General features: G+C 43.6%; 1 protein-coding gene across 1 annotated transcript; it reads right to left on the reverse strand.

Annotated features, from left to right (window-relative positions):
• Window positions 1–6,712: 6,712 nt before the first annotated feature.
• On the reverse strand, window positions 6,713–54,418 carry LOC123993246 (ras-GEF domain-containing family member 1C-like). The gene is made up of 14 exons (XM_046295171.1): window positions 53,771–54,418; window positions 24,388–24,626; window positions 24,135–24,257; window positions 23,810–23,947; window positions 22,713–22,937; window positions 19,169–19,243; window positions 17,296–17,394; window positions 16,084–16,186; window positions 15,914–15,993; window positions 14,762–14,857; window positions 14,503–14,598; window positions 14,276–14,399; window positions 12,119–12,191; window positions 6,713–8,239 (listed from the first exon to the last, which is right to left on the reverse strand). The coding sequence occupies exons 2-14, from the start codon at window positions 24,613–24,615 to the stop codon at window positions 8,179–8,181; spliced, it is 1,521 nt and encodes a 506-aa protein (XP_046151127.1). The 5' UTR covers window positions 24,616–24,626; window positions 53,771–54,418; the 3' UTR covers window positions 6,713–8,178.
• Window positions 54,419–72,089: the final 17,671 nt, after the last annotated feature.

The following is a 72,089-nucleotide window of genomic DNA, read 5'->3' on the forward strand; positions in this document are numbered from 1 at the left end:
GCAAGTTGAGAACAAGTTCTCATTTACAATTGCGACCTGGCCAAGATAAAGCAAAGCAGTTCGACACATACAGTGACACAGAGTTACACATGGAGTAAAACAAACATACAGTCAATAATACAGTATAAACAAGTCTATATACGATGTGAGCAAATGAGGTGAGATAAGGGAGGTAAAGGCAAAAAAAGGCCATGGTGGCAAAGTAAATACAATATAGCAAATGATTAGCATTATTATTATTAATGATTATTTCACTGGCAAAGTGGGCAAACTTAGGCAGGAAATGCCAAATAACGAACAGTGAGCAATTGGTATTCATGCACAAAAAAAATAATGAAAAGAAACCATTGCAAGTTTGAATTTTGTAAAGTTACTGTGGGAGAGGTGGAAAATGTATTGTTCAATGTGACAAACCTCCTGGCATTGACAACTTAGATGGAAAGCTACTGAGGATGGTAGCTAACTCTATAGCCACTCCTATCTGTCATATTTTTAATCTGAGCCTAGAGGAAAGTCTTTGTCCTCAGGCCTGGAGGGACGCCAAAGTAATTCCGTTACCCAAGAGGGATAAAGAGGCCTTTAATGGTCCTAACAGCAGACCTATAAGCTTTCTGCCAGCTCTTAGCAAACCCAAATGACTGATGAATTGTTGAAAGAAATCAATAATAAGAAGATTGTGGGTGCTGTACTGTTAGATTTTAGTGCAGCCTTTGATATTATTGGCCATAACCTGTGCTATGGCTTTTCAACCTCTGCCATAATGTGGATTCAGAACTATCTATCTAATATAACTTTAATGGAAGCTTCTCTAATGTCAAACATGGAACGTGTGTTGTACCGCAGGGCAGCTCTCTAGGCCCTCTACTCTTTTCTATTTTTACCAATGACCTGCCATTGGCATTAAACAAAGTATGTGTGTCCATGTATGCTGATGATTCAACCATATACGCATCAGCAACCACAGCTGATGAAGTCACTGAAACCCTTAACAAAGAGTTGCAGTCTGTTTTGGAATGGGTGGCCAGTAATAAACTGGTCCTGAACATCTCTAAAACTAAGAGCATTGTATTTGGTACAAATCATTCCTTAAGTGCTAGACCTCAGCTGAATCTGGTAATGAATGGTATGGCTGTTGAACAAGTTGAGGAGACTAAATTACTTAGCGTTACCTTAGATTGTAAACTGTCATGGTCAAAACATATAGATTCAATGGTTGTAAAAATGGGGAGAGGTCTAGCCGTAATAAAGAGATGCTCTGTTTTTTTGACTCCACACTCCAAAAAGCCAGTTCTGCAGGCTCTAGTTTTGTCTAATCTTGATTACTGTCCAGTCGTGTGGTCCAGTGCTGCAAGGAAAGACCTAGTTAAGCTGCAGCTGGCCCAGAACAGAGCGGCACGTTTTGCTCTTAATTGTAATCAGAGGGCTGATATAAATACTATGTATGCCAGTCTCTCTTGGCTAAGAGTTGAGGAGAGACTAACTGCAGCACTTCTTCTTTTTATAAGAAACATTAATGTGTTGAAAATCCCAAATGGTTTGCATAGTCAACTTACACACAGCTCTGACACAAACACTTATCCCATCAAACATGCCACCAGAGGTCTTTTCACAGTCCCCAAATCCATAACAAATTCAAGAAAGCGTACAGTATTATAGAAAGCCCTTATTGCATGGAACTTCCTTCCATCTCATATTGCTCAACTAATCAGCAAACCTGGTTTAAAAAAACAGATAAAGCAACACCTCACGGCACAACGCCTCTCCCCTATTTGACCTAGATAGTTTGTGTGTATGCATTGATATGTAAACTGTGTGTGCCTTTAAAAATAATGTATGCAGTTTTGTCCTTGAGCTGTTCTTGTCTATTGATGTTTTGTATTATGTTTCATGTTTTGTGTGGACCCCAGGAAGAGAAGCTGCTGCTTTTGCAAAAGCTACTGGGGATCCTAATAAAATACCAAATACCAAATGACATGTCCATGTTTCTAGTGATATTTTGAATTACATTGAGAGGGTTTTGTTATTGCTAGATGGAGTTAGTGGTGTGGGGGCTGTGCTTTGGCAAAGTGGGTGGGGTTATATCCTTCCTGTTTGGCCCTGTCCGGGGGTGTCCTCGGATGGGACCACTGTGTCTCCTGACCCCTCCTGTCTCAGCCTCCAGTATTTATGCTGCAGTAGTTTATGTGTCGGGGGGCTAGGGTCAGTTTGTTATATCTGGAGTACTTCTCCTGTCCTATTCGGTGTCCTGTGTGAATCTAAGTGTGCGTTCTCTAATTCTCTACTTCTCTCTTTCTTTCTTTCTCTCGGAGGACCTGAGCCCTAGGACCATGCCCCAGGACTACCTGACATGATGACTCCTTGCTGTCCCCAGTCCACCTGGCCATGCTGCTGCTCCAGTTTCAACTGTTCTGCCTTACTATTATTCGACCATGCTGGTCATTTATGAACATTTGAACATCTTGGCCATGTTCTGTTATAATCTCCACCCGGCACAGCCAGAAGAGGACTGGCCACCCCACATATGCTCTCTCTAATTCTCTCTTTCTTTCTCTTTCTCGGAGGACCTGAGCCCTAGGACCGTGCCCCAGGACTACCTGACATGATGACTCCTTGCTGTCCCCAGTCCACCTGACTGTGCTGCTGCTCCAGTTTAAAACTGTTCTGCCTTATTATTATTCGACCATGCTGGTCATTTATGAACATTTGAACATCTTGGCCATGTTCTGTTATAATCTCCACCCGGCGCAGCCAGAAGAAGACTGGGCACCCCACATAGCCTGGTTCCTCTCTAGGTTTCTTCCTAGGTTTTGGCCTTTCTAGGGAGTTTTTCCTAGCCACCGTGCTTCTACACCTGCATTGCTTGCTGTTTGGGGTTTTAGGCTGGGTTTCTGTGCAGCACTTTGAGATATCAGCTGATGTACGAAGGGCTATATAAATACATTTGATTTGATTTGAGTTATGGTCTCATTGTGCCGACCTTTGTAACTACAGATGTGAAGCTGCAAGAACATTATATTTAAATGTATATTAAACCATTTTAAAATGTTCACCCTGAAGTTACACATTGGCCCCTTTATTTATAGAAAGAGCCACATGCAGTACAGTAGAAGGTGTAAAGAGCTGAAAACTGTTACCACTCCATAACAACAGTGCAAACAACCAATGGTGGTGGAGAGGAAGACGTGAGAAGAGCAAAGGTAAACACTGCGAGATGCTATTTGTCATTCAGCCAAAAGGTGATAATATACATCCCTTTTTCACACAGTCAAGAGTACATGCACATAAATAGTCCCTAAAATGAAGCTTTACTACTTCCTCTTTTCTATGGTTTACCGAATTCTTACCCTCATCATCTCTGGCACGGTCAACTCAAGTTCCTTATTTTGAACATATGTGTGAAGTGAATTCCATGCTGTCACAGTTACCAGCCCTTTCAAGCTTAACATCCTTATCATTTATCGCCCTCCAGGTTCCCTCGGAGAGTTCATCAATGAGCTTGATGCCTTGATAAGCTCCTTTCCTGAGGACGGCTCACCTCTCACAGTTCTGGGCGACTTTAACCTCCCCACGTCTACCTTTGACTCATTCCTCTCTGCCTCCTTCTTTCCACTCCTCTCCTCTTTTGACCTCACCCTCTCACCTTCCCCCCCTACTCACAAGGCAGGCAATACGCTCGACCTCATCTTTACTAGATGCTGTTCTTCCACTAACCTCATTGCAACTCCCCTCCAAGTCTCCGACCACTACCTTGTATCCTTTTCCCTCTCGCTCTCATCCAACACCTCCCACACTGCCCCTACTCGGATGGTATCGCGCCGTCCCAACCTTCGCTCTCTCTCCCCCGCTACTCTCTCCTCTTCCATCCTATCATCTCTTCCCTCTGCTCAAACCTTCTCCAACCTATCTCCTGATTCTGCCTCCTCAACCCTCCTCTCCTCCCTCTCTGCATCCTTTGACTCTCTATGTCCCCTATCCTCCAGGCCGGCTCGGTCCTCCCCTCCCGCTCCGTGGCTCGATGACTCATTGCGAGCTCACGGAACAGGGCTCCGGGCAGCCGAGCGGAAATGTAGGAAAACTCGCATCCCCGCGGACCTGGCATCCTTTCACTCCCTCCTCTCTACATTTTCCGCTCGGGAATCTGTCTCCTCACCACGCGCTCTCACCACTGGTGTCCCCCAGGGCTCTGTTCTAGGCCCTCTCCTATTCTTGCTATACACCAAGTCACTTGGCTCTGTCATAACCTCACATGGTCTCTCCTATCATTGCTATGCAGACGACACACAATTAATCTTCTCCTTTCCCCCTTCTGATGACCAGGTGGCGAATCGCATCTCTGCATGTCTGGCAGACATATCAGTGTGGATGACGGATCACCACCTCAAGCTGAACCTCGGCAAGACGGAGCTGCTCTTCCTCCCGGGGAAGGACTGCCCGTTCCATGATCTCGCCATCACGGTTGACAACTCCATTGTGTCCTCCTCCCAGAGCGCTAAGAACCTTGGCGTGATCCTGGACAACACCCTGTCGTTCTCAACCAACATCAAGGCGGTGGCCCGTTCCTGTAGGTTCATGCTCTACAACATCCGCAGAGTACGACCCTGCCTCACACAGGAAGCGGCGCAGGTCCTAATCCAGGCACTTGTCATCTCCCGTCTGGATTACTGCAACTCGCTGTTGGCTGGGCTCCTTGCCTGTGCCATTAAACCCCTTCAACTCATCCAGAACGCCGCAGCCCGTCTGGTGTTCAACCTTCCCAAGTTCTCTCACGTCACCCCGCTCCTCCGTTCTCTCCACTGGCTTCCAGTTGAAGCTCGCATCCGCTACAAGACCATGGTGCTTGCGTACGGAGCTGTGAGGGGAATGGCACCTCAGTACCTCCAGGCTCTGATCAGGCCCTACACCCAAACAAGGGCACTGCGTTCATCCACCTCTGGCCTGCTCGCCTCCCTACCACTGAGGAAGTACAGCTCCCGCTCAGCCTAGTCAAAACTGTTCGCTGCTCTGGCCCCCCAATGGTGGAACAAACTCCCTCACGACGCCAGGACAGCGGAGTCAATCACCACCTTCCGGAGACACCTGAAACCCCACCTCTTTAAGGAATACCTAGGATAGGATAAGTAATCCCTCTCACCCCCCCCTTTAAGATTTAGATGCACTATTGTAAAGTGACTGTTCCACTGGATGTCATAAGGTGAATGCACCAATTTGTAAGTCGCTCTGGATAAGAGCGTCTGCTAAATGACTTAAATGTAATGTAATGTAAAATGAAGTGATGAACATTATTTCACTCCGTGGGCAATAGTAGCTACTAAAATGGTGTCATCACAACGTGCCCTCCTGTAGATCTGGGTGCATAACATGTTGAACATTTCGATTTTTATAAGACTTCAATGTAGGCGAGGCCTATGGACCGACAGTACTATGAAATCAACACATTGAGCAGGGTTACATTTTTATTAAAAGCCATTTATTTAAGTCAGAATCTTGTAATCTGACCAGTAAATCAAATGGTATCAGTGATCTGCCTGCTTCAGGGTGTCACACGCACACACACTTCACTGAAAACACTGCACTGAAAACAACTACCTTGGATAACTCCTGATCCTACAGGACAGCACACAGTGTGGCATGACATGGGTGTAGGCAACTGGGTAGGGGAAGAGTTAAATGACTATTTCAAAACAATTTCAAAACTGTTTTGAGAGAGAGAGAGAGAGAGAGAGAGAGAGAGAGAGAGAGAGAGGAGTGAGCGAGAGATTGATGTTTAAAGAAGGAAAGGGCTATAAATGCATCACTTGAACATCAATCATATGAAAATGAATCCGAACTGTCTCTTAACAACATGGAATCACACAGCTCATATTCCAAAGTGGTCAATAATCCCTCCAGTATTTCATTGGTGGAACCTTACATATAATGCCCCTTTAAAACACTGTCTTTAGCATGCCATTTAGAAGACTTTGTTTTCAATAGAGGAATACAATAAAATAATAACAAAACAAAACCAAATACATCTGTCATTACAGAAATCTCCATAAATATCAGACAACTGAACATCAGTCAGAGAGAGACTACTTCCTGGAGAGCAGAAAGATGTCAAGGGCGACATGGGAAAAGTAGTCATATATACACAATCTATACACAGGCCTGGCTCTGGACATGATTGATTGTTTTGCTGTCGTTTTCATGGCACAATTCATTTTCACATAGGAGTAAACAACACTGATATCCCAAAACGCCCCCAATCCTAAAATGTACAGGTACAGTAGATTAATACATGGCGATGAGAATACCCTGCCCACTGTGCAAAAACGGGTTGAATCAACGTTGTTTCCACAGCATTTCAATCAACAACAAAAAAATCTATGTGATGATGTTGAATCAATGTGGAAAACTCATTGGATTTCTCCTGACCTTTAACCTAAATCCAATGACATGGATGACATTTTTTGTTGATTTCACAATAGTTGACAACTCATCCAAATGTAATGAGATGAGGGAATTATACACACGCACACACGTGCACACACACACACACACACACACACACACACACACACACACACACACACACACACACACACACACACACACACACACACACACACACACACACACACACACACACACACACACACACACACACACACACACACACACACACACACACACACACACACACACACACACACACACACAACTGAATATAGCCTTTTGGGGGCCCTAAGAGAGAGGCAAAACATTTTAGTGACTCCCCTCTTGATGGCAGAGAGAAAATGTCTGCTTTGAATTTCATTTCCTGCAATTATACACATTTTACCATGGGGCGGAGAGAAAATTGTGCAATTTTACAACACATATAATGCAATTATACTCATTTTGAGTATGGCGCAGTGAAAACATTTACAGTTTTACACCCAATTTCATGCAATTCTACCCATTTTCCAATGGGGTGGAGAGAAAGGTTAGCAGTTTTAAAGCACATTTCCTGCAATTCTACATATTTTGCCGTGACTTATGACATGTTAATATGATATCTGAGTGATAATGACTAACAAAATCAGTGGAGGTCCCCTGGAGATCAGGGCCTCTGGGCACATGCCCTGTCATTATTCAGCCATGATTATTACAAGTTTAGATAGCTGGCTAGACTTACTACCAATCAAAACATTGGGATGGCTAATTGTCAGGTAATTGAGTGACTGACATAACAAGAGAAACACTGTTGATGCACAACCACATTTCTAAATTGCACCTGGTGTATTATACTAGTTTAACTATCAATAGAAAGTTAAGACCCCGATGGGGGTCCAAATTTTCAGAATGTTTTGGCCAGGGGCCCCCTAGCGACCGCGTGCCCTAAGCGTCCGCTTATGCCTGGAGCCAGCCCTGCAGACACACACTATATAGTCTATGTATTTATGTACTGTATGTGGAATGATATAATGCTGTAGGCTTCTCCAGTCAATGCAAGTACTCAATAGTAGTCATCATTAGTAGTCTTTCGAGGACCAAACACAAGTGGGCAAGCCAGTAAGTGGGCAAGCCAGTAAGTGGGCAAGCCAGTAAGTGGGCAAGCCAGTAAGTGGGCAAGCCAGTAAGTGGGCAAGCCAGTGCCCTTCACATCATAGTAACTCTTACTTTTACCAGATTCGTACAGTACAATAGAAAACTTTCACAACAAAAATAAGGTGTAGGTGTGAGAGAGAGAAGGGGAGTGAGGAAGTGGGGGAGTGAAAGAAAGGATAGAGAAATACGATAATATAACAACAATTTCAGTAGGAATTTCATTTTAAAAAAGCAGTAGATTTCCCTGTCACTGTAACTGAACACTCTGGTAGCAAACATGAGCCCAAAGAGTAAATATGCAACAAGATGGAGGGATAGATCTATCCCTCACTAACATACAGTACCCAATGTAGCCAATGTACAATAGTCAAACCATGGCCTTAGACTCCAGTCAGTGTCCATGATAGCTTCACTTTTCACCACTTGTTGACGTTTGTTCTTCTTTTCTTGTTTTTACTGGTCATGTTGGTGATGAATCCTGTTCATCATGATTGTTTCCTCATTTCTATTCTTCATGTGTAGAAAAACACCTAAGTACCAGCTAGGCTCCTTCACAGTTTGTTGTAGTGCAGTACACCGACTCCCTCCCTCGCTGGGCTGGCCTGAGGGTTAGCTGCCATGGTGCTCTCTTAGCTCTTTTAACTCTTTTGTCTTCCCCAGAATATTAGATCTGGAGAAAGACAGGAGGAAAGACACAGGTGGTTTAAATAAGGTACGACAAAATACGATTTGACAACTGCGGCTTTTCATTTCACATTTGATTGAGCTGACTATGTCACTCATTAGGCTATATAATAATAATAATAATATTAATAATAATCAAACATGTATTTTATATACAGTGCCTGGCAAAAGTATTCATCCCCCTTGGCGTTTTTCCTATTTTGTTGCATTACAACCTGTAATTGAAATAGATTTGTATTTGTATTTCATGTAATGGACAAAATAGTCCAAATTGGTGAAGTGAAATTTAAAAAATGACTTGCTTTAAAAACTAAATTATAATAAAAACATAAAAGTGGTGCGTGCATATGTATTCACCCCATTTGCTATGAAGACCCTAAATAAGATCTGGTGCATCCAATTACCTTCAGAAGTCACATAATTAGTTAAATAAAGTCCACCTGTGTGTAATCTATGTGCCACATGATCTTTCACATGATCTCAGTATATATACACTTGTTCTGAAAGGCCCCAGAATCTGCAACACCACTAAGCAAGGGGCACCACCAAGCAAGCGGCACCATGTAGACCAAGGAACTCTCCAAACAGGTCAGAGACAAAGTTGTGGAGAAGTACAGATCAGGGCTGGGTTATAAAAAAAGATCAGGTACTTTGGACATCCCACGGAGCACCATTAAATCCATTATAAAAAAATTGAAAGAATATGGCACCACAACAAACCTGCCAAGACCAAAACTCATGGACCAGGCAAGGAGGGAATTAACCAGAGAGGCAACAAAGAGACCAAAGACCAGAGATCGGAGTATCTGTCCATAGGACCGTTTTAAGCCGTACACTCCACAGAGCTGGGCTTTACTGAACAGTGGTCTGAAAAAAGCCATTGCTTAAAGAAAAAAATAAGCAAACTCGTTTGGTGTTCACCAAAAGGCATGTGGGAGACTCCCTAAACATATGCAAGAAGGTACTCTGGTCAGATGAGACTAAAATTGAGCTTTTTGGCCATCAAGGAAAATGTTGCCTGGTGCAAACCCAACACCTCCCATCACCCCGAGAACACCATCCAGCATTGTGGTGGAAGAATCACGCTGTGGGGATGTTTTCTATCGGCAGGGACTGGGAAACTGGTCAGAATTGAAGGAATGTCGCTAAATACAGGGAAATTGTTGAGGGAAACCTGTTTCAGTCTTCCAGAGATTTGAGACTGGGATGGAGGTTCACCTTCCAGCAGGACAATGACCCTAAGAATACTGCTAAAGCAACACTTGAGTGGTTTAGGGGAAACATTTAAATGTCTTGAAATGGCCTAGTCAAAGGTCAGACCTCAATCCAATTGATAATCGGTGGTATGACTTAAAGATTGCTGTACACCAGCGGAACCCATCCAACTTGAAGGAGCTGGAGCAGTTTTGCCAAGAAGAATGGGCAAAAATCCCAGTGGCTAGATGTGCCAAGCTTATAGAGGCATACCCCAAGAGACGTGCAGCTATAATTGCTGCAAAAGGTGTCTCTACAAAGTATTGTCTTTGGGGGGGGGGGGGGGCACTTTTGCCCTCAGAACAGCCTCGATTCATTGGGGCATGGACTACACGGTGTTGAAAGCATTCCACAGGAACGCTGGCCCGTGTAGTGCTGTGGCGGTCATGAAATTTCGTCAGTCGATGATTGTCAAGCAAATAACGGTCGGTCTCATGGTAATTGACCGGTAATTAACTTCAGGAGATAGCTTGAAGTCTAATAAACCCATGTAATATAGCCTACACATTCACAATAAATCCATGATGTGGCTGTAATGCACCCTTAAAAAAAAATCCATTCCTTTTGTTTCCCGGAGTGCGCTGCGCAATCGGAAACCCTCTCACTCGCATGGCTCTCAGTCACGTGATCCTCCGGTCTTTCTCACAGGCTTCAAATGAAGCCAGACACATCGAGGACACAACTACGTGCGTCCTTATCCAATTCCGAGGTGCAAATTGGAAGAACAGTCCACATTTATATTTCGTCAGCCGACAAGATGAGTAGGCCTAACGAACAGCAAAAGCACTAGCCTATGTCAATCTCCTATCCCCCATTATACAAAAGTCGACCTATTCTATACTGTGCGAGAAATAAATATTCCAAACATAGTCTGCGAGAGTTGTGGGATGCGATAGATCCCAAATTAATACAACCACTCGCATCAACACACTTTTTTATGGGCTAGGCTACATGAGGTGTGTAACTGTGATTAGAAAAAGTTGGATAAAAAAGGCAATGTTCCTTATGCATCATTCACAAGTGATAATATATCATTCACAAGTGATAGGCTAATATTGTCACACATCAGACTTTTCTTGATTAATATTGTCTTTACATTATACTAAATAATATATGTTTGACATTTGTTTTGATTTAGAATGGACGATTTTTATGCACTTGTATCGAAATGCGCTTAAATAGCGAATGGAGGACGCTTTCCCCATGGTTAATTTTAATGCCAGGTAGGTTAAACTCCGGTTGAATATTATTATTTTTATTTCACCTTTATTTAGCCAGGTAGGCTAGTTGAGAACAAGTTCTTATTTGCAACTGCAACCTGGCCAAGATAAAGCAAAGCAGTTCGACACAAACAACAACACAGAGTTACACATGGAATAAACAAACACAGTAAATAATAGAGTAGAAAAAGTCTATATACAGTATGTGCAAATGAGGTAGGATAAGGTAAATATAAGCAATGTGCTTAACCGTGACTAAACGGTCATGTGGAATTTGACTGCCGGTAATTGCGGTAATAGTCACCGCAACAGACCTAGGCCCATATTAACTCCAATGCTTCCTACAGTTGTGTCAAGTTGGCTGGATGTCCTTTGGGTGGTGGACCATTCTTGATACACATGGAAAATTGCAATTCTTGACACACTCAAACCGGTGCGCCTGGGACCTACATCCATACCCCGTTTTGTCTTGTTTGTTCACCCTCTGAATGGCACACATACACGGACCATGTCTCAATTGTCTCAAGGCTTAAAAATATGTCTTTAACCTGTCTCCTCCCCTTTATCTACAATGACTGAAGTGGATGTAACAGGTGACATCAATAAGGGTTCATACCTTTCACCTCGATTCACCTGGTCAGTCTATGCCATGGAAAGAGCAGGTATTCCTAATGTTTTATACACTCAGTGTATATATGTATGTATGTATGTATGTTTATGACCATATGACTACCTGTATGTCCACCTATGTATGTCAAACATGAGGCATTTGTGGCCCGTTCTGTATGTATGTGAGCCCTGGGATGTATGTATGTATGTATGTATGTATGTATGTATGTATGTATGTATGTATGTATGTATGTATGTATGTATGTATGTATGTATGTATGTATGTATGTATGTATGTATGTAGAAATACTTATTTTCCACCATAATTTGCAAATAAATTCATTAAAAATCCTACAATGTGATTTTCTGGATTTTCTTCTCTCTCATTTTGTCTGTTATAGTTGAAGTGAACCTATGATGAAAATTACAGGCCTCTATCATCTTTTGAAGTGGGAGAACTTGCACAATTGCTGGCTGACTAAATACTTTTGCATTAGTGGTGTGGGGGCTGTTTTGTTTATCTGGATTTTCTTCTCCTGTCCTATTCGGTGTTTTGCCCCACTGTATGTATATATATATATACAGTCTGTGTGTGTGTGTATATATATATATATATATATATATATATATATATATACACACACATACATACATATACATTTATATATACATACATACACACATATATATGTATGTGTATATATATACACATATATAATATACACATACAGTATATAAATATACATATACATGCAGTATATAAATAGAGATATCTGTCTTACCTGAGTGCTTTCCATCTGTCCTTCTCCACCTGGTTCTCTGGACTCTCACTCTCATAGGATGCCAGATAGAGTCCTAGGGATGACAGAAAAAGAAAGCATCAATTACATATTCAAATCTGATACTCTGTATCAGTTTCAGCCATGTATTCACTGTGATGTGTGACTATAATTTTGAACTGTAAAAATGATGATACTAGAATTTCTGGGGGGGAAATATTGCAGAGCAGTTTTGTAGATATTGGAGCATTGATGAGCTATGTGTAACATAGACATGAAAAATATATTTCATATAAAGCGTACAGTGCCTTCGGAAGGTATTCAGACGCCTTGACTTTTCCCACATTTTGTTACATTACAGCCTTATTCTAAAATGGATTAAATAAATAAAAATTCTCAGCAATCTGCACACAATACCCCATAATGACAAAATGAAAACATTTTTGCAAATACCTTATTTACATAACTATTCAGACCCTTTGCTATGAGACTCAAAAATTGAGCTCAGGTGCCTCCTGTTTCCATTGATCATCCTTAAGATGTTTCTACAACTTGATTGATTGGACTCCACCTGTGGTAAATTCAATTGATTGGACATGATTTGAAAAGGCACACACCTGTCTATATAAGGTCCCACAGTTGACAGTTAATGTCAGAGCAAAAACCAAGCCATGAGGTCGAAGGAATTGTCCGTAGAGCTCCGAGACAGGATTGTGTTGAGGCACAGATCTCGGGAAGGGTACCAAAGCCACTGTAGATCAATTCCAATCTTTATCTCCCCATTTATTTGCTTATCTCCTATAGTTTGTTATTGCCTGTTGACTGCCACAGCTGTACTAAAAATAATCAGCTAACAATCAAGCAACAAAGAGATGTCGTCTCTGCCCTGTTCATCCACTCAACCTGCTGCCAGTCAAGTAAATGGCAATGCAGACATAAAGATAAAGACTAGATTTAGCAGTCTTAACTTCATAATCATAAGCTAGAAAGATGTGAATGGTATTAAGCTAGTGTAACAGTTGTTAAAGTACTATGTGAATTTCACCAGGTTCATATATTAATAGGTCGTGTTGATTTGTTGTTATGCATGCCTGCATCCTGGGAGAAGGGGAGTGTGTACTTACGTTTTGCCCTGCGTGCTCGTGCTTAAATCATTTTGATGCACTGAGAGAGGAAGGCACGCTTTTTCTGTCTTCAGAAAAGTTTGATTCTTTTAAGTACAAAGTCATACACACAGTGTTTTGTTCATGAATAATGTTGTATATTTAGAGGTTACTCATAAGTGGATGGTATTGTTAAGATGCACTTGTAATTGTACTGTTTAGGAATGATATCAACCTTCTGAATTGAGCATGTGGTTAATAGCTAGCTAAGGTATTAGGAGGCTATTGTATGTGTGAACGATGGCTAGCTCCTCGAATGATCCCAGTCCCTCCTATTGTGCATCTGTTGTAGAAAGAGGCGATTCTCAGAACAAATGTGCTCTACAAATGTTTTATTTCCTTTTGAATGCAGATGCAGGATGCAGAGAGTGAGTTCTGCTTAATTAAAACGAGCTGATCTCCAAAGTCCACGTCTATAGTCTCAATCAACCACACACAACGCAGAGTTACAGCGGTGCAGTACAGCACCGGTTAGACTAGCTCGCCAGCTAGTTAAACATACAAAAAAACAAAAAAACAAGTAAATGGGTATAGCTAGGTAACAATGTAATTTAGACAGTTTGTCACATTGACTATACATGGGCGATTAGCATGCACCCCTGCGTGGATATTCTTGTCAGATAAACATGAAACTGAACACTGTATGTATGTAATAATGTATCATGATCAAATATTATAGTGAAGAAACATTTTAGACGTGCATGGCTAACATTTAATTTTATAACGGGAGATGATTTTCTCTCACTACATCTCAAAACAGCCACCATGTTTTCCCCCCCAAAAATTTGAACGGCAGACTGATCACATTACCAATATCTGTGCTCTGATTGGAGTATTACAAAATAAATCCCACTAGGTGGTGCTGCCAATCAAAATCCCCCAGATTATAAAAAGTTGCTCATTTTCAATAGAGAAATGTTGAAGCAATGATTGCTCGTGCTGCAAAAACATATATTTTTTTATATATCATCATGTTAGGTGCGACTGTGTGTCTTACCATCCTCACTGAAGATGGGAGCAGTGTGGAGGTAGTGTAGGATGCTCCTGTCTGTCTCAAATGGACACTCCATCTGTTTCCACGTCATAAACTCGCCCACCTGACGAGCCAACTCCACAAATTTCTGAAAACAAAATGAACAAAGGACACGCCCAATTAGAGAGAGCGAGAGAGAATAAAAGAAAATTCTACATTTTTAAGTATCAGTATAATATTTGTAGCCTTACCGCAAAATGAACATGGCCATTGGGCAAGCGGTTGGCACATCCCTCATTCAGGAAGTAGATATCTTTGATCAGTAGGCTGAAGAAGGGAATCACAATCTAAAAAAAAGAGAGATAGAAAGAGAGATATAGAAAAATATTCATTTAAAGTTTAGTGCACTGGGTTTTGATACAATAAACTGGGTCAGGTGAGTCAGATGAGTCCAATAGTTTAGGTCAGAGTTAGATGAAATAGAGAATACTGGGTTGAACTGTAGGCTACCTTCTCCCTGTTGCTATTAGCAGTCTGGGACCTGTGGGCAGCTCCCCTCAGTGCTGTTCTGTAGTTGTAGAAGTTTCCAGTAGGGTCCATCTGATGCTGTATGGGAGAACAACATAGCATTACAAAGTTGTCCATGATAAGCATTGGCCCCACCTTATTGTGGCACTAAAACCATGTTTTTAAAGACTGACTTGCCCTTAAAAAGAAACTTCTCATTTTGAAAACGGCCTATGTGGCATCTATATGAGTCAGAAACGTTTATTCTAGTGTCCAAATTGACTACACAGTGTAAATCGGATTATTTTGGTAGTAAAGACAGTCTCGTCCAAAACAGAGATTTGTAAGATTATTTAAAAATGTCACGGAATGAAGGGTACCGTAACAGTTTTCCTTGGCATGGGTTTATTTCAATCCTGCCCACATGCTTACGACTGACAGCATCCAAGTAATCATCCATTTGTAACGCAGTGTGTGACCTGAACGTAATGCCCATGGTCAATTTGGTATGACATTCGATATCCCTATGGGGTTAGTTAGGGACTAGCATTACATTTCACAATGCACATGGGACAATATGTTAAAAGGTCAATAGGTCCACATTTCAATGACTTAAAAACCTCAAACCAACTATGAATTGTAAGAATTCATGTACAAATATTGAAAGCATTTAATATGACAACTAAAACATGAGAAACATGAAAATATTGTCCCATTTAAATTGTGTAATTTATATAGGCTTATATAGTCAAACCCACTTTGCCCTGGTCGCACACCAGCTGGCTGAAGCTAATTGGCGAAAGAGGTTGGCTGGTACTAACTAGCCTAGGCAACTTCAAGACAAGACCTGGTTAGACTATTTCAAGTTATTTAGAGGGGTGAGTGACCTTAATTGTGTTCTGTTTTGTTAGAGTGAATGTACAAATGCTTACCACGTGCGAACAAACACACAAGAGACAAGCATATTAAACCACGCACCCCCAAGACAACTCTCGTTTAGCTCCAGTCATAGCTGCTGCATTTCTTAATGACCAGGCCTAAAAACGAGGCCAAATCAGGAAGTTCAACCCGTATTAAATTCTAAATTAATAGACAGGTAAAGTGTTTTCTCCATATTCTACCAAGGACATACTGTTCTATATTAGTGAGTTGTACCTCCAGAATGAAGAACTTGGCAGTCTTGGCTTTCCCCCAGGTCTTCTTCAGCCGAGACACAGGACTCATATTCATACCAGCTAGAGTAGCAGACACATGTCAAATGTCAGTATATTGCCAAATATCAGTGTATGATCTTGTATCTTGTGGGATACAGCCGAGACACTCACAGATGATGGCCATGAGGGAGTTGAAGTTGCCGATGTTGAAGCACTCTCTGGCCACATCGATGAAGAATTCAATCACCTGGGCCCTCTGCTTCTTCTTAGCAGGCTGAGAGGATACATAAACAAGCTGGTAGTGAGATATACTGGATGTAAATTAGATGCAAAACTAAATATATTTGGCCCAGTACTGGGAAGAAAGTATACTGCCTCACAGTCAAAATGGGGATCGGAGGGTAGTAATGTTACTCACAATGGGGATCTGAGGGTAGTAATGCTACTCACAATGGGGATCTGAGGGTAGTAATGTTACTCACAATGGGGATCTGAGGGTAGTAATGCTACTCACAATGGGGATCTGAGGGTAGTAATGCTACTCACAATGGGGATCTGAGGGTAGTAATGCTACTCACAATGGGGATCTGAGGGTAGTAATGCTACTCACAATGGGGATCTGAGGGTAGTAATGCTACTCACAATGGGGATCTGAGGGTAGTAATGTTACTCACAATGGGGATCTGAGGGTAGTAATGCTACTCACAATGGGGATCTGAGGGTAGTAATGTTACTCACAATGGGGATCTGAGAGTAGTAATATTACTCACAATGGGGATCTGAGGGTAGTAATGTTACTCACAATGGGGATCTGAGGGTAGTAATGTTACTCACAATGGGGATCTGAGGGTAGTAATGTTACTCACAATGGGGATCTGAGAGTAGTAATATTACTCACAATGGGGATCGGAGGGTAGTAATGTTACTCACAATGGGGATCTGAGGGTAGTAATGTAACTCACAATGGGGATCTGAGGGTAGTAATGTTACTCACAATGGGGATCTGAGGGTAGTAATGTTACTCACAATGGGGATCTGAGGGTAGTAATGTTACTCACAATGGGGATCTGAGGGTAGTAATGTTACTCACAATGGGGATCTGAGGGTAGTAATGTTACTCACAATGGGGATCTGAGGGTAGTAATGTTACTCACAATGGGGATCTGAGGGTAGTAATGTTACTCACAATGGGGATCTGAGGGTAGTAATGTTACTCACAATGGGGATCTGAGGGTAGTAATGTTACTCACAATGGGGATCTGAGGGTAGTAATGCTACTCACAATGGGGATCTGAGGGTAGTAATGTTACTCACAATGGGGATCTGAGGGTAGTAATGCTACATTGCACAACGAAGATGAGAATAACATGTGAAATAATTTACCATGCAGATCTCAGTGGCCACCAGGTAGCACAGCCTGTTGAACCACCTGACATAAGCCTCCAAGTTAGTGGTCTTCTTCTTCTGCTCACTGAAACAGGGCTGCAAGAGACACAAGCACACAATCAGGACCACAGAGGGCCACCTTACTAGGCCACCTATCCAGACTTGAGATAACATGGATGTTAAGTCTACTTCATGACCTTTACCAGAGCTCCCTCTCAGCCAGAGAAGGTTAGCATTTTGATGTCTGGGGCACACCCATTGAAAAGGTGTCATCATACAAATACCTTGGTCTTTGGTTGGACGATAAGCTGTCTTACAAAGTTCATGTAGATAATCTTGTGAGGAAGCTTAAACTGGAATTGTTTTTTAAAGGTTTGCTGAGCGTTTTGAGGCTAGAAGGAAGCTTGTTCAAGCCAGTTTCTTTCTGTAATTGATTATAGTGACTAATTGTATATGCATGCAGCCTCTTCTGTGTTAAAGAGACTGAACTGAGCTTATCATGCAACTTTGTGTTTTGTTTCAAATGCCAAGTTGCAAACCCACCATTGCATCTTGTATCAAATGGTGGGCTGGACCTCGCTTTACATGCGCAGCTACATTTGTATGTGTTTATCTACAAGGCCCTTCTGAGTAAACTCCCTCTCTACCTTGGTAGCCTGCTCTCCATCACCACTCGCAGTTACCAGACTTGGTCTACTAGGTGGTAGCTCCTTAAAGTCCCCAGGGTCCTTTCCGAGTTAGGCAAGACTGCCTTTTCCCAATGTGCACCGGAGACATGGAAGAGTCTGTAAGAAATCCTTCACCTAGATGTACTAGTGCCCCTTAGTGAGTTTAAAACTCTGTCGCAAAACTGTTGACGAGAGGTGTAAATGTTTTCTGTGGGCCGATCATCTCTTAATGATGTGTTTTTTGTTGTTGTTTGTTGCCGTTTTCATTGTATGTTTAAAGGTAGACTCGGCGAAATGGTGTTGCCACGAGCAGCGCCGCAGATATTGAGATGAGCGTCATGCTCGACTTCGCTCTCACACAGTATCTGCCCAAGTGCACGGGCTCGGTTTACGCTGTGTCTCAATGGGTTTCTTCCTTTTTCTCTTCCACTATTGAGTCTGATTCAGACCCTCCAATGATCATTAAAGGAGTACATTGTTGTCATTTTATGTGGATCGAAAGTGGAAACGATTTCACCATGATAATGTAAGTTATAGCTGGACACAGATCTCAATTCAACATCTATTCCATGTTGGTCCAACGTCATTTCATTGAAATGGCGTGGAAAAGTTGATTCAACCAGTGTGTTTGCCCAGTGGGCTGACTGGGTTGAAGCTATAGGTGCTATAGGGGTTTGGTCTGATGTTATGGAGGCATCTATCTAACTACAGACAGACAACCCACCCCCTCCCTGTGTTAATGTCATCAGCAGCTGGCAGAGACAATGGAAATAGGGCAATTACTGTAGCGAGGGAGAGAAAAAGAGAGAAGCACACAGAGAGCAAGAAAGCTTCAAAAGACAGGCAAATAAAGAGAGAGAAGTTGAAAGAATGAAAGAGAGCAAAGGAGCGTGTGCAAGAGAGATGGAGAGATAAAAATAACTTAGTGTGTGTGTGTGTGTGTGTGTGCGTGCGTGCGTGCAACTGTGTGTATGTGACTGTGTGTTGTGTCCAGTCATCATCATTAAAGTGAGCCCCAGGCAGAGCGGGGCCTTAGTGACCTGCTGGCCCCTGAGTGGCCCTATAGAACTGTCTTCTAATTAGTGATGCTGAAACACACTCTCTCTCTCTCTCTCTCACACTCTTTTCAAAAGGCCAAAAAATGATTCACACAGCAGTATATTGTAATGTTATTTCCACTGACAAAGTGCCATATACTATACCTGAGTGCTATCCAGTTTGTCTTTCTGAACAAAGGCTTGTACAAACTCTTCAGGGCCGATGTGACTCAGGTGTTCCTGAAACACACAGAGCAGAGCATAGCGACATGGCCATGGATATTAAATGAATATCAGTAATGGTAGCCAATCAATACAGGAAGTCATGAATCATCGACAAGATATCACGTCCTTGAATTAACAGATGACCCCTGGTATGCAGCTACATTAGCTCACCCGTTTACTTTGGCTGCATTTTCACAGGCAGCCCATTTCTGACATTTCCCCCAATTTTTGACAAAATATCTGATTTGATTGGTCAAAAGACCAGTTAGTGGCAAAAAGATCCGAATTGGGCTTCCTGTGTAAATGCAGCCATAGGGGCATAGACATAGGGCAACATTAATAAAGAATCCAAGCATGGCGTGGTAGTCCACAGCACAGATAGCTGTGCAAATGTGCGTGTAGAGTAGTCCTTATTATCCCCAGGGGGGTTGGAATGGATGGCGCCTTACATACGACTTATGACTGACTGATACAGGTAAAAAAAAAGGTAGGTTCAGTTCATACCAACGATCCTACTACTTTGTTTCACAATGTTACCCAGCCTGTTCTTACTCTTTAGGTTTAGATTACCGAAACAGCAGATCATATTGAATGTAAAAATGGATGCAATGAACGATCTGTAAAAGAGTTCCCCTGGGAAGATAGCATACATATTGGGCTCAAAACTCAAGTTTGCTGTCAAGGAAAGGGCCAAGATATATTTGTATCGACCATCGCTCTCCACTAGCTCACCATCTATAAGAGTCTGCATTTGGTGGTAGTGAGAGCTTCTAGATCTCATTTAACCATACCCTTGGTTATTGTGACATGAAGTTTTTATACGCAGGAGTGGTCACGCCATCCAAAGAACTCCTCCACCAATGGGCCGTGGCTCACCTCCTCATCCTGTAAAAGACTCACCATAACCAAATTGTCTACCAACCTAATGATGTGTCCAGAGTTGTGATTACTCTGATAATCATTAGAGTACAGTACAAACAACAGAGGGGAAAGGACGCACCCTTGTGGTGAACCAGTGGAGGATCGGGAACTGTTGACTCTCACCCTTTGAGTTTTATTGGTTTAAATAGCCCATCAACCAGCTGACTATGTTAAACTGCACAAAAGCCTCTCTGCTAACACATGTGGTTACCAAAGGTTTGTTATTAGTAAATATTTTGCCTGATTTCCGGGGTATTTCCTCATTTTCACAGGTCAGTGCAGGAGCTAGGAAACATGTACTATCAAAGCAGTCCTGAAGACGCTCAGTAGCCGTCCACACCTGAACATTTCTTCGTTCAACTTTGCCTCTCTTCAGGACCGTTTTTTTAAGGTGGGAACGAGTTAAACAGTGCTATGGTCAGACGAGCCCGGTGGAGCTCTGGCAATGGATTTATATGCCCCCTTTACTGTCCCATTACACGAATCCAACACGTTGCCATGTCTTTTAAGGCAGGCGACGTATTGGTAGCGATTTAGATACTTTTTCAGCAAACAGTGATTAAAGTCACCCATAAAGAGGTCCAGAGCGTCAGGGAGTTGTACTGTAACCTTTGTACGGTCCGGGAGATGGTGTCCGTCGCCTTGTCCCCGTTAGCTCTAGAATGGATGGAGACCTGCGTCACAACTATCTGGGGGAACTCCCGTGGTAAGAAAGCGGTCCGAAGTGAGCTCCATCCGTCCTCCGTTTCCATGTCTCCTGTCGCAAGCCCTTCGTTCGCACCTCCTCTGGCTTTGAGACTGAGCCCATGCCTTGTCGGATTTCCAAGGCATCTGAATAAGGAGTCTTTTTAGTTCTTCACCAACCGCCTGTGGATTGCGGCTTCTCTGGACACCTGGTGATTGTGTATCATCTACGTGTTTTTTGGACAGATGTTCGTGTGAGAGCCCTGAGGGAATGTAAAATATCTGGGTCACACGTCGGGAGGTTCCTTCAGAATCCTGGCCTTCGCCATCATTTAGAAAATATGACCACCCTGTTGAGCCATCGTTTATTAATGTAGCGGCAGACCTTTCCACCCTGTGCTTCGCCCATTGTTTAGGCATCACGGTCCTGGAGCACAGGAACCCCAAAGTCGTCGATTTCTAAATCAGCGTCTCGATCCTGCTCTGTCAGCCAGGACTCAGTGAATGCCAGAATGCAGGCATTTCGGTACTGTGATAAGCACTTTACAGTTTGTCAGTTTTACAGTACGTCTGAGAGATTGCACATTAGCCAGGATGTGTGTGTGTGTGTGTGTGTGTGTGTGTGTGTGTGTGTGTGTGTGTGTGTGTGTGTGTGTGTGTGTGTGTGTGTGTGTGTGTGTGTGTGTGTGTGTGTGTGTGTGTGTGTGTGTGTGTGTGTGTGTGTGTGTGTGTGTGTGCGCTGTGGATTGTAACGCTGTCAGGTCGCATATATCCACTGCGGTTTTATTCCCTTTGTTAAATGCCTCGGGCAAACCACTGACTTCTGAGATGATGTCATACTTATCAGATGAGAGCACATGCTTACTCAGGCCTGCGGAAGACGGCCCTTACAATCACACACACCCCGCCCACACACACAACACACACACACACCGACCCACATGGATGGACGGACAAACAGACACACAACCCCCGCCCCCCTTCCACCCACACAGACACAGAATCACATAAACACATAAAAACACCCCCACACACCAATACACATAAACACACACATGAACACACATCACTCAATCAGTGAGAGTGGGTCGTCCTCCTCCGATCATTTGTTGCTCAGCCCTGTCTGTTCATGTGTCTTTAGAGCACCTTTTCCTATGCCTGTTAGTCAGCTGTAGACTAGAGCTAACAGGGAAGCATTTAAAACTAATACTGGAATAGTTAGCTGGTAATCAAGCCAATGGGAGAACTAGCGGTCCTCTGGGCTGTTTGGAAGATTTCAGTGCTCTCTCTCTCTCTTTCTCCTCTCCCCCTTTCTCTCTTTCTGAGAGATTGCACATTAGCCAGGATGTGTGTGTGTGTGTGTGTGTGTGTGTGTGTGTGTGTGTGTGTGTGTGTGTGTGTGTGTGTGTGTGTGTGTGTGTGTGTGTGTGTGTGTGTGTGTGTGTGTGTGTGTGTGTGCTGTGGATTGTAACGCTGTCAGGTCGTGTGTTTTATTCCCTTTGTTAAATGTGTGTGCGCTGTGATGATTGATTCTACATCTTAATCTAGGCTTTATTGCTGTGTCTGTTCTTCTCTCCCCTCTGCTCCCCCTCTCTCTCTTAGTGTCATCTCTCTCTACCCTTCTCATCATCTCTCTCCCTTACATCACACCCTTCTCTCATTCTCTTTCATCTCTGCTTCTCTCTCTCCTTCTTTTCCCAATCCACTTCCCTTCATCTCTCTCTCTCTCTCTCTCTCTCTCTCTCTCTCTCTCTCTCTCTCTCTCTCTCTCTCTCTCTCTCTCTCTCTCTCTCTCTCTCTCTCTCACGCTCTCTCTCTCCCTCCATGACCTCTATTTAACCCCCACCTCCCGTCCTATCCTTCCTCCCCCTCTCCTTACCAGCTCTATATAGGTGAGTTGTTGTGCAAGTGTGTAAGGGTCGTTGCAGATAGACAGCATTTCCTTCTGGATGGGTGGAGACTTGGTCTTGAAGGCCACCAGCTTGTCAGAGATTGAGGATACCGAGGAGGCATTCACTTTGACGATGCACTCCTCTCCCTGGGCGATGGCTGCAAGCTTCTGGTTCAGGGTCTGCAGGACCTGACTCAGTGTCTTCCAGTACGCCTGGGGAGGACATTGTAATGACTAGACAACTAATAATGATCATAAACATATGAAGGATGGTCAACATTAGTATCATCATCAGGAGATAACAAAAATCATCATCATCATCTTCCCAGACTCCATCATCATCATCATCATCTTCCCAGACCTTTCACACCATTGTTTCTTCTGTGTGCATGAACATGTGTGTGTTCCCCCCAGTGTGTGTATGTGTGTCCAGCCCCCACTGAGCTGTGTGGCTGTAGGCTGTTGGTTGGTGCCAACAGGTCGGGTCTCAGTAAATCACCCACAGCGTGCCATAAATGACCCAGAGTGAGAACACTGCCTGGGCCCAGCTCTACTCTGCAGCCACAAATAACTGCACATTCATCACCATTAGCCCCCTCACGCTCTCTCTCTCTACATCCCTGTTCCTCCCTCGCATCCAACCTCCCTTCACTTCCCCCCCTTCCTGCTCTCCATCGTCCATCCCTTTCTCTACCTCCATCATCATCATCCATCTCTTCTCTCTCTTTCCCTGAGGCTGCAGAGCCAATGGCAAAACCCCTCCCTTTGTTCTCTCTTCTCCTCTCTCTTTCTCTCTGTCCCTCCTCTCTTTCACGTCACTCTCTCTCTATCCCACTCTCTCACCTGTAATGCAGTGGAACAGGATTGTATAACATTGCACTGTTTTGTACATTCAGAGCACCACACCCCTTCACCCTGCTCTCAGTCTCATCTTTGAGACTATAGAGGGTAGCCTCCCTCCCTCCCTCCCTCCCTCCCTCCCTCCCTCCCTCCCTCCCTCCCTCCCTCCCTCCCTCCCTCCCTCCCTCCCTCCCTCCCTCCCTCCCTCCCTCCCTCCCTCCCTCCCTCCCTCCCTCCCTCCTCACCTCATCACAGGGTGCTATCCTGTGGATAATGTCTTTGAACAGGCCCACCATCTTCTCCTCTCTGAAGTCTGTGGGGAACGTCTCTGTCCACTCTGTTAGCAGCTGCAGGATCTTGGGACCAAACTTCCTCACTTTAGCCTGGGGGGGGGGGGGGGGACACAGGAGAAGAAGACACAGTCAGAGACACTGGGAAGGACAGCTTTCAGTAGGCGTGTAGAAGTGATCAGCAGTGGCCGTGTGTGTTGAGGGACTGTGTATGTGTGTGTAAGCAGTACTGAATGTGTTGAGAGGACTCTGTGTGTGTTGTCAGTGTGTGTGTACTGACCATGTCCAGTGGACTCTGGTCCAGCTGCTGTTGTTTAATGCAGGTCTCACAGAGTCTGGCCAGTAGCTCAGGAGGAGAGATGAACAGACGAGCACTCAGCAGGAACGTAAACACATAGGCTTTCTGTGGAGGGAAACACAAAGTGTTTACATTATAGTTAACATTACTATCGCTGTTACTATTCCTATTTCTACTACTGATGCTGTGGCCAGTACAACCAGGATAGAATACTGTCCCTCTAATAGTTGTTTACCTCTGGGTAGTAGTCTGTGGTGGGCACAAGGTGCTGGATGAGGGTGTCCAGGGAGGCGGAGGTGATGGGGGGTCCTTCGGCCAGGCAAGCCCCAGGCCCCCGGGCCTCCTGAGGGCCCCCTTCATCCTCGATCACCGGGTCAGCCTCAGAGCAGGTGGAGGCCAGGTGGGGGCTGAAGCCACTGGGGGTGAACATGGTGCCTGCTGCTGGGCACACAGTCTGGGGCATTCCTCTCCTGGCTTGAGAGTGAAAGTGTAATGGATGAGGGCTATTTAAAACACACATGCATGGCAGATATATACATATAGACAGATACCGCACAAACCCACTCAACTACACACAACCACAAACACAGGCATTCTCTCTCCTTTTGCCATATCACATTGAGCAGGCAAGATGTTTACCCTCTCGGTCAGAGCATTATCTCTAGTTCAGTCTCCACTACACACTCCTTCCGTTACAACCCGCTCCGCCCCAAAACAGCTGCCCCGTCTCCGAGGACAACGAGAGAGAAGGGATATGTGGGTCACACCGTCGCCGTGGAGACCGTTGCCGTGAGAAAGCTTTCCGTGTCCTCTTTCTACCCCTCATCTCTCTCTCTCTCTCAACCCTCATCTCTCTCTCTCTCTCTCTGTCTGCTCTTAGACCGTGCTCTGTTACACTTTTTAAAAAATTCAACACATCCCTCTCAATGGGCCAACAAGGTAGTTGTAGTGAGAATAAGCACTTACACTGGAGCAGATATATTAAAGTGAGGTGTTATAGAGATCAGGAAGGGTAGGCCCACATCAAGACTGCATTATGGCACCATGGGACTTCTTAGCCCACAATAGACACGAATGAATAATATTATATTGAGATAATAGATGGTGGTATGACACTGATTTAGTCAGTGTTAGCTATAAACTAAGCAGCCTCCAAAGAAGGAAGAACAATAGCATGCCAATTCCAGGTATTTATTGTGAATCACTGGCATCAGGTAACAAAAAGGTGCGGCCGAGCAAGCCTATCTGCAGTCTCTCCCTGACCCCATGACCATGGGCTTTCTTATGAAAAATAATGTCTTTAGACTGTTTGAAAAACAAACCCACAGCCAGTGTCTTATTCCCCAGCAGTGGTGAGAGAGAAAGTCAGTAAACACGCAGTGCCATCGGTGAAACCTTTGGCAGAGCAAAGAAGAGGACTTTCAGATGTAAACATTGCTTGGTCTTCCTGCTTTGCCTACCCAATCTCAAAATGTATACAAGCAGCCTAAACAAACAGAGTGCCAGTGCCACACAGTGCCAGTGCCACAACAGCAGCAATCTCCATGTGAGTGAGTGAGTGAGTGAGTGAGTGAGTGAGTGAGTGAGTGAGTGAGTGAGTGAGTGTGAGTGAGGCTGGACTGGGTGTGACAAGGATTTTCACTGTGTTCAGGAGAAGACAAAGCAGATCTCTTGTCCTATTGACTTTCATAGGAGAAGGGAGAGATCAATACTTACAGTATAAATGAAGCATAGCATAGCTAGCCTACACACTCAAAATGGCCCTTCAGGGCAGGGACTGTTCAAAAGCATTCAAATCCATTCACTTTCCCATGTAGATCATTGACTAGAAAAGTACACATCTGAGCATATTCTGAGCGTTGAATGGCAATATGAACGACTGTGCAAAATTATTTGGGAGCAATGGAGTGGTAGGATTCCTATCACAATATACTGAAAACTAAGGTCATGTTTAGCTGGCTGCCCTCTCTCCCACCAGATCTTCTTGACTGACTGGTGTCACTACTGCCTCGGAGGTGAGAGGTCAAGCAGACACCACCGTGCGAGATCATGACGGGTGTCCCAAGTTTCCACTCCAAGCCTTCAGCTTCCCTTTGTTCCTCTACCGACACACACACACACACACACACACACACACACACACACACACACACACACACACACACACACACACACACACACACACACACACACACACACACACACACACACACACACACACACACACACACACACACACACACACACACACACACACACACACAGTGGCGTAGCGCAGTTTCACATGGCCACCACGCAAGGGGCCCCCGCAACTCCCTACGGGTAAAGCATGGTGAGGGCAGCTGTGGGGATCATTTTAATGGCAGGGACTGGGAGAAAGGGACAGATGAACGGAGCAAAGTACAGAAAGATCCTTGATAAAAACCTGCTCCAGAGCACTCAGGACCTGACTCAACTTCCAACAGGACAACGACCCTAAGCACACAGCCAAGAAAACGCAGGAGTGGCTTCGGGTCTCTGAATGTACTTGAGTGGCCCAGCCAGAGCCCGGACTTGAACCCGAACAAAAATCTCTGGAGAGACCTGAAAATAGCTGGGCAGCGATGTTCCCCATCCAACATGACAGCGCATGAGAGGATCTGCAGAGAAGAAGGAGAGAAACTCCCCAAATACAGGTGTGCCAAGAGTGTAGCGTCATACACAAGAAGACTGTAAATGCTGCCAAAGGTGCTTCAACAAAGTACTGAGTAAAGGGTCTGAGTACATACGTAAATGTGATTAAATTATATTTTTAAACAGATTTTCTTTGTCATTATGGGGTATTGTGTGTAGATTGTAGAGCGGAAAAAAATGTATCCATAAGGCTGTAACGTAACAAAATGTGGAAAAAGTCAAGGAATCTGAATACTTTCCAAATGTGCTGTATATATTGTACCAGTCAAAAGTTTGGACACACGTACTCATTCAAGGGTTTTTCTGTATTTTTACTATTTTCTACATTGTTGAATACGAGTGAAGACATCACAACTATGAAATATCACATATGGAATAATGTAGTAAAAAAATATTTAAAAATATGTTTAACATTTAAAACATATATTTTATATTTGAGATTCTTCAAAGTAGCCACCCTTTGCATTGATGCCAGCATGGCACACTCTTGGCATTCTCTCAACCAGTTTCACCTGCGATGCTTTTCCAACAGTCTTGAAGGAGTTCCCACATATGCTGAGCACTTGTTGGATGCTTTTTCTTCACTCAGCGTAGCCTAGTGGTTAGAGCGTTGGACTAGTATCCAAAAGGTTGCAAGAATGAATCCCCGAGCTGACAAGGTACAAATCTGTCATTCTGCCCCTGAACAAGGCAGTTAACCCACTGTTCCTAGGCCGTCATTGAAAGTAAGAATTTGTTTTTAACTGATTTGCCTAGTTAAATAACGGTAAAATAAAACAATTAAAAACTCTGCGGTCCAACTCATCCCAAACCATATCAATTGGGTTGAGGTCGGGTGATTGTGGAGGACTGGTCATCTGATGCAATACTCCATCACTCTCCTGCTTGGTAATGTTGCCCTTATACAGCCTGGAGGTGTGTTGGGTCATTGTCCTGTTGAAGAACAAATGATAATCCCACTAAGCCCAAATCAGATGTGATGGCGTATCACTGCAAAATGCTGTGGTAACCATGCTGGTTAAGTGTGCCTTGAATTCTAAATAAAATCACTGACAGTGTCACCAGCAAAGTACCTCCATACTCACCATCACACCTCCTCCATGCTTCACAGTGGAAACCACACATACGGAGATCAAACTTTCACCATTCATAAAATTCATCATCCGTCTCTATGAGGAAAATAAAGACAAACCATGGAATGAGTAGATGTGTCCAAACTTGTGTATTAAAGTAGACAAAAATGTAGTATTTGGTACCATATTTATAGCACGCAATGATTACATCAAGCTTGGTGACTATACAGATTATTTTGTGCCCAATAGAAATGAATGGTAAACAATGTATTGTGTCATTTTGGAGTCAAAATGATCTATATCCACAGTACAAAAAGTCCTATATCGACATAACCTGAAAGGCCGCTCAGTAAGGAAGAAGCCACTGCTCCAAAACCGCCATAAAAAAGCCAGACAAAGGATTGCAACTGCACATAGGGGCAAAGATCGTACTTTTTGGAGAAATGTCCTCTGGTCTGATGGCCATAGTGACCATTTATGTTTGGAGGAAAAAGGGGCAGGCTTGCAAGACAAAGAACACCATCCCAACCATGAAGCAGCGGGGGTGCTTTGCTGCAGGAGGAACTGGTGCACTTCACAAAATAGATGGCATCAAGAGGTAGGAAAATTATGTGGATATATTGAAGCAACATCTCAAGACATCAGCTTGGTCGCAAATGGCTCTTCCAAATGGACAATGACCCCAAGCATACTTCCAAAGTTGTGGCAATATGGCTTAAGGATAACAAAGTCAAGGTATTGGAGTGGCCATCACAAAGCCCTGATCTCAATCCCATAGAAAAATTGTGGGCAGAACTGAAAAAGCGTGTGCGAGCAAGGAGGCCTACAAACCGTACTCAGTTACACAGTTACAGTTCTGTCAGGAGGAATGGGCCAAAATCCACCCAACTTAATGTGTGAAGCTTGTGGAAGGCTACCTGAAACATTTGACCCAAGTTAAACAATTTAAAGGCAATGCTACCAAATACTAATTGAGTGTATGTAAACTTCTGACCCACTGGGAATGTGATGGAAGACATAAAAGCTGAAATAAATCATTCTCTACTATTATTCTCCTAAGACATGGGATTTTTACTAGGATTAGATGTCAGGGATTTTGAAAAACTGAGTTTAAATGTACTTGGCTAAGGTGTATGTAAACTTCCGACTTCAACTGTATCTGCCTCTAAAAATAAAAGTTCAATACAAACAAAATTCAAATATAGAAAATTGTTCATTTTAAAATCTCCAATAAAATGATTACAATTTTATCAGATCTTTTACCCCTCTGACGGAGTTGACGTTAGACAAAAACTGTGTTTTTCTTCATTTAAGCGGTGTACAGAAAAGCAATTGAGTTTTTCCTCAGTTGCTTCATGACTCAAAAACCTAAATAAATGTAACATATTTGAAACACAATTCATATTCTACTTGAATCTATCAGGCAGATGGAGTTGACTTCCTGGTTGTGATGGTGATGACAACATAGATTTAAACCAACAATGGAAAGTAGATAACTTTACAGACCATGAGTGGTCTTGTTACACTAACATGTAATGAGGACATGAACAAGGAGTCATTGTGGTACAGCTAACCCTGCTGATTCCAAACTTATTTAAGATTTTAGACAAATCTGATGGAGTAAACCAAATCTCTAGACATATCCTTTAGGAATCCATTTTTGTATACTCCCTTTTCTCCACAATTTCGTGGTATCCAATTGGTAGTTTCAGTCTTGTCCCATTGCTGCAACTCCAGTACGGACCTGGGAGAGGCGAAGGTCGAGAGCAGTGTGTCCTCCATAACACAAACCTGCCAAGCCGCACTGCTTCTTGACACAATGCCCGCTTAAACTGGAAGCCAGCCGCACCAATGTGTCGGACGAAACACTGTACACCTGGTGACCGTGTCAGCGTGCATGCGCACAGCCCACCACAGGAGTCGCCAGAGCGCGATTTGACAAGGGCATCCCGGCCGAACCCTACCCTAACCCGGACGACGCTGGGCCAATTGTGTACCGCCTCATGCGTCTCCCGGTTGCAGGAATCAACATTTTGAAAGAAATATTATTTAAAGTTACAAAGGGATATTGAAAGGGATATTAATATCCATTTTTGCCAGTTTTCTTTATTTTAAACACCTTTTTGGGGAATTTGAAATTGAGTTCCTTTGCTGCGGACAATGGCATTTCCAGACATAGAGCCGACATGGAAATTAATAATATTGAAAGTATTTTGGAAATTCCCACCCAAAAAAACTTTCCCTTATAAAATACCCCTAAATGTACATTTCCTGATATAAATGTCCTGCTATTCTTTACATTTTTCAGTTTTAATTTCCTGTCATTCTACATTCTAAATGATTTTTTGCATGGCTTAAGATGTGTTCATATGTGACTCGTTTCAGGCGTATGTCACGCTTCACTTCATCACAGGAGAGCTAAAAAATGTGTTTTTGGCATGAATGCCTTCTGGAACATGTGCACTTTCATGTGCCTCAATAACAAACTTGTATGCCATCTGTAAATACTGATACGATTACCAAATTACGAGCCTAGTTGGTTTATCCACGGGAAAAAAACCTTCCCGTTAGCCATGATTGGGTGAGATATTGGCTGGGCTAGACATCCCATGAGATGAGTTTGGATTGGTCTGCCATGTAGCACACTTCTGTCTATAACATGAGCTGGTCAGTATTTGTAGGTAATCATTTCTAACACATCTTTTTTGAAAGATATCACATAGTAGAACTTCAAAAAAATATTGCTCACTGCTTTCTGGAGGATCGAGTTCTGAAATCAGTGGAATGCCCTGTGGAATTAGAGTATGATAGCTAAGGAGATGGAGAAAATTCTGACATTTGATTGCCAATATGCAGAGGGAGTCGAAAACAGAACACACAGAAGGCTATTGTGTAAAGCGCTACCATGGCATCCATGACAGGGAGGGAGAAGTGTCCATCCATGTATATGGGTAAAATAGTCTAGCTAGCTAAATTTTCAGATATTACACGTTTCTAATTTGATCAAATAGTCGTTTTAATTTCAAGTTAAAGTGTACTGTTAGCTAGCTAGCTAATGTTATGTTGCTTGCTCGCTAGCTAACGTTATGTGTATGATCTGTGTAGTTATATCCTAATGTTAGCTGGCTAGCTAACAGTGAACCTGGTTGGTTAGCTACCTGCAGATTCATGCAGGGCAATAACATTATGAATTGGGAATATGGTTCTAGCTAGCTACATGTCTAAACAAAAGACTCCACTATGAAATTAACCATTTCAATGGAATGTTCATGATGCAACTGTGACAACTGTCTATAGACATAGCTGGTAAATTTGCTCTGGCTATCTACTCCAATTTCAGAGCTCTCTCGTCATCAGTGTGCCAGAGCACAGAATAACTGACAAATTCACGAACGCTCAACACCCGTTGAATATGGCCGGTGTCAGTACACATTGTCAAAAAAACTAAATTAAATTGTAGCCAGTAGCACAGTTACAGTCACCAATGCTCTGGATAACATGAAAACAGCCTAACCAGCTCTGCTAGGGTGAGTAAAATGGTCAGAGTGAGCTGTTCTCTCATTTTTTTCTGGCAGTAGCTAGCAAGTTAGCCAGTTAGCTTGGGTGCTTGATTGCTGTTGTTAGGGTCAGAACACTCAGATTGACCCTACTTCTCGGCCAGAGCATCCAGTGTGAGCTCTTGAATGCTCAGAGAGTGAAACGCTCTGAATTTACGAATTGACAATCTGACTACTCTCTGAGTTTACAAACGCCCAGAGCGCACTCTGGTACTCCAGATTGAATTTACAAATACACCCTTGGTACAAACAAGCCTTTCGTCTTGAAATATTTGGTTGTTGAGCACATGGCCTCACATTTGAATCCTTAAAGAGAATGGAGGGGCTAAGGCTTAAGAGCGTGTGAACTAGAGGTCGACCAATTAATCGGAATGGCTGATTAATTAGGGCCGATTTCAAGTTTTCATAACAATTGGAAATCTGTATTTTTGGGCGCCGATTTGCCGGTTTTTATTTTTATACCTTTATTCAACTAGGCAAGTCAGTTAAGAACACATTCTTATTTTCAATGACGCCTATGAAAGGTGGGTTAACTGCCTTGTTCAGGGGCAGAACCACAGATTTTCACCTTGTCAGCTCGGGGGATCCAATCTTGCAACCTTACAGTTAACTAGTCCAACGCAATAAGACCTGCCTCTCTCTCGTTGCACTCCACAAGGACACTGCCTGTTACGTGAATGCAGTTAGCCAAGGTCAGTTGTTAGCTAGCATTAAACTTATCTTATAAAAACAATCAATCATAATCACTAGTTAACTACACATGGTTGATGATATTACTAGATATTATCTAGCGTGTCCTGCGTTGCATATAATCTGACTGAGCATACAAGCATACAAGTATCTAAGTATCTGACTGAGTGGTGGTAGGCAGAAGCAGGCACGTAAACATTCATTCAAACAACACTTTTGTGCGTTTTGCCAGCAGCTCTTCTTTGTGCATCAAGCATTGCGCTGTTTATGACTTCAAGCCTATCAACTCCTGAGATGAGGCTCGTGTAACCGAAGTGAAATGGCTAGCTAGTTAGTGCTCGCTAATTGTCGTTGTGTTGCTGGTTCGGGCCCAGGGAGGAGCGAGGAGAGGGACTGAAGCTATACTGTTACACTGGCAATACTAAAGTGCCTATAAGAACATCCAATAGTCAAAGGTTAATGAAATACAAATGGTATAGAGGGAAATAGTCCTATAATTCCTATAATAACTACAACCTAAAACTTCTTACCTGGGAATATTGAAGACTCATGTTAAAAGGAACCACCAGCTTTCATATGTTCTCATGTTCTGAACAAGGAACTGAAACGGTAGCTTTCTTAAATAGCACATATTGCACTTTTACTTTCTTCTCCAGCACTTTGTTTTTGCATTATTTAAACCAAATTGAACATGTTTCATTATTTACTTGAGGCTAAATTGATTTTATTGATGTATTATATCAAGTTAAAATAAGTGTTCATTCAGTATTGTTGTAATTGTCATTATTACAAATAAATAAATAAAAATCGGCCGATTAATCGGTATCAGGTTTTTTGGGCCTCCAATAATCGGTATCGGTGTTGAAAAATCATAATCGGCCGACCTCTAGTGTGAACAATGCTGAATGAGTGTAGACAAGGAAGATGTCTCCAGTAGGTTTAACAAAACATTCAAGGGCCATCAACTTTCAAGCAGAATTGCTTTGCAATTGTTCCTCAACTCTAGTGTATGATATACCATTTTCCAGCTCTGTCTCTACTTTTATCCAATGTAAAAAAAAAAAAAAAACATTTCAAATGTTGCTCCACAATACAGAATAGAGCCAGTCGCTCACATGCTATTTGGGGTGCCCTGTATGACTTCAAAACCGCTCGTGGCAACAGTGAGCACTATTACCATCAAGTAGTCTTGATGGTAATCCCATGACTCTTGATCCGAAGGTCGCCTGTTCAATCTCAGTGGTAGACACTAGTTTTTTAGTTTGAACCATATCTTAAACCTTAACCATTAACTTAACCATTCGGTAACTTGTAAATGTGATGTTTGGAGAAACAGTAAAATGCGGAGCAGGAGGAGCAACACATGGTGTCAAAAACACTTGAAAATTTCACGCTTGGAGAAACGTGGATAACCATCATAATCTGAAGTCAAATCGTTAAACTGTGAGATCTTGTTGGGGAATAGTGGAGGCGGAAGAGGGTGGCTGTCACTCTACCCTGTATCCCTCAGCAGCTGTCGAGCTACATCTGTGATAAAAAAAACTGCTGGAAAGCAGATGACATTTCCTCGTCTTTGGTTGTCATAGCAGGCCAGTGTGATCCAACTGTGACACAGTCACATAAATAACAGTATCCATTGAGAGGAGATATTAAGCATTTAGCACAGTAGTTAACACCCCGGTCCTTTCATTAAGCTGTCACAGTCCACTTATACTGTCTAAGACCTGACCAGACAGAAAACATTCTAGTCCTCTAATGCCATAACTCACCTCCTCTGACAGGGATGCGTCTATTTCACAGCATGTACACACACACACACACACACACACACACACACACACACACACACACACACACACACACACACACACACACACACACACACACACACACACACACACACACACACACACACACACACACACACACACACACACACACACACACACACATATGCGGGCACGCACGCAGAAATGAGCACACACATGAATACTCACACACACACACACACATACACACACACTGTGACCGCCACTGTCACCACTTCAGTCTCAGACCTTTTTGATTGTTTGGCGACTAATTTGATGAAAAAGCAGCTGGACTGAGCAAACAAAGTGAATCAAATTGAATTAAACAAAACATGTATTGTGAGGTTTGATTCTATTATAATGGGAATGTACATAATAAGAAGCTATTTCTTTCACTCAGTTTCTTATGTATATAATGGTCTAGATGTGACAATGCTAGGGAAAGCCCAGTGTGTCCTTGTAATACTCCTGCTGTGGTGTAGATTACTCTGGCACTGCCACATCTATGATTCTGTCCTAGAGATACAGTACACAGGGATTCCTAAAGGAAGCATTTCCTCTGTAAGGCAGGGCTGACTGGCTGACTGATTGGTTGGTTGACTGGCTGGCTGACTGGTTGGTTGACTGGCTGACTGGCTGACTGGTTGGTTGGGTGACTGGCTGGCTGACTGGTTGGTTGACTGGCTGGCTGACTGGTTGGTTGACTGGCTGGCTGACTGGTTGGTTGACTGGCTGACTTACTGGCTGACTGATTAGTTGGTTGACTGGTTGGTTGACTGGATGACTGGCTGACTTACTGGCTGACTGTCTTGCTGACTTACTGGCTGACTGGCTGTGTAGTTAAGGCTGTACAGCTCTAGGGCCATGGTGAGTCTGGGAGAACATCTGAGTTCAACCATGAGTCACCACTCTGTGTGTACACACACTCTAAGCCCCTGCACTACTCCAGAGACGGATGAGCGTGTGTGTACCCAGTGGGTACCTCGCTCACACACACACACACACACACACACACACACACACACACACACACACACACACACACACACACACACACACACACACACACACACACACACACACACACACACACACACACACACACACACACACACACACACACACACACACACACACACACACACACACACACACACACACACCATCATCATCGACGTCAGTTAATGCATCATGGTCAAGAAGAATAGAGCGGTCAGGAAACAATAATATAGACATCCTGTCTCAGCCTGTGTATTACGGTAGTGCTTACGTCAACCAACAGTATCAGACACGTTTAGCTGAGGTTGCACAAAAATGATGGTGAATTATGCTGCAATGCAGGATTGTGGGCAGGATTTCGTGCGACATAGGTGTGAGATCTAGTTGCAATGCAAGACACACCCATAAGCCGTAACCTTCTGTACGATCAGGTTTTCTTCACTCACATTCCCTTTCCTAGTATAGAGCCTTGATCATCACATCAACTAAAACATAGTAGGTGATGTTTATCAAACTACTTGCCCGAGACCAACAATAGCAGCTGAAACCCCTAGCTGTGTGTCATTGTGTAAGAGAGCACGCAGACAGCCACCTACAGTTCGACAGTGTGTGTGCTTAATTTACAAATCTTGATTTACAAATTAAGCACACATACACTGTCAAACTATAGGTGGCTGTCTGCATGCTCTCTTACACAATGACACTAGTCACACATCTGTCAAGACACACAGCTAGGGGTTTCAGCTGCTATTGTTGGTAAATCAGGAGGTGCTGGAACAAAAAATGAGCGTGAGAGGGGGGTAACCTGGGGAACTCCGAGGTACCAAAAAAATAATCACCTTTATAATAAAGCATTGCATGCATATCATCGCATTTGGTAGTTTCATAAAGCAGTAGAGTAGAGGCACTTACAGAAGTTGCACACATGGAGAACATTTTTAGTAGCCTAGGGTCCGGGTAAAATGTGGCCTTTTATAAACGCATTTAATGCAATTCTATGTAATTTTACAAGACTGGAGACTTCGGCAGAATCTTTTTTAATGCCGCACAAATGATCGGAATGAGGCCTCCCGTGTCGCGCAGCGGTCTAAGGCACTGCATTGAAGTTCTAGCTGCGTTACTACAGATCCTGGTTCGATAACTGGCTGTGTCGCAGCTGGCCGCGACCCGGGAGAGGCCACGCACAATTGGCCCAGCGTCGTCCGGGATAGGAAGGGTTTGGCCAGCTGTGTCCCATCTCGCTCTAGCGACTCCTGTGGCGGGCAGGGTGCATGCACACTGACAAGGTGTACGGTGTTCCTCCGACACGTTAGTGCAGCTGGCTTCTGGGTTAAGCGAGCATTGTGTCAAGAAGAAGTGCGGATTGGCGGGGTTGTGTTTCGGAGGCTCTTGACCTTCTAGATGGTAGTTGCAGCAATGGGACAAGACTGTAACTACCAATTGGATTGGATGGAATTGGGGGTAAAAATAAATAAAATAAACAAATGATTGAAATGGCACTGAGAATCTGAGGTCAATAAAAACAACATTGTCTTGAATCCATCAATAGCCTAGGCCTAGGCGTGTTGTAGGCTACAATTTGAGGAAATTATAGTCTTAAAAGGCTTTCCAGTTCCACTTACTCACCCAATGACTTCCTCGCCGGCGATGTTCGATGCATTAGTGCCGAAAGCCTATCAATCAAATGGATTTATAAAATCCTTTACTTACATCACCAGATGTCACAAAGTGCTACTTCTTTGCAAAACAATATTTGGAAGTGGATCAAATATTTTGGTAGCCTACAGAAGACAGATTAGGCTTCTCTTTTCAGCAGGAGCTATTTGCTTTCCAACCTGTGTCTTCAAATACAATCGTTGGAGGAAAAAAAACGGATTTGTCTGCATAGTGTTCACTGACAGATTTTCCACGCGCTCCCGACCGTAGGCTAGGCCTTGTTATTGGGCTACACACAATCAATCCACACCTAGTTAAAATATATATATATATAGATCCTCTGTGGCTAATTTATAGGCCTACTCATAGTGTAGTAGCCTATTCGGAATTAACAGAAAGCAGAACTTTAATGATAGCATATTCCCACCCCAAAAAAACAGGGCGGCTATGATTCTATAAGGAAATAAATGATGAAGTGCAACGCTGGAGAGATGATTTACAGGTTCATGTCTATCAGAACAGAGTGGGAGAGAGATGATAAAAAGTGAATCTCATTCTAGTTCTGTGAAAGATACAGATGCGCTTCTCACACAGCCACGGCCACGCGCTGGTCTCAAACATAGGTCACAATGTTAAGCAAAACCATAAGCCTGGGCCAGCCCAACTTGTATCAACTCTTAGAATATCAGCAGGAGAACTCGAATGAACGTTGATGGCTTTTATTATTATGATAATGGTTTTTCATTCCATGAGAGGTACTGGATCCAGCCAAATAGGTTCCAACGAAACAGTCCAAAATGGAGAGGTGCAGGATCCTGTTCAGGCAGGATACAGCTGAAATTAAACACTGGTTGTGCACACTGCCTTTTGTTCCTGTGGGGCTGCTATGGTATCGTTACCATCAAGCGGATCTGCTTGCTTTGTTCTGCCAGGATTAACACAGTGTGTGTGTGTGTGTGTGTGTGTGTGTGTGTGTGTGTGTGTGTGTGTGTGTGTGTGTGTGTGTGTGTGTGTGTGTGTGTGTGTGTGTGTGTGTGTGTGTGTGTGTGTGTGTGTGTGTGTGTGTGTGTGTGTGTGTGTGTGTGTGTGTGTGTGTGAAGGGAGAGCTTGGAGAGCATTGTCACCGTGGCGATGAAACAAAGGCATTGTTAGCCTGACTGGGGTGCTGAAGCTGTCAGACTTCACCTCCATCTCGTTCTCTCCTTTACCTTTTCTCTATCCGTCTTCCTTGCTTTGTCTCGTTTACACAGGGATCAACCTGGATTACTCACACTTGCTTGGCTGTCAGTGAGGCAGATAGGAAGGGATGGAGAGACACAGCTACTAGTCTGCTCTCTCAGAGACAGGGGTTAGAGGTCAGGGGCATTGGAGACAACACTAAAATCTGTAGTGTAGTGGGGAGAGGAGTGGGAGCAGCTGGCTGAATCAGTGAAGTAGCAAATCTCTGTCTGACTTCCCAGACATACAGGATTAATGAGTCTATTAGGGTTAAAGGGTTAAGGGGGCAGGATTCAGGGCCATTGAGGATCCACAATGAGGCTGAAGAGGAGAGGGGGAGAGTCAGACGGATCGGTGAGGTAGAAAATCTCTGTCTGACCTCTCAGACACAGGGGTCAGGAGTTAGAGTTCAGGAGGTTAGATCCAGTGCTTCCTGAGTACAGCCAGGGCTTTGTTTACACCAGGGTCAATCTAGGTATCAGAGCCCCTCTTCCACCTCTTTTATTCAGCCTGGGCCAGGATGTTTTAGTGGGTCTTATTCAGAGACCGTGGAGGCTTTAGAAAAGCCTAGAGTGGCTGAACATAACAATAGACTGAGGCAGTACAAAAACACCTGGACTGTTTTACAGTGATTCATTCACTAGCCTATGTTCTCCTTGTCAATGTATCCCTCCCAAAGTCAGTAACACGAGGACAAGACCAGTTGTGTGTCTGTACAGCAGGCAGAGATCCTAGCTGTTATCCTCTGGCTGGAACACAGTATCTACCAGGGAGGGGACAGATAATTTTTTATATAGCCTGCCATATCAGCATCCTAAGAACAGCCGAGTTCTATTGCGGGAAGTTATAGAGACTGTATGTATTACTGACAGCCAATTGGATGGACAAGATCCTTATATGCAAGTGGGTTGTGAGAGTCTCCTCTCAGATGCCAACGGTGACACTAAAAATCCCGCTGACACTTAACGCCTGGTTTTTAAACATAGTTCATGGGTATGTCAGTAGGCTTTGTTTTTGGTGTTGTTTTCATTTCCTGGTTCAAAGGTCATTCAGGGTCACTCTCCCAGGACAAGGAGAGGTCAAATGTGACCCTTACCATCCCTTTGGTGGGTGAAAGGAAGGGTGAGAAAGGGTGAGGAGGAGATATTCCAACCAAGGGCAGAGAGCAGAGAAACTCTTCTCTGTCTCGGACTGAACTAGAAACTCCTCCTCTCTCCTCCACTCCCCTCCTCTCCTCCAGCTCTGCTTTTGAACTCTATTAGGAAGCTCTTTATTTTAGTCCCTTTTCCATTTTTAGGAACTGCTCTAAAAAAACATTGATGTATTTTTAGTGCTGACACTGTTTTGGGTGTAATGAGACTGAGACTTCACAGAGTTGTAGCACTGCTGGCCTATATTGGAGATATACTTTGAAAGCTGTTTGCTTTGTAATGATTCTGTGGGCTATCTCAATTTGAGCCCAGGATAAAAGTGTCTTTGAAATCAGATGTCACCTGAGCACAGTAGTTATTGATCCTCACAATAAAACAAAAATGTATCCATTACCTCTCCTCTTTCCCCTCCACTAGTCCATCCATTCCTCTCCACGAGCCCACGCCCTACTTCCCAACCCACTATGTCAGGATGCCTATACAGATGGCCCTGCAACAGCCTGTCATCCCAGTGGGGACTGCTGGCATAGGAGCCCTTTTGGCTTTCCATCCTCCCCAGTCACAACAGGACCCCAAAAGTCTACTGGCGTCCAGCACTATGCCCGAGGAAAAAGAGCAAGGCTAGGGTCGCTTCTGCCAAGCTGAGTGGAGTCAATTCCAACAGAGAATATGTGAAAAATAGCAATCATATGTCTCAGCATGCTTTCTAACAAACCGTAAACCGCCTTTCTTTGTTGTGTGTGTGTGTGTGTGTGTGTGTGTGTGTGTGGGGGGGGGTTCAGTTGCAAACAAATGAGTGCATTGTGTTACACACATTCACACGTGCAGGCACACACACACACAAGCTCATGCACGCGCGCACACACATATGTACACACCGACTATCGAGTTACCATTGCGGTTTTCCATTTCTCCATCCCTACTCCACCCTCTTTCTGTGGTATGGCATGACAGTGAGCGAGGAGAGGCAGGGTCTTTCAAGCTAAACATGAACATGTACCCTAAATCCTTCTGTTGAACAGCCACCACCATGACATATGGACAGTGTTTGAATCGTATCCCAGCACCTGTTCCCATGCCGGATCAGCTTCATCAATCCCCAACGTAAACCTCTTTGGGAATTATCTGCCGATAAACACACCCTATCCTGGGAGTGTGTGTGTGTGAGCGGCAGCCAGCCGGCCTCATTCCTGACCGAGTTTGGACATTGTGTGTGTGAGCGTACATGTGTGTGCGTGTGTGTGTGAGTGAGGGGACTGAGGCTGTTGACTGCCTCGACACAGTGGAGCCCAATGAAGTCATCCCAGAGAGGAGAAAACAAAATAGTTCTCTCATCAGCAAGAGGTGTGGTTGTATTCCCATAGGCCCTGTCTATCAGCCAGAGAGAGAGAGAGAGACGGAGGAGAGAGTGAGAGACAGAGAGGGGCGAAGGGGAGAGAGGAACGAAGGACAGGGAGACGGATGAAGGAGAGAGGGATGAAGGAGAGAGAGGGATGAAGGGGAGGGAGAGGGATGGAGAGAGAGGGGGAAGAAGGAGAGGGAAAGACAGAGAGAGGAACGAGGGAGAGAGGGAGACAAAGGAGAGAGAGGGACGAAGGAGAGAGAGGTGGAGGGAGAGGGACGAAGGAGAGGGAAAGGCTCTTGGAGGACAAAAGCAGCACACTCTCACAATCTGTAAAGAAACGCTCCACGGCCCACACTACCACTTTATTATAATTTACATTTAGATTAATTCAAGATGAATGTTTCAAGAAATGATCAACTTGCAAAGCATAAGGTCACACAGTGAAACCTTAGTGTCTATCAAACACACTCTGTGTAGAGTATTAATTTTCCAGTTTATTCTCTCGTTCACTCACATTATGTAACAGCTGTTGGAAGGAGAGGACCAAGGTGCAGCGTGGTGTGTGTCCATATTTATTTAATGAACACTGAAATCACAAAAATAACACCGCGAACGACCAAAACAGTTCTGGCTACCCACCCCCAATAATGGGAAAACAGGCTGCCTAAGTATGGTTCTCAATCAGAGACAACGATTGCCTGCTGCCTCTGATTGGGAACCATACCAGGCCAAACACATAGAAATACAAAACCTAGACTACAAAACATAGAATGCCCACCCCAACTCACGCCCTGACCAAACTAAAACAGAGGCATAAAAAAGGAACTAAGGTCAGGACGTGACACATTACACCTACAGCTTCTTATCAGATGTCAGTATAGCTTTAGTTAAAAAGGATTACTTAAAAAGGATTACGTTGAAAATCGTATACTCTCAACACCACCTCTGATCGTAGGGTGGTTAACATTGTCTCCTGCAACACACCACATTTCACACCAATTCTACAACGTTTACATTATAAATATATACCAAAATACAAGGTTCTAGGTTGAAAGAGGAGGAAGAAACATTAGCTTGCACTTGAGTTCCACCACGACACAAATCAAATCAAATGTTATTTGTCACATGTGCCGAAAACAACAGGTGTAGGTAGACCTTACAGTGAAATGTTTACTTACGAGCCCTTAACATACAATGTTTTAAGTAAAAAAATAGATATGTAGAAAATAGAAAATAAAAGTAACAAATAATTAAACAGCAGCAGTAAAATAACAATAGCAAGGCTATACACAGGAGGTACCGGTACAGAGTCAATGTGCGGGTTCACCGGTTAGTCGATGTAATTGAGGTAACATGTACATGTAGGTTGAGTTAAAGTGACTATGCATAGATTATAAACAGAGAGTAGCAGCAGTGTAAAAGGGGGCTCTGGGTAGCCATTTGATTAGCTGATGAGGAGTCTTATGGCTTGGGAGTAGAAGCTGTTAAGCCTTTTGGACCTAGACTTGGAGCTCTCAACCTGTCCCACAACAGCCCAGTCGATAAGAATGGGGACGTGCTCGGTCCTCCTTTTCCTATACTCCATAATCTTCTCCTTTGCCTTGATCACGTTGAGGGATAGGTTGTTGTCCTGGCAACACACGACCAGGTCTCTGACCTCCTCCCTATAGGCTGTCTCATCGTTGACGGTGATCAGGCCTACCACTGTTGTGTCAAAAGCAAACTTGCTGATGGTGTTGGAGTCGTGCCTGACCATGCAGTCATGAAATAATAGGGAGAACAGGAGGTGACTGAGCACGCACCCCTGATGGGCCCACGTGTTGAGTATCAGCGTGGCGGATGTGTTGTTCCCTAACTTTACCACCTGAGGCGGCCCGTCAGGAAATCCAGGATCCATTTGCAGAGGGAGGAGTTTAGTCCCAGGGTCAATGAATAGCATTCTCACATACAGTTGAAGTCAGAAGTTTACATACACCTTAGCCAAATACATTTAAACTCAGTTTTTCACAAATCCTGACATTTAATCCTAGTAAAAATTCCCTGTTTTAGGTCAGGATCACCACTTTATTTTAAGAATGTGAAATGTCAGAATAATGGTAGAGAGAATGATTTATTTAATATTTTATTTATTTTATCACATTCCCAGTGGGTCAGAAGTTTACATACTCTCGATTAGTATTTGGTAGCATTGCCTTTAAATTGTTTAACTTGGATCAAATGTTTCGGGTAGCCTTCCACAAGCTTCCCACAATAACTTGGGTGAATTTTGGCCCATTCCTACTGGTAAGATAGGGTTGGTTTGTAGGTCTCCTTGCTCGCTCACATTTTTTCAGTTCTGCCCACAATTTTTCTCTATGGGATTGAGGCCAGGGCTTTGTGATGGCCACTCAAAAACCTTGACCTTGTTGTCCTTAAGCCATTTTGTACAACTTTGGAAGTATGCTTGGGTAATTGTCCATTTGGAAGACCCATTTGCAACCAAGCTTTAACTTTCGGACTAATGTCTTGAGATGTTGCTTCAATACATCCACATAATGTTCCATCCTCATGAAGCCATCTATTTTGTGAAGTGCACCAGTCCCTCCTGCAGAAAAGTACCCCCACAACATGATGCTGCCACCCTCGTGCTTCACGGTTGGGATGGTGTTCTTCGGCTTGCAAGCATCCCCCTTTTCCTCCAAACATAACGATGGTCATTATGGCCAAACAGTTCTATTTTCGTTTCATCAGACCAGAGGACATTTCTCCAAAAGGTACGATCCTTGTCCTCATGTGCAGTTTCAAACCGTAGTCTGGCTTTTTTTATGGCCGTTTTGGAGCAGTGGCTTCTTCCTTGCTAACATCGATATAGGACTCATTTTACTGTGGATATAGATACTTTTGTACCTGTTTCCTCCAGCATCTTCACAAGGTTCTTTGCTGTTGTTCTGGGATTGATTTGCACTGATGAACCAGACTTGTGGAGGTCTTCAATTTTTTCAGCAGTCTTGGCTGATTTCTTTTGATTTTCCCTTGCTGTCAAGCTAAGAGACACTGAGTTTGAAGGTAGGCCTTGAAATACATCCACAGGTACACCTCCAATTGACTCAAATGATATCAATTAGCCTATCAGAAGCTTCTAAAGCCATGACATAATTATCAGGAATTTTCCAAGCTGTTTAAAGGCACAGTCAACTTATTGTATGTAAACTCCTGAACCACTGGAAGTGGGATACAGTGAATTATAAGTGAAATAATCTGTCTGTAAACAACTGTTGGAAAAATTACTTGTGTCATGCACAAAGTAGATGTCCTAACAGAATTGCCAAAACTATAGTTTGTTAACAATAAATCTGTGGAGTGGTTGAAAAAAATAGTTTGAATGACTCCAACCTAAGTGTATGTAAACTTCCGACTTCAACTATAGGCGTTCCTTTTGTCCAGGTGGGAAAGGGCAGTGCTGAGTGAGACAGGTTGAAAATGTCAGTGAAGACACTTGCCAGTTCAGCGCATGCTTGGAGTACACGTCCTGGTAATCCATCATTGAGATGAATAGGTAATATCTGGTGTTACTTAGAGGTAATTGGAGGGGAGTATACAAATTGGCTCTCCGAATCAACGGCACCGGCACATGCCTGAGCTACACATGCCCTCAATCTGTCATTCAGAAGGGTCATGTTACTTTAAAAAGCGTTGAATTATTCATACATTCAGATTCATCACGGCCACATGATGCAGTGGTGCACTGAAGAGAAGGGAGGGGAGAGGTTTTCTCCGAACAGACATCGTTCTAAGGAGGCACTTACAGGGGAATTATCCTTTTAAAAAGGTGGTTGAAAGACGATACTCAGAAATGTATAAAATGGAGGGATGGAAGGGATAATAGAAAGGATGAATCAAATGTCACTTAAATGATTTGAATAAACCTACTGGGCACAGATGTCAGTTCAACGTCTAGTTTTGATTTACATTTAGTTGAGTTGTGAATTAAACGTGAAATCAACTAAACAAATCACCATGTCATTGATTTAGGTTAAAAGTTATGTGAAAAATAAACTAAATTCCCTTACGTTGACGATTTATTTTCAAATTCAATCAGTTTTACATGTAGATTTTTTTTTTGAAATGACATGGGAACACCGTTGATTCAACCAGATTCTGCCCAATGGCAATAGGTGACCTTTCTAGTTAACATGAGCTCTTTAGGCGCGATTCAAACAGGCTTGTCAAATGTCCTTTACGTTGCATTGATTTTGCACGACCATGCGACATAATTGACATACAACCCAATCAGTTACGAGTGATTGGTAACCGATGCAAATCTAATATCACTGCATTACTAATTTCATAATAGCTGTTATGATTTTGAATATATATTACATCATCCCTTATTACCCCTACTGTACGGAGAGACAGATACAGGATCTGTCATTGTTACTGAAGAAGGAAGGGTGAGATAATAACTTTTCTTAGACCGTGGCTCTGTCTACCGTGATATCATACCTCGTGTTGTGACAGGATCAGAGACAGGCAGACAGATAGCAGCTCTGCATATACAGCTATGGCCTTTCGGAAGGCTTGCTTTTTGTTTTAATGGTTACCATAGTGGAAGTATGTATGTGATTAGGTATGAATTGAATTGGGCCAATTCATAGAACTTTATGAAAATGTATGATGTAGAATACCTACATCAAACCAGGCGTAGCCTTGTGTAGTACTTCTTGAATGTAACCTACAGGCAACTATCACATTTTACAAGCTCTGCTTGAATGACACCACGACACCGGTGTGGAATCCGAGAGAGCTAAATTGAAGAGTGTGGAGTGCCGAGCGTTGCCATGGTGTCCTGTCTAACTTGTTGTGAGGTAATTCGAAGTCTGTTGATTCCCGACAGTGACACACTCTCCCTCCGTCATTACCTTACCAACATTACTCCATCCCTCTTTTCTTTCTTTCTTTCTTTCTTTTTCTTTCTTCCTTTCCTCTCTTCACTCTTTCTCTGGATGCAGAACATTCACGGCCATTACGTTCGTATTCCACTGCAGGACCATGTCCGTGTCGCCAAATCACAAATACTCCCCATGTAGTGCACGAATGTAGAATAGCGTGTCCTTTAAGATTCACCCATGGCATATATTTGGACAGTCGCTACCAAAATGACAATCATCAGAGTATAGGATTCTGGTGGACTTGTCCCGAGGCCCCCCGAGGTAAGAGGGCCCCTGAGGGGATGGGTAGATCTGTCATGTGTGAAGACCTTCAACACCATCACATTGTCTTTTTCAATTTCAATCCACGATTGTTTATCTGAAAACATGTTTGTCAGATAAAAAAAAACCTGTCTAAAAGTTGTTCTCTGAAGGCTGAACCATCCAAATCGCCATGACATCAACACGGGGCAACACAGACCCATAAACATTCAGAGGTGCTAAACCTGTCATAGCAGCCAGACTAACAACCCCTCTCTGTGTTACCCCTCAGACACACACTCAGACCCTGAGTGTACACTACTACCCAACGTGACCTCATGTTCTAGGCTGTGAGATGCCCCTTTCCATTTCACTCCATGTCAACATAAATGATGCCCTTGTTAAAACGCAAACCTGTTTCTCTCTCTAGGCTGGGCCTGGATTGGGGCACATGTGCAGGAGTCCACCTGGGAGAGGTTGAATGACTGCCCTTGCATTGGTGACTCACAGCAACTCTTATCTAAGAGGGAACTTGAGCCCTCAGAGCCCTTATCCACACTACAAGCTCCCAGTCTTACTGGAGAATTAGACGCTATTCCAAACGTCGAGTGTTTTGACACTAGAATGACTCTTCCTGCTCAGTATTGTTCTGTTTCTTCAAACATAAAATGTAGAAGTTCCTCCAAACATCAACATTTGAAATTTAAGGGTTAAGGTTTGGGATAGGGTTAAAACATTTTTTTTTTAAACTAGTGTCCACCACACAACCTTCTGATCCAGAGTCATGGGATTAGCGCCATCCACAATGCCCTAGTGAAACCCAAGCCTACTTGACGGTAATAACCCTCATTGTTGCTCCTAGTGTCCGGTTTGGAAGACATCTTCCGATGTCCTCAGGACATTTTTATTTTTATTTAACTAGGCAAGTCTGATCCAGAGTCATGGGATTCGAACAAATTATTTTCAATGGCGGCCGAGGAACAGTGGGTTAACTGCCTTGTTCAGGGGCAGAACAACAGATTTTTACCTTGTCAGCTCGGGGATTCGATCTTGCAATCTTTCGGTTACTAGCCCAACGCTCTAACCACTAGGCTACCTGCCGCCCCAAAATGGATAGACGTCCAATTTCGAAGTCACTCTTGAGCGAGCGTGCTGATCCACAAAGTTTCTCAGAGTAGGAAGGCAGATCTAGAATCTGTCCATATAATCTTATTCATTATATTTTTACTCTGAGACGCTTTGTGGATATGCCCAGGTTTCACTTGACAACTGTATCCATGTGCCCATGGGAACTAGGCTTGTTGCACCAGTAGATCTGTAGAGAGTGCATTCCCACTGGGCACACACTGGTTGAATCAATGTTGTTTCCACGTCATTTCAATGAAATTAAGCTCAAGTTCTAGGGAATGAAAGGAGACGAGCCTCAGAAGACATACAGTATTTTCCCATTCCCCATGATGTCACCCTTAACCGTGGAGTGGAAGAAAGTTTGTTTTTCACCCCGCTAGGTACACAGCAGGACGTTCTTCAGTAAACGTGAACTAGTGTGAAAGGGGACACAGATGTTGGGCTTCAGTCCTTTTCCCAAGGTGTCATTAGAGAGAAAGAGCGAGATTGAGTGAGTGAGCACAGAAAAAGCTTAGGGCTGCATGCAGGTGTCTGGTGGTTAGTGAAGGCTGCATCTCTGTGAAAGGAGTAGCTAGGATTAGGCCCACTGAGAAGGATCTCTGAGGCTGGAGCAGTGGGTAGGTGGGGTGGGAAATCTGAGCCCCTCAGATCATGGGGAGTTCGAAGGATCAGTGAGTGAGGAGGGGACTGGAGCTGAGGGGAGAGTGGGAAAGTTGCAGCAGCCACAATGTATTGAGTGTCTCTCTGCCCACCTAAGAGGTTTCCCAAGAGTCTACTATCATCAGACTAACTCATGGCGGAACCATCTTGCACTGCAAACTCTTGTAACAAGGAATCCATCATTTATAGATTGTGACAGATAATGTGCTGGGGTACTGTTTGTTTACAGAGTCAAAGGTTGGGATACTGTTTGCATTCACACTGAAATCAAATTGTTAAGGAACACATTCGCTGCAAAATGGTGCCACACCACCTCCACTATGTTTCTCGCTTTACGACCTGAGTTTTTGTGTGAATATTAAATAAGGTTGATTTATGACCATCAAGATAATGAGATACAAGAATAGAATAGCCTAGCTGGGATACACACGTCCCTAGGAAGCTCGCTACGGAATCTTCGGTAAGGTTAGGATGATCCACAGACTACTGATGCGCAGGTCAGCTGTTTGTTCACCCGCTTGCTAATAACCCGTCCGCAACCGTCCGACGATATGTGATAAAGTGGAAATCTGAGAACCCGGACCTGATCCTAATCCGCAAATATGGAAAATGTGATGTGCGGTTTAAAAAAATGTATCGAACATGTTAATTTTTTTGTCAACATTTATTCATGAAATATTTATGCCAATTGAATAATAGCCTGATTGTCACGCCTTGGTCTTAGTATTTTGTGTTTTCTTTATTTATTTGGTCAGGCCAGGGTGTGACATGGGTTTATTTTGTGGTGTGTTTTTGTATTGGGGTTTAGTAGGTATTGGGATTATGGTTGAGTAGGGTTGTCTAGCATAGTCTATGGCTGCCTGAGGCGGTTCTCAATCAGAGTCAGGTGATTCTCGTTGTCTCTGATCGGGAACCATATTTAGGTAGCCTGGGTTTCACTGTGTGTTTGTGGGTGATTGTTCCTGTCTTTGTTTTTGCACCAGATAGGGCTGTTTCGGTTTTCATTATTTTTGTAGTTTCTGCATGTATAGTTTTTCCTTCATTAAAATATATCATGAATCATCATCACGCTGCATTTTGGTCTGATCCTTGTTCCACCTCTTCGTCAGAGGGGGAGATAGAAGAGAGCCGTTACACTGATGTTTTGCTTAAACAGAAATTGTAAAACAATAACCTAAATTGACCCCATGTGTCACGTTCTGACCTTAGTTCTTTTGTTATGTCTTTGTTTTAGTATGGTCAGGGCGTGAGTTGGGTGGGTTGTCTATGTTAGTTTTTCTATGCTTTTCTATTTCTGTGTTTGGCCTGGTATGGTTCTCAATCAGAGGCAGCTGTCAATCTTTGTGTGTCTGCACCAGACATAACTGTTTCGGTTGTTTCCTGTTTTGTTATTCAGTGTTCAGTTTACTTTATTAAAAAGATGAACACTTACCACGTTGCGCATTGGTCCTCACCTTCTTCCCATGATGACCGTTACACCATGCGCATGCTTTTGTGAAATTGCACTCTGCAATTAGGCTAGTTTGCCCTTGAACAATTTATTGAACATCTATGTTTTTCTTGAGCATTTAGGCCTATTCATTTGAAAAGGCGTATTGAACAGTAGCCTATTACTTTGCTGAAATGAAACAAAATGACAAAAAATAAATGGACATCTCGTAGGACAACGGCCTGTGTGGGCTAATAGCCCATGCTTTCAGATGAATAACATAAAGAATCGAATGAAATAAAAATAGACATAGAAAACTAATAATAAATAGACAATAAGACAACATTTGTAAAATCAAAGTACCCACTGTCCAGTTATGAAGCTAAAATGGCCTACTTTGTCTTCCTTTCTTTTGCAGCACTGTTAAGAAACAGAATAGCATCTGATGTGCCAGGTTTCAGTCAGCGTGTGCAGGGCGCATGATAATGCAGGAGATTACCGGGGCTGACGCCAACTGGGCCCAGGCCCTGGGGGGTCCAAGAGGCAGCAAAAAATATATATCGAAAAAAAATTATCATTACAAACAATATGAAGAAAATATACTGTATACTGTATATACAGTGCATTTGGAAAGTATTCAAACCCTTGAATTTTCCAAATTTTGTTACATTACAGCCTTATTCTAAAATTGATTCAATTGTTTTTTTTCTTCATCAATCTATATGCAATGCCCTATACTGACAAAGTAAAAACAACTTTTTGGAAATTTACTCAGTACTTTGTTGAAGCACCTTTGGCAGCGATTACAGCCTCGCGTCTTCTTGGGTATGACGCTACAAGCTTGGCACAACTGTATTTGGGAAGTTTCTCCTATTCTTTTCTGCAGATCCTCTGTCAGGTTGGATGCCGAGTATCTCTGCACAGCTATTTTCAGGTCTCTCCAGAGACGTTAGATTGGGTTCAAGTCTGGGCTCTGGCTGGGCCACGCAAGGACATTCAGAGACTTTTCCCGAAACCTACGGCCGTAGGTTTGCTTATTGCGGATTTCAAAATACAATTGCGGGAAAAACGTACAGTTTGGAAAGCAAATACCTACTATTACTGAAAAGAGAAGAGTAATCAGTCTGTAGAACCAATAAAAAAAAATTCTCAACAACTCCCAATTTGTAGCTAACAGCATCACTGTTTTTCTAAGTAGCTCATCTTGATATAGCTGCCACGACGAGTGCAACGGCCATCACCGTGAGTAAAAAAACAAACATTTTTTAATCCGGCCCTGGGCGCATGTACAGTAAGGCCCTAAAGTTTAGGCTTATGCACAAATGCCAAATAAAGACAAGGCAACAGTAAACATGTCGACCTGCACAAATTATGCAGCCCCCCCCGGGCCAATTGAAATATTGCATGTGACTAACACATTTCAATTATTGTGTGTGACCACATATTATACATTATATTGAAGTGAAAATAAATGTCTATAAAAATCGAAGGCGGTTAGCCTATGTACCAGTCTGTTTAGCTAATTCACTCCCTGTACTCCATATCAAAGCTATTTGGCAAGGACAAGGAGTGTCAAGGAGTGGAATGTTAGCTAAAGAGACTGGTACTCAGACTAGAAGGAAGTCGGGAGGAGGCAAGATTAGGTGGAGTCTAGGGCTGTGGTGGTCATGAAATTTTGTCAGCAGGTGATTGTCTAGCAAATAACTGCCGGTCTCACGGTAATTGACTGTTAATTAACATAAACACATTTAGCATCTCCTGGCTTCCACGCATAGCCTACAAGGCACTGATGCAGACCTACGGAACATCTAGATTTGAACAATCCTAATAAATCCATGTAATATAGCCTACACCATAACAATAAACCCATTATTTATTTTAGACAAGTCTAAAGAAACATGATATGAAGAAAATTTAGTTTTTTTTTCAGAAGAACAGAATAGCATACTCTTGAGTTGTCCTTATGTTAGGACCTGATCTGGCTATGCCATATGGCTGTGGGCTGCACTAGTTCATTTAGCAGAAAATATTTTCTTAGAATTACATGGCATTATTTTATATTATTTTATAGTATGAAGAATAGAATTGAACATAGCTGAATAAAATAGAAAGGGTATTTTCTCCAAACAATTTGAGAGAGTGCACACATGCAGCTATTCTGTGTTGAGCGGTTAACAAAGAAATAGGTTCTCCTATATGCTTAATTTTAAGTTATTTATGTAACTTTAGTTGTGATACAAATATTAGGCTCTATGTTTTCGGTTTGTAATACTTTCTAAGGTTACATGATATGACTCTAATGATGATTTGAAAAAAGTTGCATGAAAGGCATAAACTCTGCTTTGTTTTTTCGTGCAATGCTGTACACACTTCATCAGTCTCTCTCTGTGTGAAGGTAATGCCCCCTAAAATAATCCATGACTTTTGTGGCTGTTGTGCCCTTGGACTGAATATAATAATTAGGAATTCCCTTCTCCCGGCTGCATGCCGAACCACCTCTCAGTCACCTGATCTGGTCTTTATTTTCCCCAAACTTGAAACTCCCACGCTGCGTATGTACTGTATACCAGTTAGGCTCTACACCCGTTGCAAAGAGGATTAATGTGCTTCATTTTAAGAAGTTATTTGTCCACTTTAGTTGTAATACAAACCTTATCAAAACATGTAGGCTTATGGGCTAGGCTACATGAGGTGTGAAAAAAAAAGCATGCGCTGTTTGCCCTTAAGCCGGGCATTATTCGGTTTTAAAATACAATTCACAAATGATAGGCTAATACTATCACACTATTCTTAATTTAATCTTGTCTTTACATATACTAAATAATACATGTGTGAAATTAGTTTTGATTTAGAATGGACCTGTTTCGAAACAGGGGCAGCGGAAAAAAATACATGTCATCTTTGCACTTTTATAGCGAATGGAGGATGCTTTTCCGTGGTTCATTTTCATGGCAACCAGGTAGGCTATACTCCTGTTTTAAAGAGAAGCAATGTGCTTAATATTGGGAAAGTTGAGAAGATAGTAGGCCTAGCCTATAGAAAGCTGATGGGACCCTCCTCTTTTTAATAGAAGCCATCACTCTGTTTTCTCACGCAATTGCATTGCCTATAGAAATGTTGCGCATCGGCTCTCAATAAGTGTTTGATTAGATTTTCGATTATGTTTTCATCGATGTCAGTTTGATTAGAGGGACAATATAGGGTGAGGTACCAGGCAGTTAGCAAGTTTGATAGTCTACTGATGACCATGAGTGGCCTTCAGAGCTTGGAGAAACCTAGGTACCGTGACTAAACGGTCACGCGGAATTTGACTGCCGTCATGACTCGTGACCACCAGTGTGGCAGTAATACAGACACTATAACAGCTCTAGGTGGGACCAGTCTAGCCAATGAGGGCAGATACGTATGTGAACAACAGGCCCAACTCCGATATACATTTTTTGTTTTGTTTTGTTGCTGGGATGTCACGTGTCCAACATATCAGTACACTTGTAATAACCTAAGTATTACAAAACTTCTATTCAAACAAATAAGCCACACATAGAAAATAAGCCATTTGTTGTTAACCAAATTCGACATTCTGATTGACCTCCATACAAAAACAACAACAAATAAATAACAGCACAACAAATAACAGCACCTGCTTCGCCTTTTCCTCTCTAATGTGACTCACAAATGTATGTTATTTACTCAAGCTCCTGTCTTGGGCCAGTCAGGGTAATAAATGCCGGATCTCTATGGCAAGATGCATCATTCACCCAAATTTCCTCAAAATCGGCCAGTGCTTTCTGAGATATCACATGTGACTGTATGAACTAATGGACATCCACAGTCCCCCCCCCCCCCCCCCCACACACACACATTTTCATTGTGGGGGCCAATAATGAAAGAAAAACCTCAATGTAGCCTATAGATATGAATTGCACAAAAAATATACATTTATAGATTTTTTATGCACTGTTTTCTTTTTATTCAACCCACCATATCATCCACACAATATTTCATGACTCTCAACCCGCACATCACTAGAACAGACCTCAAACCCATTGCACTACACTGAAAGACTATAATTCTAACTAAATAATCATGTCAGTCCAGGAACTGGCACTTAGCATTTAGCCTACTACTAGTGTATATCCAGGCTGTGAAACAAGAGAGAGAAAAACAGCAACACCCTGTTTGGGGAAGTAGTCCTGTCCTGAGTCTACATTCCCCATGTAGGTTAATGATTACACAAAGGCTAGATAAGAAAGTTAAATTTAGCCTTACAAGCCATGTAATTTAAATTGAATGAATTTAAATTATTTAGGATAGCTGTGTATTCCTGACTGCGACACAGAATCCTGGTTGGTTTCATGCCTGTGTCGCCTGCCTAACTCGCTCTCTCTCTGAATTAGTATGGTGCGCACGTTGGAGTTGGGTTAGATTAGCATATGACAGCTGACTAAATTTGGCGCAATAAAGCCCCTAGAATCCCCCTAGTAGGCTGGTTTTGTAAGCATATAAGCTTGTACCAAGATTTTTTCCTGAGTTCTGGCCTTATAGCCCCACTGGTTCTGGCTAAAACACACCGCTGACTCATGCTGTCAGGTTTTTTAAAGCCCATATCGTAGTAGAGGCAACATGACCAGTGTCGCCTACCTCCAATGGGATGCTGCTTAGAACGATATCCCCTTTGGTAAACTTTTTTACAGCACTCTACAGAAAATATAGTTCTGTAGGTTATAGAATAACTACTTTACATAATACTACAAATACAATTATATGACCATGGGTTTGTGTGTGGAGATGAACAATATAGATTCGCCTACAACCAACAATGACAAGTGGTTTTAAGCTTCAGTCAATACATTTTTTTTAAATCGGACAGCATGTTGACGTTTTTAATGCTCATTCGATGATTGGATAAACATAAAGATTGAAACATGTCAAAAGCTATTTTTACTCAGATGAAGTCATTATCAAACACACGCACGCGCGCACTGAGGCACAGACGCACGTGGGCGTGAGTGAAATTTAAATCGATTATTCTGCTTATGGTGTAGTAACCTCGTTTCACTTACCGATACTAGGCACTCTTCCCCATCTTTCTTCTTGGTGAGTATTACGTGTATTAGCCTGTATCAATTCAACAGTTCTGCTAATCCAAAGATCCGTGGGAGAAAAAATATATATTATCCCACAATGTATTCACAAAAAGTAAGGTCCAAGAAAGCCACAATCGAATGATGTTTAGGGTCTCCTCTGGGCTATGACTTGGTTTACAGTACCACTGATATTGGCATAGCCATTCACTTGTCTTGATCTTCTAAAACAGACTTATTCTGGAGCAAAATGCCGAACATAAAAATACGACCGAAAATACTCGTAAAAAAACAGTCCCAACTGAACCATTCAGGAATTATTCGGTTCGCGGGTAGTCCCTTCGCTATTCAGACAGTGGCTTCAACGCACAATAAAGGTGTGGTAATGTACCGGCCCCGTTTCGAACAGATCACGGCTGTCCAGTCGGTGTCCACGGCCAGACAAAACGAGAGTGAGAGGCTACAACGGAGATTGACAGCACATCAGACGTCCTCTGAGAGCTGGAAGAGAGGAGAAAGAACTAACGACGATGAATAGAGAAATCTAATATCCTCAGCAAACAAGTCGCCTGCAAGTCTCTCTCTCTCTCGCTCTGTCTTTCTCTTTCAATACACACACCCACATGCTCTAGTCCTCATATCCGCCTCTCTTTACAGTACAGTAGCCTATGCAGCCTAAAGCAAATTCTTTCATCCACTTGATATATTGCATTATGCTATTGGATAGGTCAAATTCAATATATTTTTGTAATTAAAATGTATCATAACACATTCATAAAAAAAACATTCACTTTAATATTAGTTTGCCATTGTATTTGTGAACAATCATTTGAATAAATTACTGACAATTCATGTTCACGTGAATAATTTACAGATTCGACAATTATTAACTGTTGTCAAATTGAGTTCATGAGTGTGTTGATATTGCCACTGAGTCAGTAGAAAAAAACACCCAATAATAAAGAGGAAAAGATTCAATAGAGGGCATTGTTTCTCTCCAATAAGTCACGTAAAATAAGCCTCCACATCTAGCCTATTGAAGAGAGAGAGAGCAAGTGCGAGAAAAGCAGTACTACTATTTCAATATCTTCTGTTTTAGGCTTATCTTTGAGTTCAGACTACAAGTCAACAAGGTTATCCCAGACTAATGTTCTAATATATATAATAAGATGGCCTCTCCTAATCATCATCGACTCCCATGTGAATGGCAGAGCAGAGCAGGGCTCAGTGCAATTAATTAATACATAGCTCTGTACCCATGACCCCTCAGAGAAGCCCACTATGCTAGCTCCTTAATATGTTAATATGCCTTTGACATTTAAAGATGCTGCTGAGAAAGAAAAAAAGTTAATTAATAACATTAAACCAATTATGGATGACAACGGTATGTATGATGGTTAAAACCCCTCTCCTGTGCCAGGGCTTGGGGTTGGTTGTAATGGTATTGTTGGATGTTGTCATAGAGAGCAATAGTAATGGTATCACTTTGTAGGCACTACAGTGCCATCACAACGTGTTCAGACCCCTTGAATTTTTCTACATGTTATGTTACAGCCTTATTCTGAAATAAAAAATAAAATAATCCCCCCTCATTAATCGACACTCAATACCCCATAATGACAAAGCAAAACAGGTTTTCTACATTTTGTGCAAAATTATTAAAATAAAAATCATAAATATCACATTTACGTAAGTATTCAGACTGTTTACTCAGTACTTCGTTGAAGCACCTTTGGCAGCGGTTACAGCATTGAGTCTGCTTGGCACACCTGTATTGTCACACCTGTATTTGGGGAGTTTCTCCCATTATTCTCTGCAGATTCTCTCAAGCTCTGTCAGGTTGGATGAGAAGCGTTGCTGCATAACTACAGTTGAAGTCAGAAGTTTACATACACTTAGGTTGGAGAAAATAAAACTTGTTTTTCAACCACTCCACAAACTTCTTGTTAACAAACTATAGTTTTGGCAAGTCGGTTAGAACATCTACTTTGTGCATGACTGTCACGACTTATGCCGATGTCGATGCCTCTCCTTGTTCGGGCGGTGCTCGGCGGTCGACGTCACCGGTCTTCTAGCCACCATTGATCTATTTTTCATGTTCCATTGTTTTTTTCTTGTCTTCCTACACACCAGGTTTCAATCCCATTCATTACCTGTTGTGTATTTAACCCTCTGTTTCCCCTCATGTCCTTGTAAGAGATTGTTTGTTCAGTATTCGTGTTGTTTGTATTGGTGCGCGACGGGTCCTCATCCCACGTTGTTTTATTGTATTCATGGTTTTGGAGTTATGTTTGTTTTCAAGTAATTAAACATCTCCATTTCACTAAGTTTGATTCTCCTGCGTCTGACTTCCCTGCCAATTATACACACGACTCTGACAATGGCACAAGTAATTTTTCCCAAAATAGTTTGCAGGCAGATTATTTCAGTTATAATTCACTCTATCACAATTCCAGTGGGTCAGAAGTGTACATACACTAAGTTGACTGTGCCTTTAAACAGCTTGGGAAATTCCAGAAAATCGATGTCATGGCTTTAGAAGCTTCTGATAGGATAATTGACACCATTTGAGTCAATTGGAGAAGTACTGTCATGTTTTGTCTTATATCATCTTGTCATTTTGCTTTTCCTTCTGTTCGTTTCCCCCTGCTGGTTTTATTAGGTTCGTTCCCTTTTTCTATCCCTCTCTCTCCCCCTCCCTCTCTCTCCTCTCTCTATCGTTCCGTTCCTGCTCCCAGCTGTTCCTATTCCCCTAATCATCATTTAGTCTTCCCACACCTGTTCCCGATCCTTTCCCCTGATTAGAGTCCCTATTTATTCCTTTGTGTTCCGTTCCTGTCCCGTCGGTTCCTTGTTTTGTATTCACCATGCTGTGATTGTGTTTCGCCCTGTCCTGTCGTGTTTTTTGCCTTCATCAGATGCTGCGTGTGAGCAGGTGTCTCTGTCTACTACGGCCTGCGCCTACCCGAAGCGACCTGCAGTCTGTGGCCGCTTCTCTTGTTATTCCCCTCTACAGACTAGAGGATTTCTGTTACTCCCTGTTTGGATTTGAATAAACTCTGTTTCTGTTAAGTCGCTTTTGGGTCCTCTATCACCTGCATGACAGAAGGAACCGACCAAGTAATGGACCCAGCGACTTCAGACGCTCGTTACACTGCCGTCGAGATCCAAGGAGCCATGCTCGGCAGACACGAGCAGGAATTGTCTGCTGCTCGCCATGCCGTGGAGAACCTGGCCGCTCAGGTTTCCGACCTCTCTGGACAGTTCCAGAGTCTACGTCTCGTGCCACCTGTTACTTCCTGGCCTGCCGAGCCTCCAGAACCTAGGGTTAATAACCCACCTTGCTACTCCGGGCAGCCCACTGAGTGCCGCTCCTTTCTCACGCAGTGTGAGATTGTGTTCTCTCTCCAACCCAACACATACTCTAGAGAGAGAGCTCGGGTTGCTTACGTCATTTCACTCCTTACTGGCCGGGCTCGAGAATGGGGCACAGCTATCTGGGAGGCAAGGGCTGATTGCTCTAACAAGTTCCAGAACTTTAAAGAGGAGATGATTCGGGTTTTTGACCGTTCAGTTTTGGTAGGGAGGCTTCTAGGGCCCTGGCTTCCTTATGCCAAGGTGAACGGTCCATAACGGATTATTCTATTGAGTTTCGCACTCTTGCTGCCTCTAGTGAGTGGAACGAGCCGGCGCTGCTCGCTCGTTTTCTGGAGGGACTCCACGCAGTGGTTAAGGATGAGATTCTCTCCCGGGAGGTTCCTTCAGATGTGGACTCTTTGATTGCTCTCGCCATCCGCATAGAACGACGGGTAGATCTTCGTCACCGGGCTCGTGGAAGAGAGCTCGCATCAACGGTGTTTCCCTGCTCCGCATCGCAACCATCTCCCTCCTCTGGCTTTGAGACTGAGCCCATGCAGCTGGGAGGGATTCGCATCTCGACTAAGGAGAGGGAACGGAGGATCACCAACCGCCTGTGCCTCTATTGCGGAGTTGCTGGACATTTTGTTAATTCATGTCCAGTAAGAGGCCAGAGCCCATCAGTAAGCGGAGGGCTACTGGTGAGCGCTACTACTCAGGTCTCTTCATCTAGATCCTGTACTACTATGTCGGTCCATCTACGCTGGACCGGTTCGGGTGCTACATGCAGTGCCTTGATTGACTCTGGGGCTGAGGGTTGTTTCATGGACGAAGCATGGGTTCGGAAACATAACATTCCTTTCAGACCGTTAGACAAGCCTACGCCCATGTTTGCCTTAGATGGTAGTCATCTTCCCAGTATCAGATTTGAGACACTACCTTTAACCCTCACAGTATCTGGTAACCACAGTGAGACTATTTCTTTTTTGATTTTCCGTTCACCGTTTACACCTGTTGTTTTGGGTCATCCCTGGCTAGTATGTCATAATCCTTCTATTAATTGGTCTAGTAATTCTATCCTATCCTGGAACGTTTCTTGTCATGTGAAGTGTTTAATGTCTGCCATCCCTCCCGTTTCTTCTGTCCCTACTTCCCAGGAGGAACCTGGCGATTTGACAGGAGTGCCGGAGGAATATCATGATCTGCGCACGGTCTTCAGTCGGTCCCGAGCCAACTCCCTTCCTCCTCACCGGTCGTATGATTGTAGTATTGATCTCCTTCCGGGGACCACTCCTCCTCGAGGTAGACTATACTCTCTGTCGGCTCCCGAACGTAAGGCTCTCGAGGATTATTTGTCTGTGTCTCTTGACGCCGGTACCATAGTGCCTTCTTCTTCTCCGGCCGGGGCGGGGTTCTTTTTGTTAAGAAGAAGGACGGTACTCTGCGCCCCTGCGTGGATTATCGAGGGCTGAATGACATAACGGTTAAGAATCGTTATCCGCTTCCCCTTATGTCATCAGCCTTCGAGATTCTGCAGGGAGCCAGGTGCTTTACTAAGTTGGACCTTCGTAACGCTTACCATCTCGTGCGCATCAGAGAGGGGACGAGTGGAAAACGGCGTTTAACACTCCGTTAGGGCATTTTGAGTACCGGGTTCTGCCGTTCGGTCTCGCCAATGCGCCAGCTGTTTTTCAGGCATTAGTTAATGATGTTCTGAGAGACATGCTGAACATTTTTGTTTTTGTCTATCTTGACGATATCCTGATTTTTTCTCCGTCACTCGAGATTCATGTTCAGCACGTTCGACGTGTTCTACAGCGCCTTTTAGAGAATTGTCTCTACGTAAAGGCTGAGAAGTGCTCTTTTCATGTCTCCTCCGTTACTTTTCTCGGTTCCGTTATTTCCGCTGAAGGCATTCAGATGGATTCCGCTAAGGTCCAAGCTGTCAGTGATTGGCCCGTTCCAAGGTCACGTGTCGAGTTGCAGCGTTTTTTAGGTTTCGCTAATTTCTATCGGCGTTTCATTCGTAATTTCGGTCAAGTTGCTGCCCCTCTTACAGCTCTTACTTCTGTCAAGACGTGTTTTAAGTGGTCCGGTTCCGCCCAGGGAGCTTTTGATCTTCTAAAAGAACGTTTTACGTCCGCTCCTATCCTCGTTACTCCTGACGTCACTAGACAATTCATTGTCGAGGTTGACGCTTCAGAGGTAGGCGTGGGAGCCATTCTATCCCAGCGCTTCCAGTCTGACGATAAGGTTCATCCTTGCGCTTATTTTTCTCATCGCCTGTCGCCATCTGAGCGCAACTATGATGTGGGTAACCGTGAACTGCTCGCCATCCGCTTAGCCCTAGGCGAATGGCGACAGTGGTTGGAGGGGGCGACCGTTCCTTTTGTCGTTTGGACAGACCATAAGAACCTTGAGTACATCCGTTCTGCCAAACGACTTAATGCCCGTCAAGCTCGTTGGGCGTTGTTTTTCGCTCGTTTCGAGTTTGTAATTTCTTACCGTCCGGGTAGCAAGAACACCAAGCCTGATGCCTTATCCCGTCTGTTTAGTTCTTCTGTGGCTTCTACTGATCTCGAGGGATTCTTCCTTATGGGCGTGTTGTCGGGTTGACAGTCTGGGGAATTGAAAGACAGGTTAAGCAAGCACTCACGCACACTGCGTCGCCGCGCGCTTGTCCTAGTAACCTCCTTTTCGTTCCTGTTTCCACTCGTCTGGCTGTTCTTCAGTGGGCTCACTCTGCCAAGTTAGCTGGTCATCCCGGTGTTCGAGGCACTCTTGCGTCTATTCGCCAGCGCTTTTGGTGGCCGACTCAGGAGCGTGACACGCGCCGTTTCGTGGCTGCGTGTTCAGACTGCGCGCAGAAGAAGTCTGGTAATTTTTTTTCTGCTTCTGCTCCTGGTCTTGCTGGGTCTCAGTCTGTTCCCTGCCATCACATCTCTCCTGTTCTTGTTCCTGCCCTGTCTCAGTCTGTCCCTAGTTCTCATTTTTTTTTTAGAGTAGTACCCTAGTTTCCCTTTTTATCGTTTTTCGTTACGGTCCTGAGGAGAGGAGTTGGGTTCTTTCTCGGGACGTGCTGGACCGTTTGATCTATGATTTCCTCCGTTGCCGCCAGTGTTCCTCCTCGAGAGCGCCAGGAGGCGCTCGGTGAGTGGGGGGTACTGTCATGTTTTGTCTTATATCATCTTGTCATTTTGCTTTTCCTTCTGTTCGTTTCCCCCTGCTGGTCTTATTAGGTTCGTTCCCTTTTCTATCCCTCTCTCTCCCCCTCCCTCTCTCTCCTCTCTCTATCGTTCCGTTCCTGCTCCCAGCTGTTCCTATTCCCCTAATCATCATTTAGTCTTCCCACACCTGTTCCCGATCCTTTCCCTGATTAGAGTCCCTATTTATTCCTTTGTGTTCCGTTCCTGTCCCGTCGGTTCCTTGTTTTGTATTCACCATGCTGTGATTGTGTTTCGCCCTGTCCTGTCGTGTTTTTTGCCTTCATCAGATGCTGCGTGTGAGCAGGTGTCTCTGTCTACTACGGCCTGCGCCTACCCGAAGCGACCTGCAGTCTGTGGCCGCTTCTCTTGTTATTCCCCTCTACAGACTAGAGGATTTCTGTTACTCCCTGTTTGGATTTGAATAAACTCTGTTTCTGTTAAGTCGCTTTTGGGTCCTCTATCACCTGCATGACAAGTACCTGTGGATGTATTTGAAGGCCTACCTTCAAACTCCGTGCCTCTTTGCTTCACATCATGGGAAAATCAAAAGAAATCCGGCAAGACCTCAGGGAAAAAATTGTTGACCTCCACAAGTCTGATTCATCCTTGGGAGCAATTTCCAAACGCCTGAAGGCCCCACGTTCATCTGTACAAACAATGATACGCAAGTATAAACACCATGGGACCACGCAGCCATCATACCACTCTGGAAGGAGACGCGAAATGAACATACTTTGGTACGGAAAGTGCAAATCAATCCCAGAACAACAGCAAAGGACCTTGTGAAGATGCTGGAGGAAACCGGTACAAAAATGTCTACGTCCACAGTAAAACGAGTCCTATATCGACATAACCTGAAAAGCCAATCAGCAAGGTAGATGCCACTGCTCCAAAACCAGACTACGGTTTGCAACTGCGCATGAGGACAATGATCATACTTTTTGGAGAAATGTCCTCTGGTCTGATGAAACAAAAATAGAACTGTTTGGCCATAATGACCAATGTTATGTTTGGAGGAAAAAGGGAAGGCTTGCAAGCCGAAGAACACCATCCCATCCGTGAAGCATGGGGTTGGAAGCATCATGTTGTGGGGGTGTTTTGCTGCAGGAGGGACTGGTGCACTTCACAAAATAGATGGCATCATGAGGTAGGACAATTTTGGGGATATATTGAAGCAACATCTCAAGACATCAGACAGGAAGTTAAAGCTTGGTCGCTAATGGGTCTTCCAAATGGACAATGACCCCAAGCATACTTCCAGAGTTGTGGCAAAATGGCTTAAGGACAACAAAGTCAAGGTATTGGAGTGGCCACAACAAAGCCCTGACGTCAATCCTATAGAACATTTTTGGGCAGAACTGAAAAAGCGTGTGCGAGCAAGGGGGCCTACAAACCAGACTCAGTCACACCAGCCCTGTCAGGAGGAGTGGGCCAAATTTCACCCAACTTATTGTGGGAAGCTTGTGGAAGGCTACGCGTAACGTTTGACCCAAGTTAAACAATTTAAAGGCAATGCTACCAAATACTAATCGAGTGTATGTAAACTTCTGACCCACTGGGAAAGTGATGAAAGAAATAAAAGCTGAATTAAATCATTCTCTCTACTATTATTCTGACATTTCACATTCTTCAAATAAAGTGGTGTTCCTAAGTGACCTAAGACAGAGAATATTTACGAGGGTTAAATGTGAGGAATTGTGAAAAACTGAGTTTAAATGTATTTGTCTAAGGTCCTTGTAAACGTCCGACTTCAACTGTATTTTCAGGTCTCTCCAGAGATGTTAGATCATGTTCTTGGTCACCTCCCTGACCAAGGCCCTTCTCCCCCGATTGCTCCGTTTTGCCAGGCGGTTTGGTGGTTCCAAACTTCTTTCATTTAAGAATGATGGGGGATTCTGTGTTCTTGGAGACCTTCAGTGCTGCAGACATGTTTTTGGTACCCTTCTCCAGATCTGTGCCTCGACACAATCCTGTCTCGGAGCTCTACGCACAATTCCTTCAACCTCATGGCTTGGTTTTTGCTCTGACATGCACTGTCAACTGTGGGACCTTGTATAGACAGGTGTGTACCTTTCCAAATCATGTCCAATCAATTGTATTTACCACAGGTGGACTCCAATCAAGTTGTAGAAACATCTCAAGGATGAGCAATGGAAACAGGATGCACCTGAGCTCAAGTCTCATAGCAAAGGCTCTGAATAGTTGTGTAAATAAGGTATTTCTGTTTTTGCTTTGTCATCATGGGGCATTGTGAGTAGATTGCTGAGGAAAATATTGAATTGAATCCATTTTAGAACAAGTTGGTAACGTAAAATAATTAGAAAAAAGGGAAGAGGTCTGAATACTTTCCGAATGCACTGTAACAGATCAAAACCAAGATGGCGTAGCAGTCAGACATCTTTGTTCTTCGTCTTGTATATATCTTGTTTTATATTTTTCTTTTTTCTTTGCATATCTTTTATATTTTTCTAAACCTCAACTTCAAAATACTCTCATGCAACCCACCTCATCCAATGTAGTGTGGATCTGTCTCTTCTAAAGTATTCTTATCCACCTCCGAACCGGTATTCCCCAACAGAAGCTAACCAGCTAACTAGCTACTAGCTAATTAGTCATCTAACCACTGCTAGCGGTCATCAGCTAACCTTTAACTTGGAAAGCTCTCGCCAGTTTGTACAACGCTATTCAAAACAGAGCATACCGGACCTATCTTCTCTCCATATCCCTGGATTCCTACCACAAGCTCGGAACCTTTTCACCTGGATTACCACAGCTAGCTAGCTGCAACCTGAGTGACTATTCCTGGTTTAACATCATGTCCCTGTCCCAAAGCTAGCATCAATTAGCCTGGACCTAGGCCCATACAGCCACTCCTAGGCTATAACACCCTTTTTTGCCAACTGGCCTTGACCCCCTTCTACTGCCGGTACGAGGCACGGAACCCCGTTGATCCTTCACAACTGGACTACTGACGAAATCTGCTCGAGGGGGTACTCAAACTGTCTCCGCGGCACCGCTAGCTGTGGCCCGCTAACGTTAGCTGTCTAGAGCACACCGGACTGTTCGCTTAAGAGGCCCTTCGGACAAATACTTCAGCCACTATACCTATTTGCCAATTGGCCTGGTTTACCACCTGGAGCCCTGCTGATCCGTCTGCCGACATACTCAGCACGAGGGGGCCACAACAAACTTTCTTCCGTTGCGATGTCGTTCTAAGGCCCTGCTGCTAGCCACGACCCTTTAGCTGCCCGAAGCCACTCACCGGACTTCGATGATTACTCGGCTACGCATGCCTCTCCCTAACGTCAATATGCCTTGTCCATTGCTGTTTTGGTTAGTATTTATTGCCTTATTTCACTTTAGAGCCTCTAGTGAACAATTTAATTCCACCTCCAACACATTCGGTGACATCACCTGGTTTAAATGATATTCCTAGAGACAATAACTATTTCATCGTCACTCTATGCACAGGTTTACCCCCAATGTATTCACATCCTACCATACCTTTGTCTGTACATTATGCCTTGAATCTTATCTACTGTACCCAGAAATCTGTTCCTTTTACTCTCTGTTCTGAACGTACTAGGCGTCCAGTTCTTTTAGCCTTTAGCCGTACCCTTATTCTACTCCTCTGTTCCTCTGGTGATGTGGAGGTTAACCCAGGCCCTGCAGTGCCTAGCTCTACTCCCATTCCCCAGGCGCTATCATCTGTTGACTTCTGTAACCGTAAAAGCCTTGATTTCATGCATGTTAACATTAGAAGCCTCCTCCCTAAGTTTGTTTTATTCACTGCCCTAGCACACTCTGCCAACCCGGATGTCCTAGCAGTGTCTGAATCCTGGCTCAGGAAGACTACCAATACTCCTGACGTTTCTATTCCTAACTATAACGTTTTCCGACAAGATAGAACTGCCAAAGGGGGTGGAGTTGCAATCTACTGCAGATATAGCATGCAGAGTTCTGTCTTACTATCCAGGTCTGTTCCCAAACAATTCAAGTGTCTACTTTTAAAAATCCACCTTTCCAGAACAAGTCTCTCACCGTTGCCACTTGCTATAGGCCACCCTCTACCCCCAGCTGTGCCCTGGACACCATATGTGAACTGATTGCCCCTCATCTATCTTCAGAGCTCGTGCTGCTAGGTGACCTAAACTGGGACATGCTTAACACCCCGGCCATCCTACAATCTAAGCTTGATGCCCTCAATCTCACACAAAATGATCAATGAACCTACCAGGTACAACCCCAAATCTATTAAGATGGGCACCCTCATAGATATCATCCTAACCAACTTGCCCCCCAAATACACCTCTGCTGTTTTCAACCGATCACTGCCTCATTGCCTGCATCCACCCCTCATGACTGTCAAACACTCCCTAAAACACTTCACGAGCAGGCCTTTCTAATCGACCTGGCCCGGGTATCCTGGAAGGATATTGACCTCATCAGGTCAGTAGAGGATGCCTGATCATTCTTTAAAAGTGCCTTCCTCACCATCTTAAATAAGCATGCCCCTTTCAAAACATTTAGAACCAGGAACAGATATAGCCCTTGGTTCTCTCCAGACCTGACTGCCCTTGACCAGCACAAAAACATCCTGTGGCATTCTGCATTAGCATTGAATAGCCTCCGTGATATGCAACTTTTCAGGGAAGTTAGAAACCAATATACACAGGCAGTTAGGAAAACTAAGGCTAGCTTTTTCAAGCAGAAATTTGAATCCTATAGCACAAACTCCAAAAAACATTGGGACACTGTAAAGTCCATGGAGAATATGAGCACCTCCTCCCAGCTGCCCACTGCACTGAGGATAGGAAACACTGTCACCACTGATAAATCCACTATAATTGAGAATTTCAATAAGCATTTTTCTACGGCTGGCCATGCGTTCCACCTGGCTACCCCTACCCCGGTCAACAGCCCTGCACTCCCTACAGCAACTCACCCTCACCCAAACCTCCCCGATTTCTCCTTCACCCAAATCCAGATATGTCCTGAAAGAGCTACAAAATCTGGACAACCCTACAAATCAGCCGGGCTAGACAATCTGGACCCTCTCTTTCTAAGACCCAAACTGCTACAGACCTATATCTATCCTAGCCTAGGCTTTCGACTCTGTCAATCACCACGTTCTTATTGGCAGACTCAACAGTCTTGGTTTCTCAAATGATTGCCTCGCCTGGTCTACCAACTACTTCTCTGATAGAATTCAGTGTGTCAAATTGGAGGGCCTGTTGTCCGGACATCTGGCAGTCTCTATGGGGGTGCCAAAGGGTTCAATTCTCGGTCCGACTCTCTTCTCTGTATACATCAATGATGTCGCTCCTGCTGCTGGTGATTCTCTGATCCACCTCTATGCAGAAGATACCATTATGTATACTTCTGGCCCTTTGTTGGACACTGTGTTAACTAACCTCCAGATGAGCTTCAATGCCATACAACTCTTCTTCCCTGGCCTCCAACTGCTCTTAAATGCAAGTAAAACTAAATGCATGCTCTTCAACCGATCACTGCCCGCACCTGCCCGCCCGTCCAGCATCACTACTCAGGACGGCTCTGACTTAGAATATGTGGATAACTACAAATACCTAGGTGTCTGGTTAGACTGAAACCCTCCTTCCAGACTCACATTAAGCATCTACAATCCAAAATTAAATCTAGAATTGGCTTCCTATTTCGCAACAAAGTATCCTTCACTCATGCTGCCAAACATACCCTCGTAAAACTGACCATCCTACCGATCTCCGACTTCGGCGATGTCATTTACAAAATAGCCTCCAATAGTCTACTCAACAAATTGGATGCAGTCTATCACAGTGCCATCCGTTTTGTCACCAAAGCCCCATATACTACCCACCACTGTGACCTGTACGCTCTCGTTGGCTGGCCCTCGCTTCACTCTTGTCGCCAACCCCATTGGCTCCAGGTCATCTACAAGTTCCTGCTAGGTAAAGCTCCGCCTTACCTCAGCTCACTGGTCACCATAGCAGCACCCATTCGTAGCACGCGCTCCAGCAGGTATATCTCACTGGTCACCTCCAAAGCCAATTCATACTTTGGCTGCCTTTCCTTCCAGTTCTCTGATGCCAATGACTGGAACGAACTGCAAAAATCACTGAAGCTGGAGACCCATATCTCCCTCACTAGCTTTAAGCACCAGCTGTCAGAGCAGATCACTGCACCTGTAATTGGCCAATCTGTAAACAGCCCATCCAACTACCTCATCCCCATACTGTATTTATTTATTTATCTTGCTCCTTTTCACCCCAGTTTCTCTACTTGCACATTCATCTTCTGCACAACAACCATTCCAGTGTTTAATTGCAATATTGTAATTGCTTCGCCACCATGGCCTATTTATTGCCTTAAATCCTTTCTTACCTCATTTGCACTTACTGTATATAGATTACTGACTGTATGTTTTATTTATTCCACTGTAACTCTGTGTTGTTGTGTATGTCAAACTGCTATGCCTTATCTTGGCCAGGTTGCAGTTGCAAATGAGTACTTGTTCTCAACTAGCCTACCTGGTTAAATAAAGGTGAAATAAAAAAAACTACGCCATGGTTTGTTATACAAAGCCTATGGGGACATGAATGGAATCTTTGTTGGGTTTTTGAATAAACACCAAAAATAAGGCTGTGGTAAACAGCCTTATTGTAACAGCCTTGTTAACTGACTGATACTATCTCATAGAGCTTAACGTAAAATATCTCCTAAGCCTGTGTTAACCTCAGACCTTTTTGTTTAATTTTTTACCCCCTTTTAACGTGATTACGATCTTGTCTCGTCGCTGCAACTTCCAAACGGGCTTGGGAAAGGCTAAGGTTGAGTCAAGCTGCACCAATGTGTCGGAAGAAACACCTTTCGACTGACGACTGAGTCACTAGAGCTTGATGAGCCAAGTAAAGCCCCCCCCCGGTCAAACCCTCTCCTAACCCGGACGACGATGGGCCAATTGTGCGTCTATTTATGGGATCACACCCCAGGCTGTAGTGATACCACAACACTGCAATTCAGTGCCTTCGACCGCTGCGCCACTCGGAAGGCCCTTCAGACCTTATTTTTGGCATTCCACCCAAAACCCTATCCTTTTCCCATTAATTTTCGCCATAGAAATGGCTGAACGAACCAGAGGTAATTCCTCTCCGGTATTTAGGACTACAAGTTGGCGAGCTCTATTGATGCCATTGGAACTGATTTCAGCAAGTTTGAGACACACAAGTTGGGGCATGTTTCCAGAATATTAAGGAGCAGAGGGAAAGAGAGAGGCACTTTTACTTCTGATTGTTTTCATTTAACCCTAGAGCGATCTAGAGAGAGAGGATGGGAGGAGGGTGGGAAGGAGAGAACAAGGGAAGGAGGCATAGATGGAAAATAAAGAAATCAAATCAAATTAGATTTGTCACATGCGCCGAATACAACAGGTGTAGACCTTACCGTGAAATGCTTACTTACAAGCCCTTAACCAACAATGAAGTTTTAAGAAAAATAAGTTAAGAACAATATTTACTAAACAAAAAAATTACAGGGCATCAATAAAATAACAATAACAAGGCTATATACAAGGGTACCGGTAGCGAGTCAATGTGCGGGGCTACATTGTTAGTCAAGGTAATATGTACATAATAAACAGCAAGTAGCAGCAGTGTAAAAAAAGGGGGGGGGGTCAATGCAAATAGTCCATGTAGCCATTTGATTAGCTGTTCAGCAGTCTTATGGCTTGGGGGAGAAGAGGACAGAGACTGTAATTAAAACAATAGCTATCCATGAAACGGTCCTTGCTGTTGTAACGGAGGACACAGGCAGTGTGAGAACACAGTCATTGGGTTAAGATGCTCTCTCAGGAGTTTTAAAGCTCTGGACTTCTGGGGCTATTGGTTGGGCCAGAGGAGTGCATGTCTGACATTGAAAGATTTGAGCACAAAAACAGAGCCACACTCCCTTGATTGCTTGTGCACATGCAATGTGTCTGTCTATCTGTCTAATGTATCTCTCTGTCAGCATTTAAGTAATGGTTGGTGGGGGTTGTTGAAATATATTGTTTTGACGGCTAGCATGTCTATCACAGTTACAACCCTGTTATTCCTCCCTGCATCAGCATTCTGAACCCAGCTCACTGCCACTTCCCTATCTAAGTGTGTGTGTGTGTGTGTGTGTGTGTGTGTGTGTGTGTGTGTGTGTGTGTGTGTGTGTGTGTGTGTGTGTGTGTGTGTGTGTGTGTGTGTGTGTGTGTGTGTGTGTGTGTGTGTGTGTGTGTGTGTGTGTGTGTGTGTGTGTGTGTGTGTGTGTGTGTGTGTGTGTGTGTGTGTGTGTGTGTCAGTCTCCCTGTAAAAAAAGAGAGGCAAAAATGCTGATTACACAACACGACTCTCTCTCTCTCTCTCTCTCTCTAAGGGGCTTCATTGCCAAAGCAAGTGAAGTAGATAATATACAAAAGTGAAATAAACAATACAAATCAACAGTAAACATCACACTCACAGAAGTTCCAAAATAATAAAGACATTACATATGCCATATTATGTATATAAAGTGTTTGTAACGATGTACAAATGGTTAAAGTACAACATTTCTCTCTCTCTTTCACGTTCTTTCTTTTTTTCTTTCTTTCTCTATCCTTCCCTCTCTCTCTTTCACTTTCTCTCACTCTTTCTTTCACTCTCGTTCTTTCTTTCTTACTCTCCTCTCTCACTCTCCCCATCTCAACATGACAGGGCTCTCCTCGCTCTTTCCATATAGCGTGTTGAAAATAGCAGAAGAAGGCAGATTCACTGTTGTGTCATTGCTGCCGGCAGCTCTATTTGGCCACATCATCACCTGACAGTGTCACTAGGTTTTATGAACAGTGTTAATATGAATGCCATAAAGAAATGAATCGAACTGGGTGGCACATATTGTACGCTATGATCATTATCTGATCCAAATTCATAGATTTTCGTTTTCAGTCATTTCAAGCTTGACATTCAAAATTTTGTACTACAATGTCACATTGGCATTCAGCACATTCATCTAGATCTATACTTGTAAATACTGTGCCATGTACAGTCTTACAGATTGCTCTATGTGTTGTGAATAAGCTTGACATTTTCATAGGAAGTAACAAATTCAATCAGAATGACTGCTACTTTCACAAACACAACCACCACCACAATCATTTCATTTTACGACCATACAAATATCACTGCTTTTCTGACAGACAGAACTGCACAACCATTTTACAACCATACAAATACACATGGATTCCTATGCGGGGTGCCATTTTGGGACACAGTCCTAGAGGTGACCTCAGAGAGAGATTTTCCCCATCACTAAGTCTTCTCCAGGCAGCACAATTCCCGGCCTAGTGCTTTCTAAATGGACTTTGACTTTCTCACTTGAATTCCCCTCTTCCAAGGGCAGCCATTTTCTCCTCCTTATTGATGCCCTTGGCCTTGGTTTGACTGCAGTAGACTCACTCCTTCCTTTTGTGTATCTGCGACTGAGTCTATGACATCATTCTAAGCGTGTTGATAATGGGTTGAACTTATAGTCTCAAAGCACTTCTAGGTATTTTACTCCATCCTTTACTAATGTGTAGCACCCACTCATGAGATGCACAGCAACTACTACAGAAAGCTATACAACACCACACAATGCCTACCCTGTCAGACAAGAGAATGGGCAGAGTCCAAGACAGCTGAAGATAACAGATTCTGGGGGGGGGGTCCTCATTTGTGAAGACTAGCTGTCACACAGCATTGGTCAACGTAATGGCCGGGAGGTGTTGATGGCAGGGGTACAGGGGTAGAGGCATGGGGCTCAGCTATGAGGGGTTTGTGCCCCTGCCAGGCTCTCGTCATCCTCCTGACCCGACCAGTGTTCCAATGTTTCCCCCAGGCGCCTCTCTGTCTTCTCCCCTCTGCGGAATCGATGAGTCTGCACCCCTCAGCCCTCATAGAGAAGAGGAGGAACAACCAGAGAGAGCAGAGGAAAACAAGAGTTCTCTTTGTGGAGAGGAGTGACTGCAGAGTACAGGCAGTACAGACAGACCTCTCTGGCAGAGCGCTGTAGGCGTCAGGCCTTGACCAATGTTCTGTTCACTGGACAGAGAGTAAAGAGTATTGGCTTGTCTGGGAGAGACTCCAAGCTGATCAGAGCACAGAGACAAAAGTCTTGATGGATTTGAGGATTGTCAGAGAGTAGTGTTTTCAGCACTGGGATTTGGGAGAAGATGAGAGAGAGAGAGAGAGAGAGAGAGAGAGAGAGAGAGAGAGAGAGAGAGAGAGAGAGAGAGAGAGAGAGAGATGAACCTGGAGAAGAGTCACTTAAGCTAGCTGGTCCTGGGGCTTTGTTCCCAAACACCAACAGACCCCACAGAGCTCCAGGACAGCAACACAATTAGACCCAACCAAATCATGAGAAAACAAAAAGGTAATTACTTGACACATGATTCTGGGGGGGGTCCACATTTGTGAGGACTAGCTGTCACACCGTAATGGTCAATGTAATGGCTGGGAGGTGGTGATGGCAGGGGTACAGGGGAAGAGGCATGGGGCTCAGCTATGAGGGGTTTGTGTCCCTGCCAGGCTCTCGTCACCCTCTTGGCCTGACCAGTGTTCCAATGTTTCCCCCAGGCGCCTCTCTGTCGTCTCCCCTCTTTCGGAATCGATGAGTCTGCACCCCTCAGCCCTCATAGAGAAGAGGGGGAACAACTAGAGAGAGCATAGGAAAACAAGAGTTCTCTTTGTGGAGAAGAGTGTCTGAAGAGTACAGACAGACCTCTGGCAGAGCGTTGTAGGCATCAGGCCTTGACCAATGTTCTGTTCACTGGACAGAGAGTAAAGAGTATTGGCTTGTCTGGGAGAGACTCCAAGCTGATCAGAACACAGAGACAAAAGTCTTAATGGATTTGAGGATTGCCAGAGAGTAGTGTTTTCAGCACTGAGAGAGAGAGAGAGAGAGTCCCCTAAGCAAGCTGGTCCTGGGGTTTTGTTCACAGACCCCACAGAGCTCCACGACAGCAACACAATTAGACCCAACCAAATCATTAGAAAACAAAAAGATAGAATTAACAAACAAACGGAGCAAATTAGAATGCTATTTGGCCCTAAACAGAGAGTACACAGTGGCAGAATACCTGACCACTGTGACTGACCCAAAATGGAAAGCTTTGATTATGTCCAGGCTCAGTGGGCATAGTCTTGCTATTGAGAAAGGACGCTAACTGCCTCATACTCAGCACTCAATTGTCCTTCTAATCACTCTGACATCAATGCAAATGTAATTGAAAATCTAATCAAACACTTCATGAGAGCCCATCTATAGGCTATGCAATTGCCTATATATATTAGGCCTAGCCTATAGAAAACAGAGTGATGGCCTCTACTAAAAAGAGGAAGTTCCCATCCTTTTTCTTTCGGCTAGGCCTACTATATTTATTTCTCAACTTTCATAATATTAAGCACATTGCTTATATTTACAACAGTATAGCCATCCTGTCTGGCATGAAAATGAACCACACAAAAAGTGTCCTCCATTCCCTATTTAAGTGCATACGTAGATGACATGTATTTTTTTCCCCGTTAGCCCTGTTTTGATAATGGTCCATTCCAAATCAAAACAAATTTAACACATATATTCTTTAGTACATGTAAAGACAAGATTAAATCAAGAACAGTCTGATGGGTGACAATATTAGCTCGTGAATGATATATTAACACTTGTGAATGATACCCAGCATAAGAAACAATGCCTTT

Source organism: Oncorhynchus gorbuscha, linkage group LG13 (genome assembly GCF_021184085.1).
Source record: "Oncorhynchus gorbuscha isolate QuinsamMale2020 ecotype Even-year linkage group LG13, OgorEven_v1.0, whole genome shotgun sequence".
In the NCBI taxonomy this organism is placed as follows: Eukaryota; Metazoa; Chordata; class Actinopteri; order Salmoniformes; family Salmonidae; genus Oncorhynchus; species Oncorhynchus gorbuscha.

Excerpts from the sequence above, each read along its gene's own strand:
- LOC123993246 (XM_046295171.1), bottom strand. The coding sequence starts at position 24,615 with ATGCCCCAGACTGTGTGCCCAGCAGCAGGCACCATGTTCACCCCCAGT. Across the intron at positions 12,192-14,275 it reads TCCCATCTTCAGTGAGGATG|GACTCTATCTGGCATCCTAT; the intron begins GTAAGACACACA and ends TGTCATCCCTAG. Across the intron at positions 8,240-12,118 it reads GACAGATGGAAAGCACTCAG|ATCTAATATTCTGGGGAAGA; the intron begins GTAAGACAGATA and ends GTCTTTCTCCAG.